Genomic DNA, 67,304 nt, shown 5'->3' with positions numbered 1-67,304 from the left:
GACCAATTCATAATGAATTATTAATGATCCTATAAAACATATTTAAAGTTAAATGTTTATCAAATACATTTACTGACATATATGAAATTATGTTTAATATCATATATGATGTAGTTTTATAAAAACAAGAGATGGTGCTGAATTACTGAGAGGATCAAATACTGTATATTTGTAACATTGTCAATATCAGACTTTTTCTCTATGAATCAGTTTGATCTCCTGCAGAAATAAGAAGAACTTCAGCTGTGCAGTGAGATTTAAACATCTTTTCAGGAGTTATGAAACTTTTTATGGAACAATAGCTGCACGGCTGCAAGAATTCTCTACTAATTATTAACAAACTAACATGTAAAGCTTGAAGCAGCAGAAACTCATTAAAGACACATTTTACACTTGTTCAATAAAACAACTTAAGGAAAATGAAGCTTTATTCTTACCTGTTACAAACAGTTTAGTTCCAGAGCCAAAGATCAGGTGTCACCTCCTCCCACGAGAAAGAGTAATACAAAAACCTGTGTGCTGTTGAACGTGTCGGCTGAGGTGAACGAGTCCAAATGATGAAGCAGGATCATGTTTCAGCTCCATGATGTGTTTCTCTAATGTTCATATCAACATGACTGTCTCTTCTTTTATTGTCTTTTTAGACACACTAGCAGTGTTGCTCTGTGGATGCTAATGTCTGTCGCTCCACTACTTTAGTCCACATGGATTGGACCTGGACCAAAGGATGGATGGATGGACTGACATGACATTTTCTACACACATTCTTGGTCCCCAGAGGATGAACTTCATTGACTTTGTTGATTCTGACTTGTTATCTAGCTCCACCAGCAGGTCCAACAGTTCCTGGTCCTCAGTCGGCGGCCCAGTCGACACCTGTTCCAGCTTCCTTGTCTGCAGGTCAGCAGACTGGCTCCAGAGCCGGACCGGCGGTCTTTCCTGATCCCCGTCCAGACCTCCAGCTGCCGGCCTCCTGCTCTGCCTTGCAGCAGTCCTCTGTTCCTGTTCTGCAGCAACCTGTCTGAGCTGAGCTGCAGCTGTCTCCAGTTCCTGTGCTGAATCAGTCTCCTGTGGCTGTGGTTCTGTAACCTCTTGTTTTCCTGACTCTGACAGCTCCACCAGCTCCAGTGGCAGCTCCTGCCAAATCTCTCAGGGGGGCAACTGTTGTGATGATGTCTAAGGTGACTCAGGTAAATGAAGGCAGCTGATATTGTCATGTTGCAGTGAACTATTTGTACAGTTTGGATGAACATTACACAGTGATCATCAACAGATGGGTCGACATTCATGAGTTCACCCTCAAGACACCTTTAGATGTAAAGGTAACTACATGTTAGAGCTAATAAAGGACAGTGGCACTGGGCCTGATAATGTGCGATTAATAACATTATTTACAGTTCAACTGTTGAGGAGATATAAATGCAGTGTTGGGAATGTTCAATTTCACTAGCAAGGACCACACCGCCAAAAGACAACAAAATGTTCAAGATCTTGGTTCTTTGAGTTCTTTGAGCATTTGCGGGGAAGCTTTGTAGAGAATCCACCGCAACACCCGGGCAGCGACGGACCCCTCATGGACCTACGAAGGAGAGAAAAGCAAAGAAAAAACATGGAGAGAGAAATGGGGTGGGGGAGGGGCGCAGAATAAGAGAGCGAGGAAGAGGAGAGGGTCAGGTGTTTTTTTATAATACAGAAACTTCACCAGATAGCTTCAATTAAAGTGAAACTCTCGCCAAAAATCAACCAAGGCATTTGGGATTGAATATGAGTCAAACCTTCGTGTGAAAGCATAATTACGACGAAAGAGGCACTTTTAAGATTTACCGGCGTTTCGGTTTTGGGCACGTTCATTTTGAACGGGAGTGCATGGGGCAAGACATGCTAGCATCAAAATCGCTATTTTTAGAACACTAAGAAGGCACAACATGAAACTTTGCTCGTAGCATCACTAGGGTCTCTACTCATGAACAAGAGCATTGAGAACGGTGGCACACAGCTCGGGGAGCAGACCAGAGCGCTGCTGTCGGGGCTGCAGCCCCGGCTCGGAGCAACAGGCTGTTCTACTGTTATGCTAACTGTGGCTGATGCTCCGTGCTCGGCGCTCCGGTACTACTACCACACTCCATATGCATATAGAGACCGAAGCTAGGGAGCTCTGGGACAGAACCAGATACACAGAGACTCGGACACATCAGGAGAGAGCTTGAAGAAAAGTCTGCGAGGTAGTTGGACTCTGTGTTGCCCAGAGACGGCCAGCACACGGGCCCTAAATGGTGTATTATGGCTGGACCGTCCAGCCCCGCCTTCCCGCAGGCTGCTGCCATTACCTTCTCATATGATATCCAAACCACGCTCTACTTGCCACTCCCCTCAGGCCCCGCCCTCTCGATGCCAAAACAGTGACAGAAGGTTTAAATCAATCAGTGACACTGAAAAAAAATCTGTCACTGAAAAAAAAGTGACATGAAGAATAAAAAATCTGAAGATTGTCATTGAAAAATACAAAAAAGTCCCAATAAAATAAAATGATAGATTTTCGGATTTGAATTATTTGAATTACTTTCTTTTTTAGTGCCAATACTTGTTTCAATGCCAATACAACTGTTTTCAATACAAATGTTTCAATGACAATGTTTCTTTTTTCAGTACTGGTTTTGTTTTCAAAGCCAATTTTTTTTTTGGATGCCACATTTTAAAGTCACCTTATGGCTCCATAATCTTCCCCCTGGTGGTGAGAATACACGGAGAGATACGACTTGGCCCACTGTGGGTTCTGGAGGAGATCGCGGCTCCGCTGCAGTGTGCTGCACGATGACGATGTCACTGGCGCGACTAACGTCATCGGTGAGCTGTGGAGTATGCAGCGGCCGGAGTGGAGGTGAAGGTGGAGGCCGTGAGCAGCGGGAAAGCTGGGCACTGTTGACGGTTGGACGGAATGGGAGGTGGGGGGAAGATGAGAGGGAACTGGGACTCTCATCTTGGCAATGTGGCTGCTGGTTCGGTGCCAGGAGGCTGGTCGGTCGGACATGAGGTGTCTGGGGGACCAGCTTTCACCTGGAGTACAGCAGGGAGGACCGAGACCTCTGCATGGGTGAAGTTGCGTTGGTTGTGCCTGGATGACCATGCCAGAGTGGAGGTGATTGCAGGTGGAGGAGATTCGGAGATGATGGAACGATCGTCGAAAAGATCATCTCCAGAGGATTAAGAAATGGCTCTGGGTTCGTCGGGAAGGTGGTAAGGTTTGAAATTTGCAGGTTGCGATATGCTTGTCTTAGCGGAACAATGAGAACTTGAGACAAATGTGAGAGAACTGGTAGGCTTGTTGATATAAAATCAACGGGTGATTGAATCAGGACGAACAGATGGTTTAGTCGTAAAAGGCACAGGTGGTTTGATGCGTTGCGGATGGTCAGATTGGCTGGGCCTGCGTTGTAGATCAGCAAGGCAGAGTGGAGTGGTCAAGTTCCTGAATCTTAGTTATAGTAACTCCATTAAAGTAGTAAATGAAATCAACAAAGTCAGAAAACAAACATGCCAGGTTGTAAAGAAGATCCAAGAAAACGTGTTTGTGCAGCATTCACAGAGGCTGCACTGCTGAGCCTAAAAGCTTCAGAATGGAAGTTGATCAGAGCTTCTGGACCATTTTCAACCAGACTGAAATCTCCCTAAAGGGACAGACATGGCTTGATGCTGCAGCTCATTCAGAGTTTTTGTTTTTGTTTGTGCTTGAATATATTTTTCCATTTAAAGCTGACTTTGCACTACCCTGTCAGGTTCAAGAAATTAAGAGAGACAGAGACGGTGACTGAGTGAGAGACAAGAGACAAAGACAGAGTCTCAGACTGGCTTTAGTGGTCAGAGACAGCTTCACTAAATAAAAGTCTGCAGACAGACACAGAGCTGTGTTGTGTGAAGCACTTGTTCAAACTTTGAGAGCCACACGGTTAAAAAGTCCTGAGAGTTTAGTTTGACTGGGTTAACCCGGGTTACAAATGATCTTCTGGAGCTTTGATGAAGAAGTTTTCTCTGACTCTCTCTGGACCATTGTTCCTCTGAATCCTGCCATTCTGTCAGTCTGACAGGATTCTGAATGCTTTCTGTTCAATTTTTGGTTTCCGATTCAAAACGAAAAACTGGACACAAATCCTTTTCTGTTTTTATGATTTCCGACTGCAAAATGGAAATCAAATGGCCACAAAGTACACGGACCGACATGTGTCCAAGATTTGTCTTTTTAAATGTCCTAAAGTGAAATGATGTGGTGAAATGTGCTGAAAGGTGTTAAACAACAAGTGCTGCTGGAAGTGTTTTCATTCAGAGCACATTAGTGTTGTGAGGGACGGATGGACTTTATTCAGCAGCAGGACGTTGGGCTGTAAATATTTGATGATGTTTGATATCATTTTATTGAAATATTCTGAAGTATGTTTGTTGTTTTACTGATTCATCTGGATTATGTTTGAGTTTGTCATTGAATTATTTTCCTCTTTATTTTCTCATTGTGTTTGTGTTTGTCTCCTTTTTCCTCTCTGTGTGAAACAACAATAAACCTGCTGGAATATCTGATCAAATATAATAAATAGAATATTAAATAAATCCCTCAGTTCAGTGTGTTTGTGACTGTGGCTGAGATGGAGGTGAAACATGTGAACCTGGGCTGTGGTTTACTGCTCTCTTCCTGTCACAAACACTGTTTGACGTCTGTTCATCTGTTGGTTTTTGTTCAGGCTGCTCACATCATTTCTCACTGTGGGGATCTCTCTCCCAACAGGAGCAGTAGTAGGTGGCTGAATGAAGGAGTTTAACTGTCTGGATCTTCAACTCACAGCCGTTCTGATTATTCACAGCTGAGAAATCATTTTTCTGAGGATGATCGTACATCTCAGCTATGTTACAACCGTTCTTATTAATACGAAGAATCCTTGTGAATGTTTCTGTGTCTTTCTTCTGGTACCAGACTACATTTGACCAGCTGGAACACTGGTCAGTTCCTCGACAGCTGAAGGAGACGTCTCCACCAACTCTCCTGGTCAGTGTTAAATCCTGCTGAATCAGCTGTGCTGCCATGGCAACCAGCGCTGTAGAGAAGCAGACAGATAGATGAAGGTCAGTGTGACAGTGTTTGTTCCAGGTGGACTTTGTTGGCTCCTGATTGGCTGGAAACACTCACCTGAACACAGACAGCACAGAGCAGCAGCTGGGAGGAAAAGCATTTTGTGCAGTGGTGTTTCCTCTGGTGAACCTGGGGAGAAGTGGCGCTCTGACGCAGCTGAGGCCAAACCAGGACGAGCTGCCAGATCAGACGAGGGCCACGTGGTTTCTAACAGGTCCTCAGAGCTCCCATCAGCCCCTGCGGCTCACAGATAAGGCCGCCGCTGCCGATCGACGGCTCGGCTGAAGCTGCCGTGTGATAGAAATAGAAACCCACATTCATGTGAGCTGCTTTTGGAAAAGAAGGAATATTACACCTCCCTTTTAGAAGGACAGGGCGGCACACTAGAGCCTTTACCTTGCAGCAAATGTGCCACCTTTTCTATCTTAAAAGGGCTGATGAAAAAACTGTTGCATTGTGTAGCTGCTAATGTTAGCATAAAGCACACACCTGAGAAAGTGTGGCTCTGACCGACCCCAACTTTAATACACATTGTTCAAACTACCACTGACTTGTACATTTTTGTCCGTCTGGCCTCTCTGGACACAAAGAGTACAGTCTCCTTGTTCATCTGTCAAACAAGGCGATGCTGAGCAAATCTAAACACAGATTCTGTTCCTGCACCGGCGAATTCTCACCTCATATGTTCTCACCTCACAGTAGCCCTTTTCACACAGGGACTGGCCATTTCCACGCCTTTGTTTGTTCACCAGACCATTGTGACATTTTAAGCCTGAAAATGTTGGCCCGGTGTGTTTTCGGAAGCGCTTTGGGAGAGTTGGACGAGTTCGGGAACAAATCTGTTTGGTGTGTTCAGCTGTGTTGGCAGCTTTTGGAACAGCGCGGACAGTGTCCACTCCGATGCAGCTTGCGAAGTCTGAGGAGGTTGGCTGTTGGTCATCTGAGCCATTGGATACTCTGATTGTTTGTATGCTAGCTGTAAGACCATTCTGATGGCGGTGTGCTAGCTAATCAGTACATGTATGGGAGTGCTGGAATACTGTGTGCGCTTCGTTTTTCTATGCACTCCGTTCCTTCATTTCCTGTTTTCATATTTTGGAGTACTGGCAGGAGATTAGTGCCACCCGCTGTTAAGGAAGCTTAATGCATCTCGTGCAAGTGCAGAACGTACACACTACTGTGGAGTTGGCAGCACGTCGAAGCGGTGTGTTCAATGCAACCTTTTCTTCTGCCGAACAGGTCAGACAGGAGGCAACTGAGTGGTTGGATAAAGTGCAGTTAGCTGTTGGTTTGAGACTGGGCGGTGTGTGGGGGCCTTTACACAGCACGACAGCATTGCAGATCCAAAGAATCGTGATGGTAGAGATCATGACATTGAGAACTGTGTGTTTTTTTCAACATGTCTCCTCAGTGTCCTCCTGTTGATCTAAACATGTACCTGCTGACTGAGACAAATTAAACTTATTAGCAAAAGGCTTCATTTACCCCGGTTAAGAAATGGAGCCAGGTGGTTCTGAGACCGCGGTAAAGAGGCTGAATACTTCACAAACAGCCCTTTAACCCCTATGGAACAAATCTGTACATATTTCAAATTAAAATGCATTAACAGAAATGCTTTTTCATTTTCAGAATGTAGCTGCATTTTTTTGACTCATAAATAAAAAATAGTAATAAATCATCCAAATTTCATTTTCATTTTCTTCTTCAAGACTGCTCATTTTGAACTAATTCAAATGATAAAGAAAGGGACATTTAAGATATATTTTTCAAAATATAGCCCAGCAAATAGGTACCAAAATTCAATTTGAAATGTCAAATTTGAAAATTAAAATGCATTAGCAGAAATGCTTTTTCATTTCAAAGTCAGAGCTGCATTTTTTGACTCATGAATAAAATTAGTAATAAATCATCCAGATTGCATTTTCATTTTCTTCTTCAAGACTGCTCATTTGTTACACAAAGAAAAGAAACAGCTTTTTAGTTTTGAAGCCCGCCCCCCGCAAAAAAAGGTCAAAAATTCAGTTTGAATTCACAATCCCAAGCGGCGCAAGAGAGTGACGTCAGCGGCCTCTCTTCTTCAGTGTTGCCAACTTGGCGACTTTCTAGCTAGACTTAGCGACTTTTCAGACCCTCTAAGCGACATTATTTCTAAAAAGCGACTAGCGACAAATTTAGCAACGTATTCAGATCATCGGGGGAAAGGCGAGAAATAGATTATATTGTAATTCACATGCTGCTCAGAGTCATCGCAGTCCACGGCTCCTCTGCAGCAGCGCCGGGGTCTCTCCTGTCCCCTCCCGCGTGGCTGCGCAGGCGACAGTGTGGGGGGCTGGCTGGGGAAGGCAGGAGCGGACACCGCGGCCCGCTTGCTCTGTGGATTTGATACTGGATAGCTTGCCGTTTACTCTATTTTGATCTGTTAATGTTAGGTGGTCTTTAGCACAGGTGAGACCCAGAAGCGGACAGGAAGCTGTAGCTGGACGGGCGAGGCTCCAGGCTATAAGCGGGCCGATGATTTTGTGACTCGCTCAGGTTGCCAACCATCCCTTGAAAAACGGAATCGTCCCGTATTAGAAACAAAGTTACGCGTCCCGTATTGAGCTTAAAAGGGACGCACTTTTGTCCCGTATTTCTGTGAGAAACAAAATGGTCTTTAAAATGTCATGGAATCAATGAATGACAGGGCGTTTTATATGAAATATACGGTAATCTTACTGCCAGCCCTCTCCTGCTCTGTGACCAATGAGCCGACAGCACACTCACACACGAGAATAACAATGCAGAATCCGGCTCTTCTCCATTGGTCGAGGTACTGTCGCTTGCAAGAAGATACCGGAAGACAAGAGACTGAGGCAACTGGCAAAACAATCCAGCATGGCTCACAACGACACAGGTTCACAGGACACTGCAGACGGTACGCCTTCCACCATGAGCAGTAACGGTACTCCCCCGAGAGAAAAAGAAAAGGCTGCAAAAACACAGACTCGAATGAGAAAAAGAAAACATGGCTGGAAAAAGTGTAGATAATGTCTGCTGGCGGCACATTTTTCTGTAGCCCATAGTGAACTGTTTGATGTGAAACAGCATGCATCTAGTGGTCTACACGTGAGGGACAACCAGGTGGACCCTTGACTGGTTTGTTATCCACCAGGCAACACCAGAGGCAGATATGGTATGTAGAAAAAAATAAGAATGTTTTTTAAGTCCAATAAATGTCAGTATTTTGTGGCCGGAAAAAATGTTTAGTGTAATAAACACATACAAGTGATAGATGAATACATAACATAGATAAATAATACATAAAAGTAACACATAGATGAATAATAGATAAAGAATACACACTATACTATACATACATATATGCAACCTTACACATGTCAGTTCAAACAGTCCATAGATAGATGTGACGTGCATAATTTATACTGCACAGGCAGTTGATACACTACACATGAACTATATATCAGTAAGAAAGTAACAACTTTCTATTGTTTTCTGTTATTTTATATTGTTTCAGTTAAGCAGGACAGTTCTGTTAAATAATGAATATTTATGTCATTCTGTCAAGTTAAGCAGGACAGATTTATGTTAAAAATATCTTTTATTTAGCACAAAAAAATTAATTGTTGAATAAAGTTTTTTTCTATGTATTCGTATCACTCAAAAAACCTTCATCAAACTAAATTCACATTCGAGTCAAATTATTTGGAAATCGTTTCACACACACAAAAAGGGCCAAGAAAAAAAGTTACCAAGCCGTCCGGGGGGGCGGTTGTCCCTAATTTATTTTCAGGGAGTTGGCAACCCTAGACCCGCTGCAGGTGCGTGGGTGTGGGAGAAAGAGAGACATTAGCTTATAGCACTTTGTAGAAGAAGCTTTATAAAGTTCACTCCATTGACTTGTATTAGTTCACGGGGCTGAGCTGCCACAATCCAATATGGGGGCGACGTCGACATACAGTCCAGCGCTGATACCTTCAGTTTATTACCGGGAATACTGACTGTAAGTACCGTGTGTTTCATGGGTCTGACTGTGAGACCGCAGTCTGACCACCGTCACTGCCAGCAGCTCTTCAGAGCGGCTTCATTACGATCACCGTAAATGTTAGAGCATTTGCGCACTGGAAAAAAAAAATTTGCCGCTGATTTAACCAAGCAAACACGAACCATGGCTAGCTTGACCGCAGTACAGAAGTGGACATGGTGGTGATTTCCCCACTGTTTCTGAAAACATGTACCACAGTCTATGCTACCAACACAGCCTTCACACTCTCCTCTTGTCCCTTCTCTTGCTCCCGTGTCGAATAAGCGCCTCGCTGCCCCCTTACGTAGATGCGTAGCACAGTTGGTCAGACTGGGGGCTGAAGAAGAAGAGAGGCCGCTGACGTCACTCTCCTGTGCCGATTGGGATTGTGAATTCAAATTGATTTTTGAACCTTTTTTGCGGGGGGCGGGATTCAAAACGAAAAAAGCAGTTTTCTTTGTCTTTGTGTAACAAAATGAGCAGTCTTGAAGAAGAAATGAAAATGCAATCTGGATGATTTATTACTTATTTTATTTATGAGTCAAAAAATGCAGCTCTGACCGTGAAATGAAAAAGCATTTCTGTTAATGCATTTTAATTTTCAAATTTGACATTACAAATTGAATTTTGGTACCTATTTGGCGGGCCATCTTTTGAAAAATCAATCTTAAATGTCCTTTTCTTAATCATTTGAATTAAGTTACAACATGATCAGTCTTGAAGAAGAAAATGAAAATGCAATTTGGATGATTTATTACTAATTTTATTTATGAGTCAAAAAATGCAGCTACATTCTGAAAATGAAAAAGCATTTCTGTTAATGCATTTTAATTTGAATTATGGAACAGATTTGCTTCCATACAAAACAGGCAGAACAAGAGATATATTTAATTGCTCAAGAAAGTAACAATGGTGGTGCCCCCCCCCCCCAAACACACACACTCAACTTCCCAAGCTCCCTGTGGGCAGTGGTGTGCACGGACTTTTTGGAGGGCAGGAGCGAAACGAAGGGCACTTTAGCGCGTTTTGGCTCCCAAGAGGGCACTTTAGCATGCGTTTTGGCTGCCAAGAGGGCAGTTTATCATGTTTTAACCAGCAAAGGGGACAGTTTAGTGTGTCATGCCAACCAAGAGGGCACTTTGGCACACATTTTTGGCTTCCAAGAGGGCACTTTAGCGCGTGTTTTGGCTCCCAAGAGGGCAGTTTATCATGTTTTGGTTCCCAAGAGGGCAGTTTATCATGTTTTAACCAGCCAAGGGGGCAGTTTAGTGTGTTTTGCCAACCAAGAGGGCAATTTGGCACACTTTTTGGGCTCCAAAGAGGGCACTTAAGCGCGCGTTTTTCAACAATTGGGCCACGAGGGGGGGCTGCTTGTGCACATCACTGCCCGTGGGTGCCCCTCCCTATCTCAGTGGTCTGTTGGATTGCACCTGATGAAGTTTGGAAGCCGGCTGTCAACTTTTTTGGAAATGGCCCCAAAAATACAGCAGGAGTCAGGAGCAGAGAAAAGAAAGAGGAAGAAACTGCGAGATGATGCCTGTGCATCACTTGCAGGTAAGTCCATGTTTAACCGTTCTTAAATACGGGAAATGTGATGGTTAGCCCAGCATACACCTCGAACTAGCTGAAGTAATTGCTAATGTTAGCAAACTCAGATATGTTATAACTTAGGTGCAAGCTAAATTGAGATTTTACTGTTGAACATTATCCATGCATTTTACAAGTAAATGACGCCAGCTAGCTGTTACTTTATGTTAGATATTGAGCAGTTGTTTACAGTTTATTTTGACGTGACGGTGGTCAATACTTTGTCAGTAACAGTTAGCAGTCAGTGCACAAGGTAGGCTAACAATTCCTCTTGCTTCAGACCATTTATTAGCATGTAGCGTGTGATTGATAGTCTTCAGCCAGGCATGAACCCACGACCATCTTGACTTTTAGTGTTACTGCTACAGCTAGCTTAGTCACAGCTGACTGTGACAGAAGCAACATGTCAAAATGAACTGCCGTTTATTTTGCATTTACGTCAGGATGCAAAAACATGGATAACATCTGCCAGTGAAACAGAAAAACGTTTTGTAGTAGACAAAATGCTTTAGTAACCATATTTAAGTTGTATTCAATTAAATGGTAAAATAATGTTTAAGATTCAGAGATGTAGTCTTGTGTAAATTGTATAATGTTGCTCTTATTCTTGTAGGTAAGATATAAATATAAAATGTCATTATGAATGATATAAAGACAACATTATTATTGTGTGCAATATTGCAACTCAGTCTATCATGCTTTTTAGATTAGATTAGATTAGATTAATCAAATAGTTGATAAATAAGTAATAAAGGGTATAAGATTCTTTGTTTGAATATTTTGTCTCTTTCTGTACTGATCCTTTTTATAGGTATTTCTAAATTAATGCAGGGTCAATGCTGAGATACATACAAGGAGGAGCAGGAGGCCAAGAGGAAGATACAGATGATGAGCAACCATCAAGCAGTTCAGGCACACATCAACTCCAGCCGGACAGCAGCTCTGTAGACTCCACAACAGTACAAAGCCCTGATCAAACCACCTCAACCAGCAGTTTAGGGACAGACACACAGCAGAGAACCACCTCTGAAAGCACAAGTCCTGTCATTCAGAGTCCATCAGCAGGTGCCAGTGTAAACACCTGTGTCACCTGTTCTGTGTTTACAAAGGTGATTTTCCTTTTTCGTTTTATTATTCTTAGGTGTTGTGATACTGCTATTGTGTAATTGGAATTGAGTTATATGTTTGGAAATAAAAAGTTAAAGTTGCAAAAACATTTTTTTTTTCACCGGAAAGGGTATCATAAAGGAATTATGTTTAGGGCACCAAAATGGCTAGCAGCGGTACTGAATATCGCTAACACGACGTTTTCCGTTTTTTTATTTTCCTCTTTATTTTCTCATTGTGTTTGTGTTTGTCTCCTTTTTCCTCTCTGTGTGAAACAACAATAAACCTGCTGGAATATCTGATCAAAATATAAATAAATAGAATATGAAATAAATCCCTCAGTTCAGTGTGTTTGTGACTGTGGCTGAGATGGAGGTGAAACATGTGAACCTGGGCTGTGGTTTACTGCTCTCTTCCTGTCACAAACACTGTTTGACGTCTGTTCATCTGTTGGTTTTTGTTCAGGCTGCTCGCATCATTTCTCACTGTGGAGATCAAACAGGAGCAGTAGTAGGTGGCTGAATGAAGGAGTTTAACGTTCTGGATTTTCAACTCACAGCCGTTCTGATTATACACAGCTGAGAAATCATTTTTCTGAGGATGATTATACCCGTTATATATGTTACCACTATCCCTGTCAATATACAGAATCCTTGTGAATGTTTCTGTGTCTTTCTTCTGGTACCAGAGTACCCAGCTGCTGGAACACTGGTCAGTTTGACAGCTGAAGGAGACGTCTCGATCAACTATCCTGGTCAATGTTAAATCCTCCTGAATCAGCTGTGCTGCCATGGCAACCAGCGCTGTAGAGAAGCAGACAGATAGATGAAGGTCAGTGTGACAGTGTTTGTTCCAGGTGGACTTTGTTGGCTCCTGATTGGCTGGAAACACTCACCTGAACACAGACAGCACAGAGCAGCAGCTGGGAGGAAAAGCATTTTGTGCAGTGGTGTTTCCTCTGGTGAACCTGGGGAGAAGTGGCGCTCTGACGCAGCTGAGGCCAAACCAGGACGAGCTGCCAGATCAGACGAGGGCCACGTGGTTTCTAACAGGTCCTCAGAGCTCCCATCAGCCCCTGCGGCTCACAGATAAGGCCGCCGCTGCCGATCGACGGCTCGGCTGAAGCTGCCGTGTGATAGAAATAGAAACCCACATTCATGTGAGCAGCAACACATTCAGGTGGTGGTGAATTTAGTAGCACAGACTGTTATCTGTTGTTGAACAGCTGTGATGAAAAGACAAAAGGACAAATCCACAAAACTCCTCCACTGTGATTTGAAGCCTTAAACGTCCCCTTACATTTCTGTCATTTCACTGAATCATTTCATTTATATGACACATCAAACCTTTTCCACACACAGTGTCACATCTTTATTGTGTCTCCTGTTGTTCAGTCTCTTCATTAAAGCTACAGGATGTTTCACTGAGGGAAAGATTCAAAGCCAAGACTCCATCAAATGGAACATTTCAACATGTCTGCTGCATCATTTTACACACATTTCCCCAAAATCCAGCCTGACACATTCTGTATTGTTGTAAACTTTGGGATCTCCAGCAGAACGTCAGATAAAGTTCAGAGGGTCAGTTTGTAAAGACGAAGCCAGCGGAGGCTTCAGAAGAGTTGAAATCCAGCTGTGCTCCTCATATGTGAAGCAGTGGTTCTGGTTCTGTTCCCTGGAAGGAGCTCAGGGCTCTGCTCTCTACTTCCTCCATGTAGAGGTCAGCCACAATGGGAGACACTGGTGAAGCCACCACAGCTGTGCTTCTGCCTGTAAAAACCCTCCTGGGATGTGAAACAGGTGGTATTCAGGCAGAGGTCGGGTCCAAAAAGTGGTCCCAATGAAAAGAGACAATGTGTGGTTTGTAAGTGAGCTTTAAAACGACACATAGAAGTGTTTTCTGATGTGATGAAACTATCAGCAGGACCACATCATTTGTCTCTGTCTGTCAAAAGTGTCCAATAAGAAGACAAATCAAAATAGAAACTATAGAAGAGCAATTCAACTCCAACTTACAAGGCAAGCAGTACAAATACACACAGTACCCACCAGCAGAGATGTACTTCAAACTAATACTGCAGTACTGTCTCAAGTGAAGTGACACAGTGCTGTGATTAGTTAGACTTCTATAGTTATAGTTAGTATAGTACATGTCAGAGTAATATGACACCATCTACTGTAACAGGCAGCAGCAGAATAATATAGTAATAATATAGTAATAATATAGTTGCAGTAGAAAAAGTATTTGAAGTATTTTTGGAAGTAGTACCAACAATAATGCCAGTAATACTCCTCATTTACTGCTGTGTGTTTTTTATCCACTAGATGTCACTGTGGGTTTGTCGCCAGTAAAATAAGAGGGCGGCGCGTCATGGTGTCGTCATGGCGACCGTCATCAGCATCACGTGGATGTCCCTGCACTTCCCGTGACTGACCACAGGGTGGTGGTGTTTCTCTGTGATGTTTAATGTCAGCACCAGCAGCAAACACAGAAATCCAGCATGTGATCAGCTTTAGTTTGAAATGTGTCACACAGCCGTGGTGGAAGAGCTGATTTATTGGTGTGACAGCGATCTAACAGCGTAAAGACACATGTAATGTCACACATGTGTTGTCTGCTGAGACAGCTGCAACATGTTGTCATTCTTCCAACAGTGTTTCATGGTGAAAATGATCCAAGTGATCAGAGTTAGAACACACAGAACAGAACAAACATCCCTTCAGATAATATGAAATGTATCATAACTGTTCCTTCAGCTTCTTAAAGGAAAACACTGACATTTGTCTGCTTTGGCTTGACGCTGTTATTCCATTTAAAGCAGATTTCAATCAGGAGAGACGAGTGAATGAAGTAAAGATCATGTTTATGACAGCAGATGATATGTGATCAGTGTTTAATCTGTGAGGACATGAAACATAAAGCCTGACATGGAAAAAAAGTTAGCTTATTTGATAAAATGACATTAAACTATGAATGGAGACAGGAACAAATATAATTTTTTCGTTAGTCTATGATGAGCTTCACTGAACTTTCACTGGAGATTCATCTGAAAAAAAAACATTAAATAAAGACCCAGCTGTTTGTCTGATATTCTGAATGAATAGAGCTAAAGGAAAATAAATACTAATACAGGTAGTACTTCATTATATTCATGGACGTGAGCTCCAGGTGGGGGGTCACTGTTGGTCTCTGGGCTCAGTTCAACTTTGTGTGGGTGGAGGGCTCAGTGGAAAAAAGGCTTCCAGACAACAAGAGAAAAGACAAAGCGGTCCAGAGAGGGAGAGGAGTTGATGAGTGTGTACAGCAGCAGATATGAATCTGTTCTCAGTGGTTATTAGGACTCATAAAAAACTGTTGAGAGCCAACCAGCACTTCCTTTCCTGCAGCAGACGGGCTGTGTGGGTTTCTGCTCTGCAGCCTCCTCACCGTTAGCTGCACTTTTTCACATGAACAACACAATGACAGTTACAACAGTTACAGCGCTCAGTACTCACTGTCTCAGCTTCCATCTGTCTTATTCACCTGGGAGACAGACACACAATCATATAAATAACACTGATAATAGATTAATCATGATGCAATGTTTTTAAATATTTAGTGAAAGTAACAGCTGACACATAAAAACATGTGATATACATACAAAACTACAGAAACATCCAGTGAAAATGAAATATACTACAGTTTATTTTGAGGTACGGGGCAAAGAAATGTTTAATTTTCAGCCAGAAGAAGAAAAATAATATACTGCATATTACTCAGTGTTCATAAGGGTTCATTTTCTCATATTTTACTCGATTAATTTATTTAATAACCACTAAAACAAAATTTAATAAAACTGTGGATATATATATAATAACGTGCAGTAAATTATCATATTTTTATGATGATAATACATGATTTGTACATCTTGATTGATAATAAGAGATTTTCTCACATTAAAGAGTTTTTGCAGCGAAAGAAAATAAACCATTTTTAAATGTTGGTGTTTCTGAAATCTTCCATACTCTCATAAATTGTCCCTGTAAAAAATACAATTTCAGATAAATTCAAACTTTTCTCCCTCAAAGTGTTTAAATGACCACGAGAGGATTTGCAGCAGCGACTCCTCGACTGGAACATTTACAGGAACATGTGGTTCATCTGTTCTCATCGATCAGAGCGACAGAACACAAACCACTCAGACAGAAACACAAACCACAGAGACAAACAAGTCGTCTTGTTGTTTAGTGAAGCTGAAGTGGAGCGTCCATGTTGGTTCACCTCAGGTCTCATAATGAGGTTCCAGCTGATCAGAGAGCTGCTGTCAGAGCCGTCAGAGTCGTGTGTCCGTCTCAATCAGTGGTCAGTTTCCAACAGTTCACCTGGTTAACCCCACTGAGCCACTGATCTCCTGTCAGTCAGCTTCTAGCTTCAGATTGTATCAGTGCAGCTGTCTGTGCTTCGCTCACACAGCTCCAAATGTGACATGTGATTGTGGCATAAAGCCTGTTTTTAAGTTTCACGGCTGTTTTTCTCTGACTTACAAACTCTAAAACACTCATGTGAAGGTGTGTAACTGCTGTGAAAACACACTGAATGATTCTGGTGTAAAAGCTGTGAGAGTTAAATAACATTTTATTGGCTGATAAGAAATAAACACAGCCATCATTCAAACTGAAGGCGACTGATGAAGCTGCTGTGTGATCATTTTATAGCAGTTGTAGCTTGAAAGCAGCTCGCTCTGCTGTTTGTTCATGTGTGTAAACAACAGTGTCATCAGCGTAGAGTTTGACATCCACACTGACACAATTATAAAAGGGGCTCAGCACTGAACCTGGTGGCACAGCCACACCTACTGACTTGTATATAATAGCTATATGTTTCTGTTTGCTTCTCTTTCTTTAGCTTTGTTGTCCTTGTTTAGCTGTATGCTAATATTCACATCTTCCTCTACATTTGTTCTTGCTGCTGTGTAAAAGTATATTGAGAGCTAATTACAACCAGAGTCAAATGACTTGTAGGCGTCAACATACATGGTCCATGAAGTTGATTCTGTTTCTGATGATTTGCTCTGAAGACAAACTGAAATCCATAAAAACAAGACTGTTTCTAAAACACACACTGTGATTTTTCACTTTATTGAGAATGTTACACTGAAAGAATTGAACAAAGCTGCCACACTCTGCATAATGTATTAAAAAGAAAGACAAGAAGAGAAAAATACAAAAACAATCAAATATCTAGCAGACAGCTAATGATTCAGCTTCATGTTCTATTATTATACAAGTCACAATTCAAAGTGGAAATAAACTAGAGGATGAAAATAACACTATAGCACAGAATTTATACTCAGTCACTGCAGATATATATGTGTATATATGTATTTATATATGTAGGATGACTGAATCTAACCTGTGCATCAAAAGATACATTTTACAACCAACCACAAAACATGAACATTGACATTTGTGAGTGCTGATCAAAGTGATCAATGAGACGAACTGATGAGATTTGATGGTGAGAAAAGGCGAGCAGAAAACAGTCAGTCAGCATGTGAGCAGTTGGTGGACGGTCCCTTGTTTCAGAGGATCCTCAGCAGAGAGAGTCCACAGCAGTACACCAGACTCTTCACTATCAGCACTGTGTAGAGCACACAGAGCAGCTTCACCCTGCACTGAGACTGGAAGGACACTGACACACACAAACACACACACACACACACACACACACACACACACACACACACACACACACAGAGTAAATGTCACCTTTCACGGCACACACAATCATTAGATTCATTCTACATATAGGAATATTTATAGTGGAGCGTTTCTTCAGAATGGTGCTCTGGTCAGTGATTGTCTTTCTACGTGAAGAACTCACCTGTTTGACGCCACGTTACGGTGGAGGTGGGCAATTTGCTGGATGTGGTTCTGTTGCTGTTTGTTGTCTGACCTGCAGCTGTATTCAAACATACAGTACATCCAGACTGTTACACCACTGCATGAAGTCTGTTGTGTCATTCTACTTCATATAAAGTAGGCACTGTACAAATAAGCTTCATTTAATATGACTAAGACCTGTTTTTATTAGTAACAAGGTTTAACTGTGACATTCAGTAATAATAATACAAATAATAATAATAATAATAATAATGATGAGAATAATAACAATAATAATAATAATAATAATAATAATAATAACATCATAGCAGTAGATCAGAGACATAATGATTTCCACCACAGAATTGTATCTGTTTTCAATGCCGTGCCGTCTGAGGCCTGAACATCACGGCCCTCTAATATTGGTTTTCTTCATTTTCCCTTACGTACAGAGATTTATTTACATTCTGTGAATCTTTCATCGGTTTTATGTAATGAGACAAAGCCCACAGTAAGATATTTAACAGAACTCACCTGCTGCAGGCTGCGTTACGATGGAGGTAGGTGGTGCGCTGGATGTGATGCTGCTGCTTGTTGTTTGAACTGCAGCTGTATTCAAACATACAGTACATCCAGACTGTTACACCACTGCATGAAGTCTGTTGTGTCATTCTACTTCTTATAAAGTAGGCACTGTACAAATAAGCTTCATTTAATCTGACTAAGATCTGTTTTTAATTAGTAACAAGGTTTAACTGTGACATTCAGTGATAATAAAAAACAACAACAGTAAAAATAATAATAACACAGCAGTGTATCAGAGACATTATTTATAATTCTCTGATGCTTCAGGTGTAGATGCAGATTAGAAGGTTCTTCTCCAGCAGCTTCTGCAACACTTTCCTGAGGTTATCTGGACAGTTATAGAGTCAATTAGCCTGATTATTACTGTACAACAGAAACATGTAGCTGCAGCAGACAGAGAAGGACAAACAACTGCTGCAGCCTGCACACTACTACTTACAGCAGCAGGTCAACATGACACATTATTACCTACTTGTGATTATGCATTAGGAAAGTAAAAGAGGTTGTACTTCAATTAAATAGTTACACATGCCCGGCAATGTGTCTAATTATTAGTTAGTGAATTTCAGCACAATGTGAAACAGTCTAGGTATGAGGAGGAACACTGAACAGCAGCAACAGCAGCAGCTGACCAGATAAGTTAACAGGTTTGACGTTCAGATGATTCATAAACATCCTCAGCAGCTAACAAAGCTTTATTATCAGGCCTGTCACTCTCTCTCTGACCTGAGATCCACATCAGTAACCCGTCCCCCACTTTCAATGTGCAGCACAGTCAGTGCTCACGTGACACGGCAACCCAAGTGCAGGTCAGAGTCATGGCCAGGTCAGAAGATTCTTTCTTTCTTTTTTCATCGCAACACAATCATTACCTTGTTCTGTTTGGGCCTCCACTGTGCCCCCCTCGTGCTGGACGGAGCAGCGGTATTTATACGTGTCGAGAGCGTCCCGATCAAGCGGCAAGATGGTGGCGGTACATCCCGACTCGCTGAGCTCCAGCTGCTCTCCTTTAGCAGGGAGCTGCTTCTCCTGATCCCCCTTTCGTCTTATCCAGGAGAAGCGGACCAGAGGAGGAAACATGGCTGAGGCCACACACAGCAGGGAGCTCCTCCCCTCCAGGTGGGCTCTGGATGCTGCTGGGTACACGCTCACCACGGGCTTCACTACCTTCTCATCTGAAGCTTGACAGCAGCAACAAGCAGCACAGACACACATTGACACAGTCAACAGCAGCTTCCAGCACTGCACTGCATTCAGTGTGATCCTGGAAACTACATGGACTCTGATCACTAAACTACTCATCAATACAGCACAAAGTTCAACACATAGACTGGATTCACCTGCACATCAAACACACTCATCATGTCATGTCATCATATGTTATATGGGGACAAACAACATTATGTGTTCAGCACTTCTTTCTTTCAATGTGCACATTCATCATTATTATGACTCTTACTAATAATAATATAACATCATATTTTCATACAATGGAAAATCTTCATCTGTATCATGATAAAAGACAGATTATAATAAAGGACATATTTACCCTCAAGTTTAATACGCGCTGACATTTTAATGTTTACAATATCCACCACATATTATATATATTTGTAAAAAAAGCATCTTGAATTTCATGATTTTCATAAATGTTTACACTTGATATAAAATTACAAATACATGTTTTCATACGACTGATGTGAAGAAAAAATGTAATATAATATAAAAGAAGGTCAATCTTTGTTGGTTCAATGATATAATATATGATATAATTATGAAAATGTTATTTTACTAAATTTAGAAGCTATTTAATGATAAATTATTATTTACTTTTACATTGAATACTTTTCAAAGTTATGACAACATGTCTTACATATGACAGATTTACCATCATGTACTTTAGTTCAGCGGCTAAAGAAAAACAAATCAGTTCATAAATAACATCATAATTATTAAAAAAAAAAAAAATTGCATTCATCCACAATTACAATGAAATGTTCAGAAATGTTAAATATGAATAATAACTGATTGTAATATAATATGAAGAAAGGTGATAAATCATTGATCCTTTACAGGAACTTCACATGTGGTTAATTTAAATGTGATAATATAATATAACATAATATAATATAACATAATATAATATAATATGATATAACATAATATAATATAATATAACATAAGATAATATGATATCATATAATATGTCAGTTAAAAACAGTATGTCGTACACAATATTTACCGTCACATGCTGCTAATTAATTTACCATTTTAAATTAGGTTTGGAATTATTATTTTTGTTTAAATTATATGTGAAATTACTAATGAATATATTTATAATCATATATAAAATTATTTAAAAGTCAAACATAAAAAATACACATTTTCATGTGCCATTGTAAATCGTACAATTTTTTTTATTTTTTTTTTTTATTCTTGAATATAATGTGTTTTATGTTTAAGTGTAACTTGTATGTTTTTCATTTATTGTAATATCATATTCAGTGTCTGTTTGTCTTCATATATAAATATATTTCACACTAAAAGACATATGTACCATCATATAAAATACATTTCATCATTTAATAATTGATTATTAATGATCCTATACAACATATTTAAAGATATGTTTTCCAAATACATTTACTGACATATATGAAATTATGTTTAATATCATATATGATGTTGTTTTATAAAAACAAGAGATGGTGCTGAATTACTGAGAGGATCAAATACTGTATATTTGTAACATTATCAATATCAAACTTTTTCTCTATGAATCAGTTTGATCTCCTGCAGAAATAAAGAAGAACTTCAGCTGTGCAGTGAGATTTAAACATCTTTTCAGGAGTTATGAAGCTTTTTATGGAACAATAGCTGCACGGCTGCAAGAATTCTCTACTAATTATGAACAAACTAAGATGTAAAGCCTGAAGCAGCAGAAACTCATTAAAAACACATTTTACACTTGTTCAGTAAAACAACTGAAGGAAAATGAAGCTTTATTCTTACCTGTTACAACCAGTTTAGTTCCAGAGCCAAAGATCCAGTAGTAGTCTCCCACAGCGAGAAAGAGTAATACAAAAACCTGTGTGCTGTTGAACGTGTCGGCTGAGGTGAACGAGTCCAAATGATGAAGCAGGATCATGTTTCAGCTCCATGATGTGTTTCTCTAATGTTCATATCAACATGACTGTCTCTTCTTTTATTGTCTTTTTAGACACACTAGCAGTGTTGCTCTGTGGATGCTAATGTCTGTCGCTCCACTACTTTAGTCCACATGGATTGGACCTGGACCAAAGGATGGATGGATGGACTGACATGACATTTTCTACAGACATTCTTGGTCCCCAGAGGATGAACTTCATTCATTGACTTTGTTGATTCTGACTTGTTATCTAGCTCCACCAGCAGGTCCACCAGTTCCTGGTCCTCAGTCGGCGGCCCAGTCGACACCTGTTCCTGCTTCCTTGTCTGCAGGTCAGCAGACTGGCTCCAGAGCCGGACCGGCGGTCTTTCCTGATCCCCGTCCAGACCTCCAGATGCCGGCCTCCTGCTCTGCCTTGCAGCAGTCCTCTGTTCCTGTTCTGCAGCAACCTGTCTGAGCTGAGCTGCAGCTGTCTCCAGTTCCTGTGCTGAATCAGTCTCCTGTGGCTGTGGTTCTGTAACCTCTTGTTTTCCTGACTCTGACAGCTCCACCAGCTCCAGTGGCAGCTCCAGCTCATGTTGGAGCTAATAAAGGACAGTGGCACTGGGCCTGATAATGTGCAATTAATAAAACTATTTACAGTTCAACTGTTGAGGAGATATTAATGCAGTGTTGGGAATGTTCAGTTTAAATTCAGTTGATTTACTTTAAAAGAATAGTAGATGTTCACTGTCATTGTTTCAAAAACAGTGAAACATGGATAGCAGTTCTTAGTTTGACAAATATCAAATATAACAACATATAGTATTTAACAAGCCCCTTTCACATAGAGAAGCCGCATTAATGCTGCAGCGGCAGTTCGCTGATTCTCCGGCATTGGTCATTAACACAGAGCCAAGCAGCACCGGTTTAGAGACGAAACACTGAGTAATTCACACAGAAAGCCGGCACTGCGGCTCCTAAAGAGGTGTGACGGTACACGTCATGGAGATGATGTCTATGTGTTTTCAAGGTGTTTCCCAGGTGTCCCCCTGTCAGTGTAATCTGGCAGTTTATTATCATATGGATGCTGTTATCATGTGTAGTGATTGAGATCTCGGCCCACCAAACACCCTGGAAAGTGTCAAAGTTGCGTTTTTCACTCGAAATTAAATAATTACATAATCTCCATCAGTAACGTGGACACTGTCTGACTCTGTCACTCACGGGGATGGAGGCTGTTTTCTGGGGGAAAGTTCACTGAAGCCTCGGCCTGGAGGGCTGACCACTGCGATGATTTATTTTCATCACAAAAGAATGAAAAAATACAAGTTTTTTGCCAGTGACAGATGCTGTTTTTTCGGGCAGAAATGTGACGAGGAGTCGGTAGGACAGTCGGGAGGACAGACGCTTCTCCATGTACAGCTGTGGTATTTCTTTCCTCATATAAACTGCTAAACGACAGTTACAGTTAGTACTTTACTTTTGTTTGGCCATGTAAAGTTGCTTTGTGGGACATTTCTCTGTATTTAGTTGAATGAAGGACCTGTGTAGTTATCAGACTGTCTGATCGACACGCTCTCGAGACGCGCAGCCGGCTCATCCATTGACACTGGTTCTATTCGCAAATATTGCACCTCTGATACTACCTCCAGAGGCAGATCACTTTACCCCTCGCCCCCTTCGAGACATTCACACGGAGGCAGAGGCGGAGAATTGGCGCAGGATCTCTGCATCCAAACAGCAATCTAAATGGGGCTACTGCCTTTGGGAAGAAACTGTTCTCCAGTCTATATCTCTTCCCAGAGGAGATGAGGGAGAACAGTTAATGTCCGGGTGTGTGGGGTCCTTAACAATACAGCTGGGCTTCTTTTGGAGTCGGCCAGTGTAAATGTCTCTGAGAGGGGGTAGTGTCGTCCCGATGACAAGCTCCACTGTCCTCACCACCCGCTGCAGGTCCTTCCTGTCCTGTGCAGCTGGAGAACCACACTGTGCAGCAGCAGGTCAGGAGGCTTTCTATCGCTGACCGATAGAAGTTGGTCAGCAGGTGTTGAGGGAGGTGAGCGTGCTTTAGTTTCCCGAGGAAGTCAAGTATCCGTTGGGCCTTCACCACCTGATGAGAGACGTGTGTGGTCCAGGTGAGGTCAGCCAAGACGTGAACCCCAAGGAACTTACAGCTCTCTACCCTCTCTACCTCCTCCCCATGTATGTAGAGGGCAGAGAGTTCTGTGTGTTTGGAATTACGGAAATGCATGATCAGTTCCTTGGATTTTGGGGAGTTTAAATCCAGGATATTGTCTGAGCACCACTCTGTTAGATGCTGAATCTCCTCCCTGTAGACTGACTCATTGTTATTTGTTATCAGTCCTACTATGATCGTGTCATCAGCAAATCTGACGATGGTGTTGGTGGGGTGGATGGGGGAGCAGTCATGGGTGAAGAGGGAGTAGAGGAGGAGGATGAGGACACATCCCTGTGGTGTGCCAGTGTTCAGGATGACAGTGGATGATGTGCGGCCTCCCATCCTGATGTTTTGTGGTCTGTTGCTAACAAAGTCCAGTATCCATGTGCACAGTGAACTGTCTAAGCCCAGGTTGCTCAGTTTGAGGGGAATGACCGTGTTGAATTCTGAGCTGAAGTCCACAAACAGTGTTCTTACATACATGTTGGGCTGATCCAGGTGTGTAAGGGCTGTGCTGACAGCATCCTCTGTCCACCTGTTACTGGAATATTTCCATTTGATGCTACTTTATGCTTCTACCCAGAGGTAAATATTTGACTTTTTACTCCACTACATTTGTCTGACAGCTTTAGTTAATTTTAACTTTTCAGATGACAGTTTTTCATCGCCTTCCTGTCCAGTGAAAACCATGAATCTCCAGATGTGTTGATGTTGAACATTTGTGATAAACTGAAGGATGAAGTGTTCCTTTATGTGTTGACTAAATTCTCCTCCTTCTTCAGCTGAATAAACTCTTATAGAAGAAGTTGCATTGCTGTAGATTAAACTATCCAACAGTGCATAAAGTAGTTAAAATGCGCTCAACCTGCAGTAAAATATCACAAACACATTAATGCAGCTTTAGTATTAATCCAGGAACATCAGATAAAAGAGGAGAACACTGACCACGTTACTGCAAAGATTCAAGGTGATACGACTTCCCTCCCTCAGTAGAAACTTCCTGATGGTTAAACTTGTTCTGGTGTTTCTGATTGTTTAATTGTCAGTTCATCCTGATAACTATGATGACTGAGCTGTATCTCCCTGAACAACATGATGGATTTCCTCCTCTGAGTTATGGTAACGTTAGCCATGTTGACTTGACCGTGGTGTCAGAATGATCAGAGAAATGAGCCTCTGACTGTAGAGCAATATTTTAGTGGAAACCTCTGTCAACGTGTTGTTGAAACCATCTCTGCAAGAACATTCAACACATCTTCTATGTAGTGGTCATGTTGTTTCCACAATTAGAGCCAATGAAGCAAATGAAATCTGTAACAAAGTCAGAAGAAAAACATTCCAGGTTGGAAATCATGACACCACAGAGGCTGAACTGCTGTGACTAAAAGCTTCAGACTGGAAGTTGATCAGAGCGTCTGGACCATTTTCAACCAGACTGAAATCTCCCTAAAGGGACAGACATGGTTTGATGCTGCAGCTGATTTGATGAGGTGTTCAGAAACAGGACACACTGTTGTAAAAGCTTGTAGAGTTTAGTCATTTATGAAGAAAATTATAATAATGAAGATGATGCTTCATGATGCTGCTTTCCTCAATGAATTCTCATCACTACTAACATCTATATGTGTCATGACCCCCACTGTTATCCTCCTCGTCGATTTCAACATCCACATTGACAATCCATCCAGTATCTTTGCCAACAACTTCTCGGTATCACACAACATGTCAACCTCCCATCTCATAACAAAGACCACATACTGGACTTTATCTGCTGCACTGACATCACTCCAACCAATTTTGACATCACAGATTTCCTCATTTGTGACCACAAAGCTGTACTTTTTGACATTCACACCCAACTTCACAAAGTCAAATAACAACAGACCATCTCCTTCAGAAATATCAGTCATATCAACACCACAGATCTCTCCATCCTGATCAGCTCCTACCCCAGCCCTCCCACAGCATCCTCCCTGCTGACCTGGTGAATCGCTATAATAACTATCTCTCCTCGGCCCTCAAGACTCTGGCTCCTCTGTAAACCTGCTCAGTCTCATTTAGTCACACTGCCCCCTGGTTCACCCCTGACCTACGCCAGCTCAAAGCCACGGATTCACAGAACCAAATGTACTCGAACCATCTTAATCACTACAAGAACGTCCTTATTACTGCCAAATCTTCATAATGCTTCAACCTCATCAACACCGCAGGTAACAACAGAGTCCTCTTCACAACGGTCAGCCACCTAATCCAGACTCCTAAAACCCTCCCATCAGACATATCCACCGTTCTTCAGCTCTAAAATCAATACCATTCACCAACAACTGGCCTCATCCTGCACCTCTTCAAACGATCCAACCTAGATGATCACCACCGGCCAACCTCTCATCAGCTCCCTCTTTGACTTCACCCCAGTATCAGAACACACCATCTCTGAACTCATCCGCAAAGCCAAAACCACGACCTGCTTGATCCTCTTCCCACCTCCCTCGTCAAAGCCTGTCTGCCATCCACTTCTCCCATGATCACCAACATAATTAACTCCTCCCTCACCACTGGCACTGTATCCCCCACTCTCAAACTGGCTGCTATCACACCTTTCCTGAAAAAACCTGGTGCTGACCCAACTGACCTTAACCTTTACTGGCCCATCTCCAAACTCCCCTTCATCTCCAAAACTCTTGAAAGGGTGGTTGCTGCACAACTACAGTCCCACCTTGACACAAACAACCTCCATGAACCTTTCCATCCGGTTTCCTGTGCAGCTGACTCCGGATTTCTTACCACTTTCATCCTCCTCAACCTCAGCGCAGCATTCAACACTATCTCCCACACACTACTCCTGGACCGCCTGGCTGGCATCGGGATCACTGGTGCTGCACTTTGCTGGTTTATCTTACCTCACTGACCGCCAGCACATCGTGCGAATAAGGGACCACAAGTCTGGATGTTTGGGTGTTTCACTGGGTGTCCTCCAGGGGTCGGTCATGGGTCCACTCCTCTTCATCATCTACCTCCTCCTCCATCATGGGATCCACTTTCACTACTATGCCGATGACACACAGGTCTACATCTCCAACTCTCCGACTCTCCAGACATCCGGAGCCAGATGGGCAGGAACTTCCTGAAGCTTAGCGGCAATAAATCTGAGGCCCTGCTCATCGGCTCCAGATCCACCCTCATTTGCACCTTAAATTAAAAACATCACCCGGCCTGCCTCCTTCCACCTCCGAAACATCTCCAGACTTGGTTTATTATTGTCCAAACAACAATAAACCTGCTGGAATATCTGATGAAAATATAAATAAATAGAATATGAAATAAATCCCTCAGTTCAGTGTGTTTGTGACTGTGGCTGAGATGGAGGTGAAACATGTGAACCTGGGCTGTGGTTTACTGCTCTCTTCCTGTCACAAACACTGTTTGACGTCTGTTCATCTGTTGGTTTTTGTTCAGGCTGCTCGCATCATTTCTCACTGTGGGCTTCATATTTATAACAGGAGCAGTAGTAGGTGGCTGAATGAAGGAGTTTAACGTTCTGGATCTTCAACTTACAGACGTTCTGATTTTTCATGACTGAGAAATCATTTTTCTGAGGATGATCATACCTGTAACCTATTCTACAACTGGTCTTGTCATGGTACAGAATTCTTGTGAATGTTTCTGTGTCTTTCTTCTGATACCAGTATACATAGCTGCTGGAACACTGGTCAGTTCCTCGACAGCTGAAGGAGATGTCTCCATCAACTCTCCTGGTCAATGTTAAATCCTCCTGAATCAGCTGTGCTGCCATGGCAACCAGCGCTGTAGAGAAGCAGACAGATAGATGAAGGTCAGTGTGACAGTGTTTGTTCCAGGTGGACTTTGTTGGCTCCTGATTGGCTGGAAACACTCACCTGAACACAGACAGCACAGAGCAGCAGCTGGGAGGAAAAGCATTTTGTGCAGTGGTGTTTCCTCTGGTGAACCTGGGGAGAAGTGGCGCTCTGACGCAGCTGAGGCCAAACCAGGACGAGCTGCCAGATCAGACGAGGGCCACGTGGTTTCTAACAGGTCCTCAGAGCTCCCATCAGCCCCTGCGGCTCACAGATAAGGCCGCCGCTGCCGATCGACGGCTCGGCTGAAGCTGCCGTGTGATAGAAATGGAAACCGACCGACTGATAGAAACTGACTTAGCGCTGCAATCTGACTCTGTATTTATAGAAGCACAGAGACACATGACAAAAAAAGTCCTGAGAGTTTAGTTTGTAGTTAAAATGTAACGTTTCATTACATCTGACAAATTGTTACAGAAACCTGGAATTTGTATTTACACAGTTGTGTTGGCAAATCACACAAAATACAAATGTGTAAATATTGTTGCTATAACGCAGGTTATAAATGATCTTCTGGAGCTCTGATGAAGAAGTTTTCTCTGACTCTCTCTGGACCATTGTTCCTCTGAATCCTGCCATTCTGTCAGTCTGACAGGATTCTGAATGCTTTCTGTTCAAACTCGGGTCGGTCAGTTATTCTAGAAGCATTTTTTGTTTTATTTATAGAAAATCTGTGAACATCCCGACAGCAATCAATAAATGAAACTCTCTGACAAATAACAGAAAATAAATCCAGTATCTGTGGCTGCTGCAGGCCTCTAATAAGCTGTCCAATGGTTTTATTTGACCTGTATGAAATGATTGTACAGGCTACCTGTCTGTCTACATACGTACCTGTCTGTCTGCTCACACTCTGACCTTTGCACTCTGCATCACTGTGTATGACCGGAGTCCCTCACAGGGCAGGTGATGTTTTGCTAAAGCTGTTAGTGAGCTAGTGGAACATGTGATGCTGATCAAATCTAAACACCAAACACATTTTAGTGGCCCGTGTTTTTTGAGGCCTTTGGATTTAAACTCATCCCTGAACTGAATCCCTCGATCGGCCCTCTAGCTGCCAATCTCAAACCCTCCTCCAGAAACCAGGGTGTAATCTTTGACCACAATTTACACTTTGACTCACACATGAACAAACTTGTAAAATCATGCTTTTTCTAACTCCGGAACGTCTCAAAAATCAAAGTGATGCTAACAACCAGCCATCTTGAACTTCTAATCCACACCTGATTTTCTCTCACCTTGACTCCTGTAATGCTCTCTTCACCTGTCTCAGCCGTGCAGCCCTGTCTCGCCTGCAGCTCGTACAAAACGCTGCAGCCAGACTTCTAACCAAAACCAATCACAGATCCCACATCACACCAATTCTTGCATCCCTTCATCGGCTCCCAGTAAAATACAGGATAGACTTCAAGACACGACTCCTCACATACAAGGCCCTTCATGGTCTTACCCCTCCCTACATTTCTGAACTCTTACACCCTTACTCCACCTCTAGACCACTCAGATCTTCTGACCTAGGCCTCCTATCTGTACCCCGCTGCTTCCTCAAATCTAAGGGTGACTGTGCTTCTGCTGTCAGGGCCTCATCCCTCTGGAACAGTCTACCCTCTTCTGTCAGAGCAGCTGAATCACTAAATGTTTTCAAAAAACTTCTCAAATCATCTCTATCATCCTGCATTCCCTACAATAGAACTGTAATTATTCTTTGCACATATCTGTACATATACGTTTATTTTAATTTATCTTTTCTATTGTATTTTCTTACTTTTATGTTTGTTTAATTATATTATCATTTATATTTTATGTTTACTGTACCCTGTTCAGCAATTTGCAAACTTTGTTTTGACAAAAGTGCGATATAAATAAAAACTTACTTACTTACCATGTGTCCAAGATTTGTCTTTTAAAATGTCCTGAAGTGAAATGATGTGGTGAAATGTGCTGAAAGGTGTTAAACAACAAGTGCTGCTGGAAGTGTTTTCATTCAGAGCACATTAGTGTTGTGAGGGACGGATGGACTTTATTCAGCAGCAGGACGTTGGGCTGTAAATATTTGATGATGTTTGATATCATTTTATTGAAATATTCTGAAGTATGTTTGTTGTTTTACTGATTCATCTGGATTATGTTTGAGTTTATAATTGAATTATTTTCCTCTTTATTTTCTCATTGTGTTTGTGTTTGTCTCCTTTTTCCTCTCTGTGTGAAACGACAATAAACCTGCTGGAATATCTGATCAAAATATAAATAAATAGAATATGAAATAAATCCCTCAGTTCAGTGTGTTTGTGACTGTGGCTGAGATGGAGGTGAAACATGTGAACCTGGGCTGTGGTTTACTGCTCTCTTCCTGTCACAAACACTGTTTGACGTCTGTTCATCTGTTGGTTTTTGTTCAGGCTGCTCGCATCATTTCTCACTGTGGGGACCAACCTTCCAACAGGAGCAGTAGTAGGTGGCTGAATGAAGGAGTTTAACTTTCTGGATCTTCAACTCACAGCCGTTCTGAATATTCACAGCTGAGAAATCATTTTTCTGAGGATGATTGTACCTGTAATCTAAATCACCATTATTCCTGTTAATATCAAGAATCACTCTGAATGTTTCTGTGTCTTTCTTCTGGTACCAGACTACATAGCTGCTGGAACACTGGTCAGTTCCTCGACAGCTGAAGGAGACATGTTTACCAACTTTCCTGGTCAATGTTAAATCCTCCTGAATCAGCTGTGCTGCCATGGCAACCAGCGCTGTAGAGAAGCAGACAGATAGATGAAGGTCAGTGTGACAGTGTTTGTTCCAGGTGGACTTTGTTGGCTCCTGATTGGCTGGAAACACTCACCTGAACACAGACAGCACAGAGCAGCAGCTGGGAGGAAAAGCATTTTGTGCAGTGGTGTTTCCTCTGGTGAACCTGGGGAGAAGTGGCGCTCTGACGCAGCTGAGGCCAAACCAGGACGAGCTGCCAGATCAGACGAGGGACACGTGGTTTCTAACAGGTCCTCAGAGCTCCCATCAGCCCCTGCGGCTCACAGATAAGGCCGCCGCTGCCGATGGACGGCTCGGCTGAAGCTGCCGTGTGATAGAAATAGAAACCGACCGACCGACTGATAGAAACTGACTTAGCGCTGCAATCTGACTCTGTATTTATAGAAGCACAGAGCCACACGACAAAAAATGTCCTGAGAGTTTAATTTGTAGTTAAAATGTAACATTTCATTACATCTGACAAATTGTTACAGAAACCTGGAATTTGTATTTACACAGTTGTGTTGGGAAATCACACAAAATACAAATGTCTAAATATTGTTGCTATAACGCAGGTTACAAATGATCTTCTGGAGCTCTGATGAAGAAGTTTTCTCTGACTCTCTCTGGACCATTGTTCCTCTGAATCCTGCCATTCTGTCAGTCTGACAGGATTCTGAATGCTTTCTGTTCAAACTCGGGTCGGTCAGTTATTCTAGAAGCATATTTTGTTTTATTTATAGAAAATCTGTGAACATCCCGACAGCAATCAATAAATCAAACACTCTGACAAATAACATAAAATAAATCCAGTATCTGTGGCTGCTGCAGGCCTCTAATAAGCCGTCCAATGGTTTTATTTGACCTGTATGAAATGACTGGACAGGCTACCTGTCTGTCTACATACGTACCTGTCTGTCTGCTCACACTCTGACCTTTGCACTCTGCATCACTGCGTATGTTAGCGAACTAGTTGAACATGTGATGCTGATCAAATCTAAACACCAAACACATTTTAGTGGCCCGTGTTTTTTGAGGCCATTGGATTTAAACTCATCTCTGAACTGAATCCCTCGGTCGGCCCTCTAGCTGCCAATCTCAAACCCTCCTCCAGAAACCAGGGTGTAATCTTTGACCACAATTTGCACTTTGACTCACACATGAACAAACTTGTAAAATCATGCTTTTTCTAACTCCGGAACGTCTCAAAAATCAAAGTGATGCTAACAACCAGCCATCTTGAACTTCTAATCCACACCCTGATTTTCTCTCACCTTGACTCCTGTAATGCTCTCTTCACCTGTCTCAACCGTGCAGCCCTGTCTCGCCTGCAGCTCGTACAAAACGCTGCAGCCAGACTTCTAACCAAAACCAATCACAGATCCCACATCACACCAATTCTTGCATCCCTTCATTGGCTCCCAGTAAAATACAGGATAGACTTCAAGACACGACTCCTCACATACAAGGCCCTTCATGGTCTCGCCCCTCCCTACATTTCTGACCTCTTACACCCTTACTCCACCTCTAGACCACTCAGATCTTCTGACCTAGGCCTCCTATCTGTACCCCGCTGCTTCCTCAAATCTAAGGGTGACTGTGCTTCTGCCGTCAGGGCCTCATCCCTCTGGAACAGTCTACCCTCTTCTGTCAGAGCAGCTGAATCACTAAATGTTTTCAAAAAACTTCTCAAAACATCTCTATCATCTTGCATTCCCTACAATAGAACTGTAATTATTCTTTGCACATATCTGTACATGTATGTTTATTTAATTTTATCTCTATTTTATTTTCTTTACTTTTATGTTTGTTTTTAATTATGTTTTATGTTTACTGTACCCTGTTCAGCACTTTGCAAACTTTGTTTTGACGAAAGTTTGATATAAATAAAAACTTACTTACTTTCCATGTGTCCAAGATTTGTCTTTTAAAATGTCCTAAAGAGAAATGATGTGGTGAAATGTGCTGAAAGGTGTTAAACAACAAGTGCTGCTGGAAGTGTTTTCATTCAGAGCACATTAGTGTTGTGAGGGACGGATGGACTTTATTCAGCAGCAGGACGTTGGGCTGTAAATATTTGATGATGTTTGTTATCATTTTATTGAAATATTCTGAAGTATATTTGTTGTTTTACTGATTCATCTGGATTATGTTTGAGTTTTTCATTGAATTATTTTCCTCTTTATTTTCTCATTGTGTTTGTGTTTGTCTCCTTTTTCCTCTCTGTGTGAAACAACAATAAACCTGCTGGAATATCTGATGAAAATATAAATAAATAGAATATGAAATAAATCCCTCAGTTCAGTGTGTTTGTGACTGTGGCTGAGATGGAGGTGAAACATGTGAACCTGGGCTGTGGTTTACTGCTCTCTTCCTGTCACAAACACTGTTTGACGTCTGTTCATCTGTTGGTTTTTGTTCAGGCTGCTCGCATCATTTCTCACTGTGGGCATCATATTTATAACAGGAGCAGTAGTAGGTGGCTGAATGAAGGAGTTTAACTTTCTGGATCTTCAACTCACAGACATTCTGATTATACACAGCTGAGAAATCATCTTCCTGAGGATGATTGAACTCTTTATAAGTGTCATCACTATCCCTGAACAGATACAGAATCCTTGTGAATGTTTCTGTGTCTTTCTTCTGGTACCAGACTACATAGCTGCTGTCACACTGGTCAGTTCGACAGCTGAAGGAGACGTCTCCATCAACTCTCCTGGTCAATGTTAAATCCTCCTGAATCAGCTGTGCTGCCATGGCAACCAGCGCTGTAGAGAAGCAGACAGATAGATGAAGGTCAGTGTGACAGTGTTTGTTCCAGGTGGACTTTGTTGGCTCCTGATTGGCTGGAAACACTCACCTGAACACAGACAGCACAGAGCAGCAGCTGGGAGGAAAAGCATTTTGTGCAGTGGTGTTTCCTCTGGTGAACCTGGGGAGAAGTGGCGCTCTGACGCAGCTGAGGCCAAACCAGGACGAGCTGCCAGATCAGACGAGGGCCACGTGGTTTCTAACAGGTCCTCAGAGCTCCCATCAGCCCCTGCGGCTCACAGATAAGGCCGCCGCCGCCGATCGACGGCTCGGCTGAAGCTGCCGTGTGATAGAAATAGAAACCCACATTCATGTGAGCAGCAACACATTCAGGTTGGTGGTGAATTTAGTAGCACAGACTGTTATCTGTTGTTGAACAGCTGTGATGAAAAGACAAAAGGACAAATCCACAAAACTCCTCCACTGTGATTTGAAGCCTTAAACGTCCCCTTACATTTCTGTCATTTCACTGAATCATTTCATTTCTATGACACATCAAACCTTTTCCACACACAGTGTCACATCTTTATTGTGTCTCCTGTTGTTCAGTCTCTTCATTAAAGCTACAGGATGTTTCACTGAGGGAAAGATTCAAAGCCAAGACTCCATCAAATGGAACATTTCAACATGTCTGCTGCATCATTTTACACACATTTCCCCAAAATCCAGCCTGACACATTTGGTGTTGTTGTAAACTTTGGGATCTCCAGCAGAACGTCAGATAAAGTTCAGAGGGTCAGTTTGTAAAGACGAAGCCAGCGGAGGCTTCAGAAGAGTTGAAATCCAGCTGTGCTCCTCATATGTGAAGCAGTGGTTCTGGTTCTGTTCCCTGGAAGGAGCTCAGGGCTCTGCTCTCTACTTCCTCCATGTAGAGGTCAGCCACAATGGGAGACACTGGTGAAGCCACCACAGCTGTGCTTCTGCCTGTAAAAACCCTCCTGGGATGTGAAACAGGTGGTATTCAGGCAGAGGTCGGGTCCAAAAAGTGGTCCCAATGAAAAGAGACAATGTGTGGTTTGTAAGTGAGCTTTAAAACGACACATAGAAGTGTTTTCTGATGTGATGAAACTATCAGCAGGACCACATCATTTGTCTCTGTCTGTCAAAAGTGTCCAATAAGAAGACAAATCAAAATAGAAACTATAGAAGAGCAATTCAACTCCAACTTACAAGGCAAGCAGTACAAATACACACAGTACCCACCAGCAGAGATGTACTTCAACTAATACTGCAGTACTGTCTCAAGTGAAGTGACACAGTGCTGTGATTAGTTAGACTTCTATAGTTATAGTTAGTATAGTACATGTCAGAGTAATATGACACCATCTACTGTAACAGGCAGCAGCAGAATAATATAGTAATAATATAGTTCATAATGTAGTTGCAGTAGAAAAAGTATTTGAAGTATTTTTAGAAGTAGTACCAACAATAATGCCAGTAATACTCCTCATTTACTGCTGTGTGTTTTTTATCCACTAGATGTCACTGTGGGTTTGTCGCCAGTAAAATAAGAGGGCGGAGCGTCATGGTGTCGTCATGGCGACCGTCATCAGCATCACGTGGATGTCCCTGCACTTCCCGTGACTGACCACAGGGTGGTGGTGTTTCTCTGTGATGTTTAATGTCAGCACCAGCAGCAAACACAGAAATCCAGCATGTGATCAGCTTTAGTTTGAAATGTGTCACACAGCCGTGGTGGAAGAGCTGATTTATTGGTGTGACAGCGATCTAACAGCGTAAAGACACATGTAATGTCACACATGTGTTGTCTGCTGAGACAGCTGCAACATGTTGTCATTCTTCCAACAGTGTTTCATGGTGAAAATGATCCAAGTGTTCAGAGTTAGAACACACAGAACAGAACAAACATCCCTTCAGATAATATGAAATGTATCATAACTGTTCCTTCAGCTTCTTAAAGGAACACACTGACATTTGTCTGCTTTGGTTTGACGCTGTTATTCCATTTAAAGCAGATTTCAATCAGGAGAGACGAGTGAATGATGTAAAGATCATGTTTATGACAGCAGATGATTTGTGATCAGTGAGGCTGCTCACAAAGTCTCTGTCACTTTGACTCTACAGGGAGATTTTGTGATGGAGGGGCGTCTGAACAGCAGCAAGAAAAATCCACCAAATAAATAAAAAACAGCCCAAAGTTTCCCCCAAAGAATGCTGACTGACTGAGCAGGAATGAAATGGACACAATTAAACAAAGATGGTTTAATCTGTGAGGAGATGAAACATAAAGCCTGACATGGATAAAACTTTTACAAAAAACATAAAATAAAGACGCAGCTGTTTGTCTGATATTCTGAATGAATAGAGCTAAAGGAAAATAAATACTAATACAGGTAGTACTTCATTATATTCATGGACGTGAGCTCCAGATGGGGGGTCACTGTTGGTCTCTGGGCTCAGTTCAACTTTGTGTGGGTGGAGGGCTCAGTGGAAAAAAGGCTTCCAGACAACAAGAGAAAAGACAAAGCAGTCCAGAGAGGGAGAGGAGTTGATGAGTGTGTACAGCAGCAGATATGAATCTGTTCTCAGTGGTTATTAGGACTCATAAAAAACTGTTGAGAGCCAACCAGCACTTCCTTTCCTGCAGCAGACGGGCTGTGTGGGTTTCTGCTCTGCAGCCTCCTCACCGTTAGCTGCACTTTTTCACATGAACAACACAATGACAGTTACAACAGTTACAGCGCTCAGTACTCACTGTCTCAGCTTCATCTGTCTTATTCACCATCATATAAATAATACTGATCATAGATTAATCACAATGCAATGTTTTTAAATATTTAGTGAATGTAACAGCTGACACATAAAAACTTGTGATATACACACAAAACTACAGAAACATCCAGTGTACATGAAACATACTTCAGTTTATTTTGAGGAACAGGGCAAAGAAACGTTTAATTTTCAGCCAGAAGAAAACAATCATATACTGTATATTACTCAGTGTGTATTAGGTTTAATTTTCTCATATTTCACTTGACTAATTTATTTAATAACCACTAAAACACAATTTAATAAAACTGTGGATATATATATAGTAATGTGTAGTAAATATCATGATATTACATGATTTGTACATCATGATTAATAATAAATGATTTTCTCATGTTAAAGAGTTTTTGCAGGGAAAGAAATAAACAACTGTTAATTGTTGGTGTTTCTGAAATCTTCCATACTCTCATAAATTTCCCCTGTAAAAAATAAAATTTCAGATAAATTCAAACTTTTCTTCCTCAAAGTGTTTAAATGACAATGAGAGGATTTGAAGCAGCGACTCCTCGACTGTAACATTTACAGGAACATGTGGTTCATCTGTTCTCATCGATCAGAGCGACAGAACACAAACCACTCAGACAGAAACACAAACCACAGAGACAAACAAGTCGTCTTGTTGTTTAGTGAAGCTGAAGTGGAGCGTCCATGTTGGTTCACCTCAGGTCTCATAATGAGGTTCCAGCTGATCAGAGAGCTGCTGTCAGAGCCGTCAGAGTCGTGTGTCCGTCTCAATCAGTGGTCAGTTTCCAACAGTTCACCTGGTTAACCCCACTGAGCCACTGATCTCCTGTCAGTCAGCTTCTAGCTTCAGTTTGTATCAGTGCAGCTGTCTGTGCTTCACTCACACAGCTCCAAATGTGACATGTTACTGTGGCATGAAGCCTGTTTTTAAGTTTCACGGCTGTTTTTGTCTGACTTACAAACTCAAAAACACTCATGTGAAGGTGTGAAACTGCTGTGAAAACATGTTGAATGATTCTGGTGTAAACGCTGAGAGAGTTAAATAACATTTTATTGGCTGACAAAAAATAAACACAGTCATCATTCAAACTGAAGGCGACTGATGAAGCTGCTGTGTGATCATTTTATAGCAGTTGTAGCTTGAAAGCAGCTCGCTCTGCTGTTTGTTCATGTGTGTAAACAACAGTGTCATCAGCGTAGAGTTTGACATCCACACTGACACAATTATAAAAGGGGCTCAGCACTGAACCTGGTGGCACAGCCACACCTACTGACTTGTATATAATAGCTATATGTTTCTGTTTGCTTCTCTTTCTTTAGCTTTGTTGTCCTTGTTTAGCTGTATGCTAATATTCACATCTTCCTCTACATTTGTTCTTGCTGCTGTGTGAAAGTATATTGAGAGCTAATTACAACCAGAGTCAAATGACTTGTAGGCGTCAACATACATGGTCCATGAAGTTGATTCTGTTTCTGATGATTTGCTCTGAAGACAAACTGAAATCCATAAAAACAAGACTGTTTCTAAAACACACACTGTGATTTTTCACTTTATTGAGAATGTTACACTGAAAGAATTTAACAAAGCTGCCACACTCTGCATAATGTATCAAAAAGAAAGACAAGAAGAGAAAAATACTAAAACAATCAAATATCTAGCAGACAGCTAATGATTCAGCTTCATGTTCTATTATTATACAAGTCACAATTCAAAGTGGAAATAAACTAGAGGATGAAAATAACACTATAGCACAGAATTTATACTCAGTCACTGCAGATATATATGTGTATATATGTATTTATATATGTAGGATGACTGAATCTAACCTGTGCATCAAAAGATACATTTTACAACCACCCACAAAACATGAACATTGACATTTGTGAGTGCTGATCAAAGTGATCAATGAGACGAACTGATGAGATCTGATGGTGAGAAAAGGCGAGCAGAAAACAGTCAGTCAGCATGTGAGCAGTTGGTGGACGGTCCCTTGTTTCAGAGGATCCTCAGCAGAGAGAGTCCACAGCAGTACACCAGACTCTTCACTATCAGCACTGTGTAGAGCACACAGAGCAGCTTCACCCTGCACTGAGACTGGAAGGACACTGACACACACACACACACACACACACACACACACACACACACACACACACACACACACACACACACACACACACACACACACACACACACACACACACACACACTGTTGATTTTTCAGAATGGTGCTGTGGTCAGTGATTTTATTTGTACGTGAAAAACTCACCTGTTTCAGGCTGCGTTACGATGGAGGTAGGTGGTGCGCTGGATGTGATGCTGCTGCTTGTTGTTTGAACTGCAGCTGTATTCAAACATACAGTACATCCAGACTGTTACACCACTGCATGAAGTCTGTTGTGTCATTCTACTTCATATAAAGGAGGCACTGTACAAATAAACTTCATTTTACCTGACTACATTCTGCATTTAATTAGTATTGAGATTTAACTGTAGCATTAAATAATAACAATAATAATACTACTAATAATAATGATAATAATAATAAAAACAACAACAATAATAATAATAGTAATAATACTACTACTACTACTAATAACAATAACAATAATGATAATAATGATGATAATAATAATAATAAGTATTATTATTATAATAATAATGATAATGATAATAATAATAATAATAATAATAATAACAATGACAACAAAGCAGTGGATCAGAGACGTAATGATTTCCACCACAGAATTGTATCTGTTTTTAATGCAGTGCCGTCTGAGGCCTGAACATCACGGCCCTCCAATATTGGTTTTCTTCATTTTCCCTTACGTACAGAGATTTATTTATATCCTGTGAATGTGTTATTGGTTTTATGTCATGGAGACAAAGCCCACAGTAACATATAAATAACCGAACTCACCTGTTTCAGGCTGCGTTTTGAAGGAGGTAGGTGGTGCGCTGGATGTGATGCTGCTGCTTGTTGTTTGAACTGCAGCTGTATTCAAACATACAGTACATCCAGACTGTTACACCACTGCATGAAGTCTGTTGTGTCATTCTACTTCATATTAAGTATAAACACACTTATTACCTTGTTCTCTTTTGGCCTTCACTGTGCCCCCCTCGTGCCGGACGGAGCAGCGGTATTTATATGTGTGGAGAGCGTCCCGATCAGGCGGCAAGATGGCGGCGCTACAGCCCGACTCTCTGAGCTCCAGCTGCTCTCCCTTAGCAGGAAGCCAGTACGTCCAATCCTGCTTTTGTCTTTCCCAGGAGACCCAGACCAGAGGAGGAAACATGGCTGAGGCCACACACAGCAGGGAGCTCCTCCCCTCCAGGTGGGCTCTGGATGCTGCTGGGTACACGCTCACCACGGGCTTCACTATCTGCTCATCTGAAGCTTGACAGCAGCAACAAGCAGCACAGACACACATTGACACAGTCAACAGCAGCTTCCAGCACTGCACTGCATTCAGTGTGATCCTGGAAACTACATGGACTCTGATCACTAAACTACTCATCAATACAGCACAAAGTTCAACACATAGACTGGATTCACCTGCACATCAAACACACTCATCATGTCATGTCATCATATGTTATATGGGGACAAACAACATTATGTGTTCAGCACTTCTTTCTTTCAATGTGCACATTCATCATTATTATGACTCTTACTAATAATAATATAACATCATATTTTCATACAATGGAAAATCTTCATCTGTATCATGATAAAAGACAGATTATAATAAAGGACATATTTACCCTCAAGTTTAATACGCGCTGACGTTTTAATGTTTACAATATCCAATCCCATGTTATAAATATTTATAAAAAATGCACCTTGAATTTCATGATTTAATACACAATGACAAACACATGCTTTCATATGAGTATTGTAAAAAAAGATCTAATTTTATATAAAGAAGGCAACATTTTGTTGGTTTAATGATATAAAATATATCATTACGAAAATGTTCCTTTGCAAAATTTTGAAGCTGCTTTAAATCTTATGTTAATATATATTTAATTACAAAATATATATTTACATCCACATAAAAGACTTTTTAAATATATTGCAACATGTCTACCATATGACAGATTTACCATCATGTGCTTTATTTCAGCTGCTCAAGAAAAACAAATCAGTTCATCAATAATATAATTATCATTTAACAGCATTTTTTACATTTATAGACAATTACAATGAAATGTTCAAATATGTTGAACATGAATAATAACTGCTTTGTAATATAATATGAAGAAATGGAAGAATGTATTGACCATTTACACGAACTCCATGGATGATTAAATTAAATGTGATAATATAACATAACATAATATAATATGATATAATATAATATAATATAATTAAATATGTCATACACAATTTTTATTCTAAGCGCTAAGAGCCCTGCGATGAGCTGGCTACTCATCCAGGGAGTACCCTGGCCTTCGCCCATAGAGTCACTGGATTTGGCCCCAGTGACCCCGGCTCCACCTTGAAAACAGGTGGTATAAAGCGGTAACATCACCCGCGACCCGCATGGAGAAAGCGGAAGAAAACAAAACGAAACAAAACAAAACAATTTTTATAATCATGCGCTACCAATACATTTACTTTTGAGTATTTGAAATCAAGTTTGGAGTTATCATTTTTTGCTTAAATTATACTTTGATTATTATCATTATTGATGAACATATTATTATAATTATAACATATTTAAAGTTTTATGTTTTCCAAATACATTTACTGACATATTAAATGATGTTTAATATCATATATGATGATGTTTTATAAAAAAAAGAGATGGTGCTGAATTACTGAGAGGATCAAATACTGTATATTTGTAACATTGTCAATATCAAACTTTTTCTCTATGAATCAGTTTGATCTCCTGCAGAAATAAAGAAGAACTTCAGCTGTGCAGTGAGATTTAAACATCTTATCAGGAGTTATGAACCTTTTTATGGAACAATAGCTGCACGGCTGCAAGAATTCTCTACTAATTATGAACAAACTAACATGTAAAGCCTGAAGCAGCAGAAACTCATTAAAAACACATTTTACACTTGTTCAATAAAAACAACTGAAGGAAAATGAAGCTTTATTCTTACCTGTTACAAACAGTTTAGTTCCAGAGACAAAGATTAGGTAATGCGAACTTGACCCCCACTGCGAGAAAGAGTAATACAAAAACCTGTGTGCTGTTGAACGTGTCGGCTGAGGTGAACGAGTCCAAATGATGAAGCAGGATCATGTTTCAGCTCCATGATGTGTTTCTCTAATGTTCATATCAACATGACTGTCTCTTCTTTTATTGTCTTTTTAGACACACTAGCAGTGTTGCTCTGTGGATGCTAATGTCTGTCGCTCCACTACTTTAGTCCACATGGATTGGACCTGGACCAAAGGATGGATGGATGGACTGACATGACATTTTCTACACACATTCTTGGTCCCCAGAGGATGAACTTCATTCATTGACTTTGTTGATTCTGACTTGTTATCTAGCTCCATCAGCAGGTCCAACATTTCCTGGTCCTCAGTCGGCGGCCCAGTCGACACCTGTTCCTGCTTCCTGGTCTGCAGGTCAGCAGACTGGCTCCAGAGCCGGACCGGCGGTCTTTCCTGATCCCCGTCCAGACCTCCAGCTGCCGGCCTCCTGCTCTGCCTTGCAGCAGTCCTCTGTTCCTGTTCTGCAGCAACCTGTCTGAGCTGAGCTGCAGCTGTCTCCAGTTCCTGTGCTGAATCAGTCTCCTGTGGCTGTGGTTCTGTAACCTCTTGTTTTCCTGACTCTGACAGCTCCACCAGCTCCAGTGGCAGCTCCTGCCAAATCTCTCAGGGGGGCAACTGTTGTGATGATGTCTAAGGTGACTCAGGTAAATGAAGGCAGTGTAATTTTCATCCAAACTGTACAAATAGTTCACTGCAACATGACAATATCAGCAGTTATCGTCAACAGATGGGTCGACATTCATGAGTTCACCGTCAATCTTTATTTGTATGGCGCTTTTCATACAGAAAAGTAGCTCAAAGAGCCTTACAGAGATTAAAACAGAAAAAAAGAAACAGCAAATAAAATCAAGAGACGAAAATTAAAAGAACCCAACCCTCCCACGCCCACAGACATGCACAGAGACAAATACACACACACACACACACACACACACTCAGACATACGCACGCAGACTCACAGACACACAGACATACATACTCACACCCTCATATACACTAGTTGTCACTACAGACACATGGCTGGCCGGCAAGACCTGAGGCGTGGAGGAAGCTACCTTTGGGGGGCCAACCACACTGAGAGAGATCTCGGTCTAAGGCCGCATGGAGCGCCGCCACAGAGACCACCCCAACCCAGGCAGGCAAGAGGCCCTACACCAGGGTGCAGAGCCCTCTCGCCACCTGGGCCGAAACCATCCATGCGATAGCACCCCCAGCAGCCAGGCCAGAGACAACTCCCAGTCAGGCAGGCCCCCGTGAGGAAACACTGGAGATTAAAAGCTAAAAGGCTAAAACAGTAAAATAAAGCAAAACGCATAGAAGCTAAAAACATGAGGAACTAAAACAGAAAAGCATAGAGTGTCAGGCGGGGGGTTAAAGGGAAGACTTTGGAAAGGGGAAGGTGGACCCAAATGCAGTTACACAAGAGGCAGGGATATGAGGGAACGAAAGGCGAGCTTTATTATAAAGCTGAACACAAAAACAGGAGCAGACAAAACGGGGCAAGAGGCAAAGTATCAACCAAAAACAGCAAGACAAAGTAGCAAAATAAAACAGTTCAACAAAGTGCAAAGAAAAAGGCAAAGTACAAATCAAACATGGAAAACTCAAAACCAAAACATACCATGAAGGGACTCGAAGAACATGGATGAGAGCATGGACATAAACAGGGGCTGACAAGAACAATGACCAGACAAGGAGTGAAGGGAACACAGAGACTAAATACACAGACACTGATGACAAGACGAGGAACAGGTGAGGTAGACCAACAGGTGAGATAACGAAGGGGAGGAGCACACGAGAACATGAAGGGACCAAGGCAATAGACAGAGGGAGCCAGAGGGAACATAGGAAAAAACACAGGAGAACTTAAAGGACACATGAGGGCATGGGAAAAACAAGACACAAGACAAGATACATAGACACAGAAATCAAATACAAAAAACCACAAGACAAAACCAGACACAACACAACAACCAAGAATCTACAGTCATGACATAGAGGCTAAAAACATGAGAGATTAAAACAGTAAAAAAGGATAAAGGATACAAGTGCTATGATTAGCACAGCATAAAAGGGATTCAAAATAACTTAAAATCAATTAAATGCTTAATTAAAATGGTGGGTCTTGAGCCTCTTTTTAAAAACCTCAACAGTCTGCGCGACCCTGAGGTTCTCCGGCACGCTGTTCCACAGTCGGGGCCGATAATAAATGGAAGCCACCTCCCCGTGCTTTTTCGAACTAACCTGTGGTATGGTCAAAAGGCCGGTGCTGGAGGACTTCAGGGTCCTCGGGGGCCGAAAGAGTAAAAGCAGGTCAAATAAATAAGAAGGCCCAAGACCGTTAAGACACTTAAAAACTAGTAAAGAACCTTAAAATCAATCCTGAAAAGCACGGGGAGCCAATGCAGCGGCTTTAAAACCGGTGTAATGTGCTCCCGCCCTCTGGTCCTTGTCAGCACTCGAGCAGCTGAGTTTTGTAATAATTGTAAAATCGAAATGCTCTTTTTGGGAAGGCCAGAGAGCAGGGCATTACAATAGTCTAAGCGACAGAAGATAAAAGCATGCATCAGCACCTCCATGCTGGCCTGAGAGAGAAACGAGTGGACTCTATATTCTACATTCTTAAGATGGTAAAAACCTTTATTTTCTTTCTAATCTTTGTTATATTTCTGATGTGTGGAATAAAACTGAGCTCAGAATAAAAAAATCACACCCAGATTTTTTACAGATTGTGATGGTTCAAAATCCTTTAACTTTGGTAAAAGTTTCTCTTTCTGGCCTTCAGGACCAATGAGTAAAACCTCTGTTTTGTTCTGGTTGAGCTGTAGGAAATTCGCTGCCATCCATGTCTTGATATCTAAAATGCAGTTAAAAAGGACGTCAATAGGCCCTGTGTCATCAGAAGACACGGAGATGTACAGTTGCGTATCGTCAGCATAACTATGAAAGCTGATGCCGTGCCTCCTGATGACGTCCCCAAGGGGAAGCATGTAAAGATTAAAAAGAGTTGGACCCAAAAAATAACCCTTGGGGAACCCCACACTTTATTTTGTGGGTTTCTGAGGAACATGTATCCATACTTACAAAGAAGTGTCGATCTGTGAGGTAAGAGACAAACCAGTTAAGAACAGTACCAGAGAGGCCGACCAGGTTCTTCAGCCTATTTGATAAAATGTGATGGTCTACTGTATCGAAGGCGGCATTTAGATCCAGTAATGCCGATACTGTGAGTTTATGTTCTAAGTTTCACCTGATGTCGTTTAAAATCTTTAAAAGGGCTGTCTCTGTACTGTGGTTCGTCCTAAAACCAGACTGATACTTCTCTAAAATGTTATTTGCAATTAAAAAATCATTTACTTGATGAAAAGAAAATTGTTTTTCCAAAATTTTCCTGAAAAATGGTAAGTTGGATACAGGCCGATAATTACTAAAGATGTTGGGATCTAGGTTGCTCTTCTTCAGAATGAATGAATGAATGAATTACTTTTATCATTGTGTCATGCATGCATGTATGCCCAGCCCGCATGGGCTTATAGGACACCAAAAAAGAAAACAAAGAACCAAACCAGATCCAGAGCACAACTGGACCAGATCAATAACATCAGCACATCAAAAATTAATTAAACAAATTTACCTGTCGTCTTTTCCAGGTTTGAGAAATAAAGCAAGCAGTTTTAAAGGTCCCATATCATAAAAAAACACGTTTTCTCTGGTCACTACATATATAAGCTGCTCCTCCCTGAGCCTGCCAACTCCCCGAATGAGGAAAACAAGTGATTCCTGCATGGTCTCTGCAGCCCACCCACTGGTAACACGGCGCTCCTACAGGCTGTTCAGATTCTGCTCCTTTCGTAACGTAATGAAAGGAGTCATTATCATAGGCCAGCCTCCTCTGCGCAGTGATAGGAGATATCAGAGAGGGGGGCGTTCATCCCCGAGGTGAAGTTCGGTGTGTCCAGCGGAGAGACAGCAGTGTTTCACAATGTTGTCGCTCAGAGCTAGACACGCAATTGCGCTGTTGTTGGCTGTATAAATCAACATAAGTGCCTATATTCTGTCCGAGCTACAGAACAACAGAAGAGACCGTGGCTGTGTTTTATTTTTAACGACAACGTGCCGGCTGCGGTTCGTGTTAGCTTGTGTGTGTATGCTAACCACTTCAAATCGGACTGCTTCAGTAACGAGGGTCAGTACAAAGCTGGCTTTGCCTTGACACTGACCCTTGTAAAAGGATCAGTCTCAACCATACTGGACCCAGCAAAGTGCCGAGCCACCCATAAGTGTCGCCGCGGTTTGATAGTATTTACAGTTGCCGACGAGTATGGTGAAGTCAGCTGGAAATTGGCTAACTCGTTAGCTCCACTTCGGTCCGTTATGCAATGGCGTTTGAAGCGAGTTTGATGTTAAGAATATTACGAGGGAGCTTGGTTGTCACAGTAAAAAGTTTGGAAACATGTGCAGACTGGAGACAGAGACGATGTGAACAGTGTCCAAGAGTTTGGAGACTGTGTTGGAGACGAACACAGCTTTCGCTAGCTGTTAGCCATTAGCTACATGATAGTTACTGTAACAACACATACAAACAAACTAACATTATTTTGCCACACTTACCATTCTGAAACGTCCTGCTGCAGCCGCAGAGTCTGTATTTCTTCAGGAGCCTCTCTTTCTGGGTCCGATTCTGGGTCAAACTGGTTCGGTTGAACGAAAAAATCTCCGCGAGCCATAGTGATACATCCACCGTAAACATTAGCGCATGCTACTGTTAGCATAAGGGGCTTCCTCTACCTGAGAGTGACATAGCAGGCAAGGCTCCCCAAGTAGGCGTTGACAGAAGGAGCTCATTAGCATTTAAAGGTGCAGGTTGCTGAACCAGGACACCATGCTGAAGGATATAACCGATTCAATGAAGCAGTGGTAGAACATGGTTAGCATTTTACTGTCAATGTGAAAAGAGGACAATTTCCTCAGACAATGTAAACGCTGGTTCCCCTTCTTGTGCACAGCTTCACAGTTTGTCTCGCAGTTTAGCTTATTATCAATGATGGTCCCAAGGTATTTATAGTTATCTACACACTCCACTGTCTGACCCTTTATGCTGGTGAGCCCTGGGGGTCTCCTAAGATCAAAATCCAGTATCAGGATTTATTCTGCCATTTAGGACACAGCATTTACAATCCCTGAGAAATTCAAGGAATGATTCCCTGTGACTGTTCATGCTTAGGTCTATGGCCACTCGAGGTGGGACATTATCAATATCCCCAATACAGTCATCTTTATTTGAAATACGACTGTTAAAGTCTCCGCATAAATAAATGACATCAGCTTCCAAGGAGTAAACCTGGGCCAGCAGATGAGTAAAAAAAGTTACAGAATCCTGTCCTCTTGTAGATCCCCCTGGTGGTAGAAAGCAGTAAAAGATAACTATACTATACTGCAGCTCCCGATGCTCCAAACATACTCCAATTATATCATCCATAGACTTGTCCACTACTTGTATGCTAAAATAATCCAGCAAATAGTTCTTAACTAAAATGCCAACTCCTCCTGATGCTTTTTTAGCTCTTTTATGCAACATGCTGTTGTGACCAAGTTAAACTCTTTTGAACTGGGCATTGCTCTTCAGCCTCTGTTTACACCTGAGCACCGCCACCTTGTCCTCCACATTAGTGAAGGCAACTTTCACCACACCTGGACCGGGTCCTCTTGCTCGCATTCTCTGCACCGCAGCAATTTCTGGCGCAGGTTCACACTCCAAACCACTCTCCAGTAGCTCTCTTACTTTTCCATTTAAATCCTTCCCTTCATCGTAGGCCAGACCCGGTATCACAATCAACACATCAGGGTCAAATTTATCAGAGGGCTTGGAGCTAGTTGTCTGTATTTTTTCTTCAAGTGAATCCAATCGTGACTTTAGGATACCTATTTCCAGGTCGATATTTTCTCGTATCTCCTTAACGGACTTCTTCAGTTCGGCTTTCATAATTTTTTCAAGGGAACCATACACGTTGTCAACCTTGCAACTGAACTGTTTTTCAATATTATCCTTCTTCGTACTTCACAATTTCATTTCCTTCAGCAACATGTTTGTTTCCTTATCTTCGTCTTTGTCTTTGTCCTGTGCTCGCCACCCACGTCCATCCGGCATCAGAAGGAGCTTCACCACCGCCGTTTTAAAGGAGGCCGGGAAGACACCCATCTGAAGAGAGCAATTCACCATGTATAACAGCTGATCCTTAAAGAATCCACAAAGTGTTTTGAAAATCCACAAGACCCCTTTAGATTTAAAGGTAACTACATGTTAGACCTAATAAAGGACAGTGGCACTGGGCCTGATAATGTGCAATTAATAAAACTATTTACAGTTCAACTGTTTAGGAGATATAAATGCAGAGTTGGGAATGTTTAATCTAAATTCAGTTGACTAACTTTACTTGAATATTTCCATTTGATGCCACTGTTACGCTTGATCTAGGGAGACGAGCCTAACATAAATAACCAACACCCAAACACGAGTTCAGTGAAAACCAAACAATTTATTTGCAAGACAACAGATGCAATATATACAGTGATGAAGCGTGGCTTCAGGGTGAGCCCAGGCCTAAAATAACAAACAGAATCAATCTAACCTCTAGAGCCCGAAATCTATCTAAACCCTACAGAAAAGAAAACGAAACAAAAGACAAGTGCTAAACCTAACTCCCTAACCTAATACAAAACAGGAGAAAACAGAATCAAAAGAAAAGGCAGCTCACCCCTACTGCTTCTCTAAACACAGACGCTCTTGCTCTGGTTACCCAGAGCACACGCACACTCACAAACACTCCCGCACTCAGGCGCACAATCACACTCCAAGTAAGTCACACACGAAATTTCTTAGTACAGTCTGTCAGTGGTAGATGCCTCCGCAATAGCGATCCACCGCGTCGCTTGAGCAGCATCAGCTTTTAAGTTCCCCACTCCTGGTGCAGGCCAATCCCTCACTGCCACGCCAGGAATGCGGAGCCAATGACGTGTGGGAGCAACACAATCTTTGGCTGACAGGAGCGCTCCCTCTGCACGAAGAAAAAAAGACAGACAGACACACACGCACATACACTACAGACAGATGACGGCGGGAGCCGTAACACCACTTTCTGTATCTACCCAGAGGGAGATAGTTGACTTTTTACTCCACTACATTTGTCTGACAGCCTTCATTAGGGGGCCAAGCCGAGGGGCTGAGGTAATGCGTATGCAAGCATACGTGTTTCCTAGGACCAGCGGTGCTAGGACCCCAATTATAATTGTAAAGATTTTTAGGGGGCCAAGCCCAAGGGGCTGAGGGAACGCTTATGCAAGTATATGCTTTTCCTAGGACTAGCGGTGCTAGGAACCCTATTGTAATGTAAAGATTTTTAGGGGGCCAAGCCCGAGGGGACCAGCGGGGCTAGGAACACTATTGTAATTGTGAAGATTTTTATTTTTATTTTTCTCCGGCTAAAAGTGGTGCTGCAGGCTAAACCGTGCAAGGGAGGGCGGTGCAATTTGGAGGGTTGGTCCAGACTCCTGCGAATATCTCAGACACAAAAAAACTACATAAATCCGCCTGCAGGGGGTGCTATAACCTAGGAAAACACATTGTTGCCTATAACTCCCAACACGTATGTTGCACATTCAAAAACCTTGTATCCCCAGATTCCCAGAATGGAGCTGAATCACTTTGCGATGGCCACGCCCACTTCCAGTTGAAAAGTTTTTTCGCAAAATCACAAAAACTGGAAAACCTACTTTTTCGAACTTCGCCTTCGGATTTTGTCCGATCTGCGTGAAACTTGGCAAGTACACTCTTCAGCTGGACCTGGCAACATTGCTTTTTACGAAATTTGGTCGGTATGATGTCGGGCCAATCCTGAGGCCATATCCTGAAGGTGGTCATGACTGCTCAATGTGGGCGTGGCTTATTACAAGATAAACAACAAACATTAATTTCAGCCAAACTATCATGCTGAGAGCTTTGAAATGTATATGGTACATAAAGAATAGGACACAGTTCTTCCATGAAAAAATTGCACATGTACTCCACTAGGTGGCGCTATAATGGATGCAACTGCGTTTTTGCCTGTAACTTCCACATTTTAAATAACACATTTACAAACCTTATATCCAGATGTTCCCTGAATATGGCTGGGTTTTTTGACATAGGACACGCCCACTTCTGCCGCACAATTCGTTCGCGAAATCGCCACATATGCAAAACGTACTTTTTCGAACTCCTCCATGGGATTTTGTCCGATCTGCATGAAACTTGGCACGTACACTCTTCAGCTGGACCTGGTCTAAAGTTATCAAAAGAATTCTGCTCAATCAAAAAATGCGGAAATTATTAACAAACACATTTCTGTAACTAGCTATAAAAATGGAAACTGTTTTATATGTTGATCAAACTAAATGCTATTAAGACCAAATTTGAGATCCTTGGTTGCCATTACACTGGGAAGGGATGGGCCGAATTTGGTGAATTTTGGCCCCTAGGGGGCGCTAAAGAATATGGGAAGTTCATATGTCCTGAATGGCTATACTGATTTTTAAGAAATTTCCTTAGGCCATATCTTGAAGCTGGTCATGACTGGTCAATGTGGCCGTGTTTTAGTACAACAAATCCAAATCGGCACACATTCAGCCTTTACCACTTCGGGTGCACTTCCCATTACAGTAAATACCACAAACTGGCTCCGACGTTGGCCTGTGCGCGGGGTCCGAGGTCGTGCGGGGTCCGAGGTCGCGCGGGGTCCGAGGTCGCGCGGTTGGGCTTTGCCCCCGTTAATAACTGCTTGCAGTTCTAGTTACTTTTAACTTTTCAGATTACAGTTTATCATTCCTGTCAAGTGAAAACCATGAATCTCCAGATGTGTTGATGTTGAACATTTGTGATAAACCGAAGGATGAAGTGTTCCTTTATGTGTTGGCTAAATTCTCCTCTTTCAGCTAAATAAACTATAGAATATGATGCATTGCTGGAGATTAAACTACCCAACAGTGCATAAAATAGTTAAAATGAGCTCAACTTGCAGTAATATGGGACATACACATTAATGAAGCTGCAATATTAATCCAAAAACATCAGATATAAGGGGAGAACACTGACCATGTTACTGCAAAGATTCATAGTGATACGACTTCCCTCCCTCACTAGAAACTTCCTGATGGTTAAACTTGCTCTGGCGTTTATGATTGTTTAATTTGTCAGTTCATCCTGATAACTGAGTACCTCAAGTTTCTGGATGTTGTGGGGCTGTCTTGGTTGACACATCTCTGTAGCATCGTGTGGCAGTCGGAAACAGTGCCTCTGGATTGGCAGACCGGGGTGGTGGTCCCCCTATTCAAAAAGGGGGACTGGAGGGTGTGTTCCAACTATCGGGGGAAAGTCTATTCCAGGGGACTGGGGAGGAGAATTCCGCTGATAGTTGAACCTCGGATTCAGGAGGAACAATGCGGTTTTCGTCCTGGCCGTGGAACACTGTACTAGCTCTATACCCTCTGCTGGGTGCTCGAGGGTTCATGGAAGTTTGCCCAACCAGTCCAAATGTACTTTGTGGACTTGGAGAAGGCATTCAACTGTGTCCCTCGTGGCATTCTGTGGGAGGTGCTTCGGGAGTATGGGGCCGGAGGCCCTCTGCTAAGGGCTGTACGGTCCCTGTACAACTGGAGCAGGGGCTTGGTTCGCATTGCCGGCAGTAAGTCAGACCTGTTCCCAGTGCATGTTGGACTATCCAGCAGGGCTGCCCTTTGTCATCAGTTCTGTTAATTATTTTTATGGACAGAATTTCTAGGCGTAGCCAGGGGCCGGAGGGGGTCTGGTTTGGGAGCCGCTGGATCTCATCTCTGCTTTTGGCATATGATGTTGTCTTGTTGGCTCCTTGTCTTGTTGCCGGGACCTCCAGCATGTCCTGGGGCGGTTTGCAGCTGAGTGTGAAGCAGCTGGGATGAAAATCAGCAACTCCAAGTCCGAGGCCATGGTTCTCGATCGGAAAAAGGTGGCTTGCTCCCTCCGGGTTGAGGGAGAGTTCCTGCTTCAAGTGGCGGAGTTTGTGGAATCTTTCGGTCTTGTTCATGAGCGAGGGAAGGGTGGAGCACGAGATTGACAGGTGGATTGGTGCAGCGGCCACAGTAATGCGGTTGTTTTTATCAGTCTGAGCTCAGCCGAAAGGCGAAGCTCTCGATTTACTAGTCAATCTACGTTCCTACCCTCACCTATGGCCATGAACTTTGGGTAATGACCGAAAGAATAAGATCCCGGATACAAGCGGCCAAAATTAGTTTCCTCTGCAGGGTGGTAGGGCACTCCCTTAGAGATAGGGTGAGGAGCTCTGTCACCCTGGAGGGGCTTGGAGTAGAGCCGCTGCTCCTCCACATCGAGAGTAGCCAGTTGAGGTGGCTTGGGCATCTGTTTCGGATGCCCTCTGGACGCCTCCCTCGGGAGGTGTTCCTGGCATGCCCCGCCGGGAGGAGACCCCGAGGAAGACCCAGGACATGCTGGAGTGACTATGTCACTCGGCTGGCCTGGGAATGCCTTGTGAGGCTCCCGGAAGAGCTGGAGGAAGTGTCCGGAGAGAGGGAAGTCTGGGTGTCCATGCTCAGACAGCTGCACACGTGACCCGGCCCCGTATAAGTGGAAGAAGATGGATGGATGGATGGATGGATCTTCCTGATAACTATGACAACTGAGAAGTATTTCTCTGAACAACACAATGGATTTCCTCCTCTGAGTTGTGCTGATCATGGCTTGATGCTGCAACTGATTTGATAAGGTGTTCAGAAAAAGGACACACTTTTAGAAAAGATTGTAGAGTGTAATCATTTATGAAGAAAATTACGATAATGAAGATGATGATGATGAGGAGGGCGACGCCCTCTCGCACTCATCCCCTGTAGAGATCTTCCATTACCAGCGGTCCCTCCAGTTCTCTAGAACTGCTCCACCAGCACCACGGGCCTTCAGGGTCGTCCTGCAGAGCGGCTCCACCAGTCTGGTTGTTTTCCAGCCTCTAGTGTGGCTCCATCTGTGTCACCAGCGTCCAGGCCTTCACCCTCCAGACCTGCTCTGTCCATTGTCCTGAGGTCTACAGCTCCACATGAGTCCTGCCCCGAGGCAGATCACACACAGCACCATATCACTGACTTTAGTCCAACTGGATCATATTTTATGTACCAAATGTTTTCTGGTTTTCCCTCTGATGTCCTCCAGCTGCTCTGCCTCCACCTGATGCTAACGTTAGCAACGACTTAGCTTTTCTACCTGACTCTGCTCAGAGCACCGCCGGGGAGTGTTGGTGTTTACACCGCTGTCACAGCAGCTTCAGACCACCAGGAGGAGGAGGGGTTTAGGTCCGGGCCTGGAACGGGCAACAGGACCGGGCTCAGCAGCCTCCATGGACATCATGACAAAGGTGACAAGAAATTAAGAGAGACAGAGAGGCAGTGACTGAGTGAGAGAAAAAAGACAAAAGACTAAAGACAGAGTCTCAGACTGGCTTTTAGTGGTCAGAGACAGCTTCACTAAATAAAAGTCTGCAGACAGACGCAGAGCTGTGTTGTGTGAAGCACTTGTTCAAACTTTGAGAGCCACACGGCAAAAAAGTCCTGAGAGTTTAGTTTGTAGTTTAAACGTAACGTTTCAGTACATCTGACAAATTGTTACAGAAACCTGGAATTTGTATTTACACAGTTGTGTTGGCAAATCGCCCAAAATACAAATGTGTGAATATTGTTGCTATAACGCAGGTTACAAATGATCTTCTGGAGCTCTGATGAAGAAGTTTTCTCTGACTCTCTCTGGACCATTGTTCCTCTGAATCCTGCCATTCTGTCAGTCTGACAGGATTCTGAATGCTTTCTGTTCAAACTCGGGTCGGTCAGTTATTCTAGAAGCATTTTTTGTTATATTTATAGAAAATCTGTGAACATCCCGACAGCAATCAATAAATCAAACACTCTGACAAATAACAGAAAATAAATCCAGTATCTGTGGCTGCTGCAGGCCTCTAATAAGCCGTCCAATGGTTTTATTTGACCTGTATGTAATGATTGGACAGGCTACCTGTCTGTCTACATACGTACCTGTCTATCTGCTCACACTCTGACCTTTGCACTCTGCATCACTGCGTATGATTGGAGTCTTCCACAGGGCAGGTGATGTTTTGCTAAAGCTGTTAGTGAGCTAGTGGAACATGTGATGCTGATCAAATCTAAACACCAAACACATTTTAGTGGCCCGTGTTTTTTGAGGCCATTGGATTTAAACTCATCCCTGAACTGAATCCCTCGATCGGCCCTCTAGCCGCCAATCTCAAACCCTCCTCCAGAAACCAGGGTGTAATCTTTGACTCACACATAAACAAACTTCTAAAATCAGGCTTTTTCCAACTCCGGAACATCTCAAAAATCAAAGTGATGCTAACAACCAGGCATCTTGAACTTCTAATCCACACCCTGATTTTCTCTCACCTTGACTCCTGTAATGCTCTCTTCACCTGTCTCAACCGTGCAGCCCTGTCTCACCTGCAGCTCGTACAAAACGCTGCAGCCAGACTTCTAACCAAAACCAATCACAGATCCCACATCACACCAATTCTTGCATCCCTTCATTGGCTCCCAGTAAAATACAGAATAGACTTCAAGACACGACTCCTTTGTTTTGAAAAAAGTGCTTTATAAATAAAAACTTACTTACTTGCTATATGTCCAAGATTTGTCTTTTAAAATGTCCTGAAGTGAAATGATGTGGTGAAATGTGCTGAAAGGTGTTAAACAACAAGTGCTGCTGGAAGTGTTTTCATTCAGAGCACATTAGTGTTGTGAGGGACGGATGGACTTTATTCAGCAGCAGGACGTTTGGCTGTAAATATTTGATTATGTTTGATATCATTTTATTGAAAGATTCTGAAGTATGTTTGTTGTTTTACTGATTCATCTGGATTATGTTTGAGTTTGTAATTGAATTATTTTCCTCTTTATTTTCTCATTGTGTTTGTGTTTGTCTCCTTTTTCCTCTCTGTGTGAAACAACAATAAACCTGCTGGAATATCTGATCAAAATATAAATAAATAGAATATGAAATAAATCCCTCACTTCAGTGTGTTTGTGACTGTGGCTGAGATGGAGGTGAAACATGTGAACCTGGGCTGTGGTTTACTGCTCTCTTCCTGTCACAAACACTGTTTGACGTCTGTTCATCTGTTGGTTTTTGTTCAGGCTGCTCGGATCATTTCTCACTGTGGGGACCATACTCCCAACAGGCGCAGTAGTAGGTGGCTGAATGAAGGAGTTTAACTTTCTGGATCTTCAACTCACAACGATTATTCACAGCTGAGAAATCATTTTTCTGAGGATGATCGTACCTCTGCTGTAAGTTACAACTCCACCTGTTAAGATACAGAATCCTAACGAATGTTTCTGTGTCTTTCTTCTGGTACCAATATAGTTCACTGTGTTTACACTGGTCATATCGACAGGTGAAGGAGACGTCTCCATCAACTTTCCTGGTCAGTGTTAAATCCTCCTGAATCAGCTGTGCTGCCATGGCAACCAGCGCTGTAGAGAAGCAGACAGATAGATGAAGGTCAGTGTGACAGTGTTTGTTCCAGGTGGACTTTGTTGGCTCCTGATTGGCTGGAAACACTCACCTGAACACAGACAGCACAGAGCAGCAGCTGGGAGGAAAAGCATTTTGTGCAGTGGTGTTTCCTCTGGTGAACCTGGGGAGAAGTGGCGCTCTGACGCAGCTGAGGCCAAACCAGGACGAGCTGCCAGATCAGACGAGGGCCACGTGGTTTCTAACAGGTCCTCAGAGCTCCCATCAGCCCCTGCGGCTCACAGATAAGGCCGCCGCTGCCGATCGACGGCTCGGCTGAAGCTGCCGTGTGATAGAAATAGAAACCCACATTCATGTGAGCAGCAACACATTCAGGTTGGTGGTGAATTTAGTAGCACAGACTGTTATCTGTTATTGAACAGCTGTGATGAAAAGACAAAAGGACAAATCCACAAAACTCCTCCACTGTGATTTGAAGCCTTAAACGTCCCCTTACATTTCTGTCATTTCACTGAATCATTTCATTTCTATGACACATCAAACCTTTTCCACACACAGTGTCACATCTTTATTGTGTCTCCTGTTGTTCAGTCTCTTCATTAAAGCTACAGGATGTTTCACTGAGGGAAAGATTCAAAGCCAAGACTCCATCAAATGGAACATTTCAACATGTCTGCTGCATCATTTTACACACATTTCCCCAAAATCCAGCCTGACACATTTGGTGTTGTTGTAAACTTTGGGATCTCCAGCAGAACGTCAGATAAAGTTCAGAGGGTCAGTTTGTAAAGACGAAGCCAGCGGAGGCTTCAGAAGAGTTGAAATCCAGCTGTGCTCCTCATATGTGAAGCAGTGGTTCTGGTTCTGTTCCCTGGAAGGAGCTCAGGGCTCTGCTCTCTACTTCCTCCATGTAGAGGTCAGCCACAATGGGAGACACTGGTGAAGCCACCACAGCTGTGCTTCTGCCTGTAAAAACCCTCCTGGGATGTGAAACAGGTGGTATTCAGGCAGAGGTCGGGTCCAAAAAGTGGTCCCAATGAAAAGAGACAATGTGTGGTTTGTAAGTGAGCTTTAAAACGACACATAGAAGTGTTTTCTGATGTGATGAAAACTATCAGCAGGACCACATCATTTGTCTCTGTCTGTCAAAAGTGTCCAATAAGAAGACAAATCAAAATAGAAACTATAGAAGAGCAATTCAACTCCAACTTACGAGGCAAGCAGTACAAATACACACAGTACCCACCAGCAGAGATGTACTTCAACTAATACTGCAGTACTGTCTCAAGTGAAGTGACACAGTGCTGTGATTAGTTAGACTTCTATAGTTATAGTTAGTATAGTACATGTCAGAGTAATATGACACCATCTACTGTAACAGGCAGCAGCAGAATAATATAGTAATAATATAGTTCATAATATAGTTGCAGTAGAAAAAGTATTTGAAGTATTTTTAGAAGTAGTACCAACAATAATGCCAGTAATACTCCTCATTTACTGCTGTGTGTTTTTTATCCACTAGATGTCACTGTGGGTTTGTCGCCAGTAAAATAAGAGGGCGGAGCGTCATGGTGTCGTCATGGCGACCGTCATCAGCATGACGTGGATGTCCCTGCACTTCCCGTGACTGACCACAGGGTGGTGGTGTTTCTCTGTGATGTTTAATGTCAGCACCAGCAGCAAACACAGAAATCCAGCATGTGATCAGCTTTAGTTTGAAATGTGTCACACAGCCGTGGTGGAAGAGCTGATTTATTGGTGTGACAGCGATCTAACAGAGTAAAGACACATGTAATGTCACACATGTGTTGTCTGCTGAGACAGCTGCAACATGTTGTCATTCTTCCAACAGTGTTTCATGGTGAAAATGATCCAAGTGTTCAGAGTTAGAACACACAGAACAGAACAAACATCCCTTCAGATAATATGAAATGTATCATAACTGTTCCTTCAGCTTCTTAAAGGAACACACTGACATTTGTCTGCTTTGGTTTGACGCTGTTATTCCATTTAAAGCAGATTTCAATCAGGAGCGACGAGTGAATGAAGTAAAGATCATGTTTATGACAGCAGATGATATGTGATCAGTGAGTCTGCTCACAAAGTCTTTGTCACTTTGACTCTACAGGGAGATTTTGTGATGGAGGGGCGTCTGAACAGCAGCAAGAAAAATCCAGCAAATAAATAAAAAACAGCCCAAAGTTTCCCCCAAAGAATGCTGACTGACTGAGCAGGAATGAAATGGACACAATCAAACAAAGATGGTTTAATCTGTGAGGACATGAAACATAAAGTCTGACATGGAAAAAAAGTAGCTTAACTGATAAAATAACACTGAAATATGAACAGAGACTGGAACAAAGTTTTTTTTTGTTGGTCTGCGATGACAATTGCGGTCACAATTCAAAGTGGAAATAAACTAGAGGATGAAAATAACACTATAGCACAGAATTTATACTCAGTCACTGCAGATATATATGTGTATATATGTATTTATATATGTAGGATGACTGAATCTAACCTGTGCATCAAAAGATAAATTTTACAACCAACCACAAAACATGAACATTGACATTTGTGAGTGCTGATCAAAGTGATCAATGAGACGAACTGATGAGATTTGATGGTGAGAAAAGGCGAGCAGAAAACAGTCAGTCAGCATGTGAGCAGTTGGTGGACGGTCCCTTGTTTCAGAGGATCCTCAGCAGAGAGAGTCCACAGCAGTACACCAGACTCTTCACTATCAGCACTGTGTAGAGCACACAGAGCAGCTTCACCCTGCACTGAGACTGGAAGGACACTGACACACACACACACACACACACACACACACACACACAGACACACAGTGTTAATTTCACCTTTCACTGCACACACAGTCATTAGATTCATTCTTCATACAGAAATATTTAACGTGGAGCGTTTCTTCAGAATGGTGCACTGGTCAGTGATTGTCTTTCTACGTGAAGAACTCACCTGCTTGACGCCACGTCACGGTGGAGGTGGGCAATTTGCTGGATGTGGTTCTGTTGCTGTTTGTTGTCTGACCTGCAGCTGTATTCAAACATACAGTACATCCAGACTGTTACACCACTGCATGAAGTCTGTTGTGTCATTGTACTTCATATAAAGTAGGCACTGTACAAATAAGCTTCATTTAATATGACTAAGACCTGTTTTTATTAGTAACAAGGTTTAACTGTGACATTCAGTAATAATAATACAAATAATAATAATAATAATAATAATGATAATAATAACAATAATAATAATAATAATAATAATAATAATAACATCATAGCAGTAGATCAGAGACATAATGATTTCCACCACAGAATTGTATCTGTTTTTAATGCCGTGCCGTCTGAGGCCTGAACATCACGGCCCTCTAATATTGGTTTTCTTCATTTTCCCTTACGTACAGAGATTTATTTACATTCTGTGAATCTTTTATTGGTTTTATGTAATGGAGACAAAGCCCACAGTAAGATATTTAACAGAACTCACCTGCTTCAGGCTGAGTTACGATGGAGGTCGGTGGTGCGCTGGATGTGATGCTGCTGCTTGTTGTTTGAACTGCAGCTGTATTCAAACATACAGTACATCCAGACTGTTACACCACTGCATGAAGTCTGTTGTGTCATTCTACTTCATATAAAGTAGGTACTGTACAAATAAGCTTCATTTAATATGACTAAGACCTGTTTTTATTAGTAACAAGGTTTAACTGTGACATTCAGTGATACTAAAAAACAACAACAGTAAAAATAATAATAACACAGCAGTGTATCAGAGACATTATTTATAATTCTCTGATGCTTCAGGTGTAGATGCAGATTAGAAGGTTCTTCTCCAGCAGCTTCTGCAACACTTTCCTGAGGTTATCTGAACAGTTATAGAGTCAATGGCCTGATTATTACTGTACAACAGAAACATGTAGCTGCAGCAGACAGAGAAGGACAAACAACTGCTGCAGCCTGCACACTACTACTTACAGCAGCAGGTCAACATGACACATTATTACCTACTTGTGATTATGCATTAGGAAAGTAAAAGAGGTTGTACTTCAATTAAATAGTAACACATGCCCGGCAATATGTCTAATTATCAGTTAGTGAATTTTAGCACAATGTCAAACAGTCTAGGTATGAGGAGGAACACTGAACAGCAGCAACAGCAGCAGCTGACCAGATAAGTTAACAGGTTTGACATTCAGATGATTCATAAACATCCTCAGCAGCTAACAAAGCTTTATTATCAGGCCTGTCACTCTCTCTCTGACCTGAGATCCACGTCAGTAACCCGTCCCCCACTTTCAGTGTGCAGCACAGTCAGTGCTCACGTGACACGGCAACCCAAGTGCAGGTCAGAGTCATGGCCAGGTCAGAAGATTCTTTCTTTGTTTCTTCAGCACAACACACTCATTACCTTGTTCTGCTTGGCCCTCCACTGTGCCCCCCTCGTACGGAGCAGCGGTATTTATACGTGTCTAGAGCGTCCCGATCAAGCGGCAAGATGGTGGCGGTACATCCTGACTCACTGAGCTCCAGCTGCTCTCCCTCAGCAGGGAGCCGCTTCTCCTGATCCTCCTTTCGTCTTATCCAGGAGAAGCGGACCAGAGGAGGAAACATGGCTGAGGCCACACACAGCAGGGAGCTCCTCCCCTCCAGGTGGGCTCTGGATGCTGCTGGGTACACGCTCACCACGGGCTTCACTATCTGCTCATCTGAAGCTTCACAGCAGCAACAAGCAGCACAGACACACATTGACACAGTCAACAGCAGCTTCCAGCACTGCACTGCATTCAGTGTGATCCTGGAAACTACATGGACTCTGATCACTAAACTACTCATCAATACAGCACAAAGTTCAACACATAGACTGGATTCACCTGCACATCAAACACACTCATCATGTCATGTCATCATATGTTATATGGGGACAAACAACATCATGTGTTCAGCACTTCTTTCTTTCAATGTGCACATTCATCATTATCATGACTCTTACTAATAATAATATAACATTATATTTTCATACAATGGAAAATCTTCATCTGTATCATGATAAAAGACAGATTATAATAAAGGACATATTTACCCTCAAGTTTAATACGCGCTGACATTTTAATGTTTACAATATCAACCACATATTATAAATATTTGTAAAAAAAGCATCTTGAATTTCATGATTTTCATAAATGTTTACACTTGATATAAAATAACAAATACATGTTTTCATGTGACTGATGTGAAGAAAAGATGTAATTTAATATAAAAGAAGGTCAATCTTTGTTGGTTCAATGATATAATATATTATATAATTATGAAAATGTTATTTTACTAAATTTTGAAGCTATTTAATGATAAATTATTTACTTTTACATTGAATACTTTTCAAAGTTATGACAACATGTCTCACATATGACAGATTTACCATCATGTACTTTAGTTCAGCGGCTAAAGAAAAAAAAATCAGTTCATAAATAACATAATTATTTCAAAAACATAAAAAAATTAGATTCATCCACAATTACAATGAAATGTTCAGAAATGTTGAATATGAATAATAACTGATTGTAATATAATATGAAGAAAGGTGATAAATTATTGATCCTTTACAGGAACTTCACATGTGGTTAAATTAAATGTGATAATATAATATAATATAAGATAATATGATATAATATAACATAATATAATATAATATAATATAATATGTCAGTTAAAAACAGTATGTCGTACACAATATTTACCGTCACATGCTGCTAATTAATTCACTATTTTAAATTAGGTTTGGAATTATTATTTTTGTTTAAATTATATGTGAAATTACTAATCAGTATATTTATAATCATATATAAAATTATTTAAAAGTCAAACATAAAAAATATACATTTTCATGTGCCATTGTAAATCGTACTATATATTTTTATTCTTGAATATAACGTGTTTTATGTTTAAGTGTTACTTGTATGTTTTTTATTTATTGAAATATCATATTCAGTGTCTGTTTGTCTTCATATATAAATATATTTCACACTAAAAGACATATGTACCATCATATAAAATACATTTCATCATTTAATAATTGATTATTAATGATCCTATACAACATATTTAAAGATATGTTTTACAAATACATTTACTGACATATATGAAATTATGTTTAATATCATTTATGATGTTGTTTTATAAAAACAAGAGATGGTGCTGAATTACTGAGAGGATCAAATACTGTATATTTGTAACATTATCAATATCAAACTTTTTCTCTATGAATCAGTTTGATCTCCTGCAGAAATAAAGAAGAACTTCAGCTGTGCAGTGAGATTTAAACATCTTTTCAGGAGTTATGAAGCTTTTTATGGAACAATAGCTGCACGGCTGCAAGAATTCTCTACTAATTATGAACAAACTAAGATGTAAAGCCTGAAGCAGCAGAAACTCATTAAAAACACATTTTACACTTGTTCAGTAAAACAACTGAAGGAAAATGAAGCTTTATTCTTACCTGTTACAACCAGTTTAGTTCCAGAGCCAAAGATCCAGTAGTAGTCTCCCACAGCGAGACAGAGTAATACAAAAACCTGTGTGCTGTTGAACGTGTCGGCTGAGGTGAACGAGTCCAAATGATGAAGCAGGATCATGTTTCAGCTCCATGATGTGTTTCTCTAATGTTCATATCAACATGACTGTCTCTTCTTTTATTGTCTTTTTAGACACACTAGCAGTGTTGCTCTGTGGATGCTAATGTCTGTCGCTCCACTACTTTAGTCCACATGGATCTGACCTGGACCAAAGGATGGATGGATTGACTGACATGACATTTTCTACAGACATTCTTGGTCCCCAGAGGATGAACTTCATTCATTGACTTTGTTGATTCTGACTTGTTATCTAGCTCCACCAGCAGGTCCACCAGTTCCTGGTCCTCAGTCGGCGGCCCAGTCGACACCTGTTCCTGCTTCCTTGTCTGCAGGTCAGCAGACTGGCTCCAGAGCCGGACCGGTGGTCTTTCCTGATCCCCGTCCAGACCTCCAGCTGCCGGCCTCCTGCTCTGCCTTGCAGCAGTCCTCTGTTCCTGTTCTGCAGCAACCTGTCTGAGCTGAGCTGCAGCTGTCTCCAGTTCCTGTGCTGAATCAGTCTCCTGTGGCTGTGGTTCTGTAACCTCTTGTTTTCCTGACTCTGACAGCTCCACCAGCTCCAGCTCATGTTAGAGCTAATAAAGAACAGTGGCACTGGGCCTGATAATGTGCAATTAATACAACTATTTACAGTTCAACTGTTGAGGAGATATTAATGCAGTGTTGGGAATGTTCAGTTTAAATTCAGTTGACTTACTTTAAAAGAATAGTAGATGTTCACTGTCATTGTTTCAAAAACAACGAAACATGGATAGCAGTTCTTAGTTTGACAAATATCAAATATAACAACATATAGTATTTCACAAGCCCCTTTCACATAGAGAAGCCGCATTAATGCTGCAGCGGCAGTTCGCTGATTCTCTGCCATTGGTAATTAACACAGAGCCAAGCAGCACCGGTTTAGAGACGAAACACTGAGTAATTCACACAGAAAGCCGGCACTGCGGCTCCTAAAGAGGTGTGACGGTACACGTCATGGAGATGATGTCTATGTGTTTTCAAGGTGTTTCCCAGGTGTCCTTAACAATACAGCTGGGCTTCTTTTGGAGTCGGCCAGTGTAAATGTCTCTGAGAGGGGGTAGTGTCGTCCCGATGACAAACTCCGCTGTCCTCACCACCCGCTGCAGGTCCTTCCTGTCCTGTGCAGCTGGAGAACCACACTGTGCAGCAGCAGATCAGGACGCTTTCTATCACTGACTGATAGAAGTTGGTCAGCAGGTGTTGAGGGAGGTGAGCGTGCTTTAGCTTCCCGAGGAAGTAAACTTTCTGTTGGGCCTTCACCACCTGATGAGAGACGTGTGTGGTCCAGGTGAGGTCAGCCAAGACGTGAACCCCAAGGAACGTACAGCTCTCTACCCTCTCTACCTCCTCCCCATGTATGTAGAGGGCAGAGAGTTCTGTGTGTTTGGATTTACGGAAATGCATGATCAGTTCCTTGGATTTTGGGGAGTTTAAATCCAGGATATTGTTTGAACACCACTCTGTTAGATGCTGAATCTCCTCCCTGTAGACTGACTCTTTGTTATTTGTTATCAGTCCTACGATGATCGTGTCATCAGCAAATCCGACGATGGTGTTGGTGGGGTGGATGAGGGAGCAGTCATGGGTGAAGAGGGAGTAGAGGAGGAGGATGAGGACACATCACTGTGGTGTGCCAGTGTTCAGGATGACAGTGGATGATGTGCGGCCTCCCATCCTGATGTTTTGTGGTCTGTTGCTAAGAAAGTCCAGTATCCATGTGCACAGTGAACTGTCTAAGCCCAGGTTGCTCAGTTTGAGGGGGATGACCGTGTTGAATTCTGAGCTGAAGTCTACAAACAGTGTTCTTACATACATGTTGGGCTGATCCAGGTGTGTAAGGGCTGTGCTGACAGCATCCTCTGTCCACCTGTTACTGGAATATTTCCATTTGATGCTACTTTATGCTTCTACCCAGAGGTAAATACTTGACTTTTTACTCCACTACATTTGTCTGACAGCTTTAGTTTCTTTTAACTTTTCAGATGAGAGTTTTTCATCGCCTTCCTGTCCAGTGAAAACCATGAATCTCCAGATGTGTTGATGTTGAACATTTGTGATAAACTGAAGGATGAAGTGTTCCTTTATGTGTTGACTAAATTCTCCTCCTTCTTCAGCTGAATAAACTCTTATAGAAGAAGTTGCATTGCTGTAGATTAAACTATCCAACAGTGCATAAAGTAGTTAAAATGCGCTCAACCTGCAGTAAAATATCACAAACACATTAATGCAGCTTTAGTATTAATCCAGGAACATCAGATAAAAGAGTAGAACACTGACCACGTTACTGCAAAGATTCAAGGTGATACGACTTCCCTCCCTCAGTAGATACTTCCTGATGGTTAAACTTGTTCTGGTGTTTCTGATTGTTTAATTGTCAGTTCATCCTGATAACTATGATGACTGAGCTGTATCTCCCTGAACAACATGATGGATTTCCTCCTCTGAGTTGTGGTAACGTTAGCCATGTTGACTTGACCGTGGTGTCAGAATGATCAGAGAAATGAGCCTCTGACTGTAGAGCAATATTTTAGTGGAAACCTCTGTCAACGTGTTGTTGAAACCATCTCAGCAAGAACATTCATCACATCTTCTATGTAGTGGTCATGTTGTTTCCACAATTAGAGCCAATGAAGCAAATGAAATCTGTAACAAAGTCAGAAGAAAAACATTCTAGGTTGGAAATCATGACGCCACAGAGGCTGAACTGCTGTGACTAAAAGCTTCAGAATGGAAGTTGATCAGAGCGTCTGGACCATTTTCAACCAGACTGAAATCTCCCTAAAGGGACAGACATGGTTTGATGCTGCAGCTGATTTGATGAGGTGTTCAGAAACAGGACACACTGTTGTAAAAGCTTGTAGAGTTTAGTCATTTATGAAGAAAATTATAATAATGAAGATGATGCTTCATGATGCTGCTTTCCTCAATGAATTCTCATCACTACTAACATCTATATGTGTCATGACCCCCACTGTTATCCTCCTCGTCGATTTCAACATCCACATTGACAATCCATCCAGTATCTTTGCCAACAACTTCTCGGTATCACACAACATGTCAACCTCCCATCTCATAACAAAGACCACATACTGGACTTTATCTGCTGCACTGACATCACTCCAACCAATTTTGACATCACAGATTTCCTCATTTGTGACCACAAAGCTGTACTTTTTGACATTCACACCCAACTTCACAAAGTCAAATAACAACAGACCATCTCCTTCAGAAATATCAGTCATATCAACACCACAGATCTCTCCATCCTGATCAGCTCCTACCCCAGCCCTCCCACAGCATCCTCCTGCTGACCTGGTGAATCGCTATAATAACTGTCTCTCCTCGACCCTCAAGACTCTGGCTCCTCTGTAAACCTGCTCAGTCTCATTTAGTCACACTGCCCCCTGGTTCACCCCTGACCTACGCCAGCTCAAAGCCACGGATTCACAGAACCAAATGTACTCGAACCATCTTAATCACTACAAGAACGTCCTTATTACTGCCAAATCTTCATAATGCTTCAACCTCATCAACACCGCAGGTAACAACAGAGCCCTCTTCGCAACGGTCAGCCACCTAATCCAGACTCCTAAAACCCTCCCACCAGACATATCCACCGATCTTCAGCTCTAAAATCAATACCATTCACCAACAACTGGCCTCATCCTGCACCTCCTCAAACGATCCAACCTAGATGATCACCACCAGCCAACCTCTCATCAGCTCCCTCTTTGACTTCACCCCAGTATCAGAACACACCATCTCTGAACTCATCCGCAAAGCCAAAACCACGACCTGCTTGATCCTCTTCCAACCTCCCTTGTCAAAGCCTGTCTGCCATCCACTTCTCCCATGATCACCGACATAATTAACTCCTCCCTCACCACTGGCACTGTATCCCCCACTCTCAAACTGGCTGCTATCACACCTTTCCTGAAAAAACCTGGTGCTGACCCAACTGACCTTAACCTTTACTGGCCCATCTCCAAACTCCCCTTCATCTCCAAAACTCTTGAAAGGGTTGTTGCTGCACAACTACAGTCCCACCTTGACACAAACAACCTCCATGAACCTTTCCATCCGGTTTCCTGTGCAGCTGACTCCGGATTTCTTACCACTCTCATCCTCCTCAACCTCAGCGCAGCATTCAACACTATCTCCCACACACTACTCCTGGACTGCCTGGCTGGCATCGGGATCACTGGTGCTGCACTTTGCTGGTTTATATCGTACCTCACTGACCGCCAGCACATCGTGCGAATAAGGGACCACAAGTCTGGATGTTTGGGTGTTTCACTGGGTGTCCTCCAGGGGTCGGTCATGGGTCCACTCCTCTTCATCATCTACCTCCTCCTCCATCATGGGATCCACTTTCACTACTATGCCGATGACACACAGGTCTACATCTCCAACTCTCCGACTCTCCAGACATCCGGAGCCAAATGGGTAGGAACTTCCTGAAGCTTAGCGGCAATAAATCTGAGGCCCTGCTCATCGGCTCCAGATCCACCCTCATTTGCACCTTAAATTAAAAACATCACCCGGCCTCCTTCCACCTCCGAAACATCTCCAGACTTGGTTTATTGTTGTCCAAACAACAATAAACCTGCTGGAATATCTGATCAAAATATAAATAAATAGAATATGAAATAAATCCCTCAGTTCAGTGTGTTTGTGACTGTGGCTGAGATGGAGGTGAAACATGTGAACCTGGGCTGTGGTTTACTGCTCTCTTCCTGTCACAAACACTGTTTGACGTCTGTTCATCTGTTGGTTTTTGTTCAGGCTGCTCGCATCATTTCTCACTGTGGGGATCACTCTTATAACAGGAGCAGTAGTAGGTGGCTGAATGAAGGAGTTTAACTTTCTCGATCTTCAACTCACAGACCTTCTGATTTTTCACAACTGAGAAATCATTTTTCTGAGGATGATCGAACCTGTTACCTATATTACAACCATTCCTGTGAAAATACAGAATCCTTGTGAATGTTTCTGTGTCTTTCTTCTGGTACCACACTACATAGCTGCTGTCACACTGGTCAGTTCCTCGACAGCTGAAGGAGACGTCTCCATCAACTCTCCTGGTCAATGTTAAATCCTCCTGAATCAGCTGTGCTGCCATGGCAACCAGCGCTGTAGAGAAGCAGACAGATAGATGAAGGTCAGTGTGACAGTGTTTGTTCCAGGTGGACTTTGTTGGCTCCTGATTGGCTGGAAACACTCACCTGAACACAGACAGCACAGAGCAGCAGCTGGGAGGAAAAGCATTTTGTGCAGTGGTGTTTCCTCTGGTGAACCTGGGGAGAAGTGGCGCTCTGACGCAGCTGAGGCCAAACCAGGACGAGCTGCCAGATCAGACGAGGGCCACGTGGTTTCTAACAGGTCCTCAGAGCTCCCATCAGCCCCTGCGGCTCACAGATAAGGCCGCCGCTGCCGATCGACGGCTCGGCTGAAGCTGCCGTGTGATAGAAATAGAAACCGACCGACCGACTGATAGAAACTGACTTAGCGCTGCAATCTGACTCTGAATTTATAGAAGCACAGAGCCACACGACAAAAAAAGTCCTGAGAGTTTAATTTGTAGTTAAAATGTAACGTTTCATTACATCTGACAAATTGTTACAGAAACCTGGAATTTGTATTTACACAGTTTTGTTGGCAAATCACACAAAATACAAATGTGTAAATATTGTTGCTATAACGCAGGTTACAAATGATCTTCTGGAGCTTTGATGAAGAAGTTTTCTCTGACTCTCTCTGGACCATTGTTCCTCTGAATCCTGACATTCTGTCAGTCTGACAGGATTCTGAATGCTTTCTGTTCAAACTCGGGTCGGTCAGTTATTCTAGAAGCAGATTTTGTTATATTTATTGAAAATCTGTGAACATCCTGACAGCAATCAATAAATCACTCTGACAAATAACAGAAAATAAATCCAGTATCTTTTCATTTTTTGTTTTCAACTTCGAAATAGAAATTAAATGGCCACAAAGTACACAGACCAACATGTGTCCAATATTTGTCTTTTAAAATGTCCTAAAGTGAAATGATG

At 42.1% G+C, this 67,304-nt stretch overlaps 2 long non-coding RNA genes and 1 gene segment (V, D, J or C); all 3 read right to left on the bottom strand.

Moving 5' to 3' along the window:
• Positions 1-17,045: 17,045 nt before the first annotated feature.
• On the bottom strand, positions 17,046-21,855 carry LOC115573303 (T-cell receptor gamma chain C region C7.5-like). The segment is given in 4 exon segments: positions 17,046-17,498; positions 18,224-18,298; positions 19,147-19,455; positions 21,287-21,855. Coding segments are annotated over 4 exon segments (630 nt in total).
• Positions 21,856-37,306: 15,451 nt separating this feature from the next.
• Positions 37,307-38,195, bottom strand: LOC115573304 (uncharacterized). The gene is made up of 2 exons (XR_003982252.1): positions 38,039-38,195; positions 37,307-37,874 (listed from the first exon to the last, which is right to left on the bottom strand). It is a non-coding gene; the product is annotated as an uncharacterized LOC115573304 (long non-coding RNA).
• Positions 38,196-38,491: 296 nt separating this feature from the next.
• Positions 38,492-41,540, bottom strand: LOC115573305 (uncharacterized). The gene is made up of 3 exons (XR_003982253.1): positions 40,891-41,540; positions 38,861-39,169; positions 38,492-38,764 (listed from the first exon to the last, which is right to left on the bottom strand). It is a non-coding gene; the product is annotated as an uncharacterized LOC115573305 (long non-coding RNA).
• Positions 41,541-67,304: the final 25,764 nt, after the last annotated feature.

The sequence above is a fragment of the Sparus aurata genome, chromosome 21 (genome assembly GCF_900880675.1).
Source record: "Sparus aurata chromosome 21, fSpaAur1.1, whole genome shotgun sequence".
NCBI classification, from domain to species: Eukaryota; Metazoa; Chordata; class Actinopteri; order Spariformes; family Sparidae; genus Sparus; species Sparus aurata.
This window is presented reverse-complemented; position numbering and strand designations above follow the sequence as displayed.